The sequence below is a fragment of the Hipposideros armiger genome, unplaced genomic scaffold, assembly GCF_001890085.2.
Source record: "Hipposideros armiger isolate ML-2016 unplaced genomic scaffold, ASM189008v1 scaffold_447, whole genome shotgun sequence".
Classification (NCBI taxonomy): domain Eukaryota; kingdom Metazoa; phylum Chordata; class Mammalia; order Chiroptera; family Hipposideridae; genus Hipposideros; species Hipposideros armiger.
Genome location: NW_017731797.1, coordinates 135,950 through 198,832, shown reverse-complemented (window position 1 = coordinate 198,832; position 62,883 = coordinate 135,950). Strand labels below are relative to the sequence as shown.

Genomic DNA, 62,883 nt, shown 5'->3' with positions numbered 1-62,883 from the left:
CTGTTGTGATGATGCTCAGGGCTCACCTCTTCCTGGAGACCTTCCAGCCTCCACCTCTTGGCCCTGAGCTAGGGTCTTCTCCAGTCACCCCACCCCGACCCTGACGACCTTGATCTCAGTGCATGGACTCTTGCTGACCCTCAATTAGAGGTGGGCAGGGAGTGTGGGTTACTCGCTTTGCATCTCTGATCCCTTGTACAGAGTCTGGCACATGGCAAATGCTCAGCAAAAGTCTGTCCAAAGAAATGAATTACTTATCCCTCTCACCCTGCAAACCCTGTGGTTTATCCTCCATTTCTTACCTCAGGTTCACACCCTGTGTATCCAGACTCTAGCATAACCAGTGCGGTTCTGCATGTCCTACCTGTCTTCCTTTCTAATCTCTCATCTCTCGATAACCCCCTCTTCCTTCTCCCTGATTCAGCCTTCATCCTATCACCCAAACTAGAAACCTGGCTCATTTGTGAACCCCCTTACTTCCCCAGCTACTGACCTTCCTACTGTTTACGCTGACCGTGTGCACATCTTTTTCTACACCTTCATTGCCTCTCTCATCTCCCAACAGCAAAGTCAACACAAACCCAGGAATTACTACGTGCTGACACTCAGCGCTGAGTGCTTTGCACACAGTAAATCCTCATAGCCACTCTATGCACAGGCGGTCACGGTTCTCCCCTCACAGATGAGGAAACTTGCACAAGGGCACACAGCTATAAGAGCAGAGCCAGGACCTGGATACAGGTCTGTTTCCAAACTCCATGATGTTAACCTCTGTGCTGTCTGAAACCTCTTTAGGCCTCTAGCTGGACCACTGTAACCACATTTGCCTCCAGCTTGGGCTTCTCAATGAATGACTCCAGACTGAGCCTGCTGCATCACACCTAAGCACATCCACATTCTAGGGTAGCCTCAGAGATCTTGCTTGGCCTCACCTCTGTCTTCTTTATCTATTGGTACCCAGCTCCCTGCCATGCCCCAAGCCCAAGCCACCCTGGAGCACTGCAGGCCCTTTTTGTGCCTCAGTGCCTTTGCACATGCGATTTCTGATACCCAAAGTCTCTTTTCTGGCAAAATCCTATTCATGCCTGAAAGTCCAACTGAAATCTCCAGTATCATCTCTGTAACATACCTAGCTGTCCAACCTACATTTTAACTTTTAGTTAACTCATCAGATTCAGGACCTAGCATAAGAGCAAGCCCTGAAGGGGGTGCAATAAATGTTGCAGAATTGATTTAAGGTGTCTGTACGAATTTGTTACGTCACAAATTTGGGAAAGGGGAAAAGCTGCTGCTTTCTGGTTGTTGGGTTTTGGCACATTTTTAACGCTGGCCCATGTCTTCATGGGAGAGAAGGTCCTGAGAAAAAAGCCCCAATTTCAGAGGGGATCTGAGGCCCCATTATTAAAAATCTGGGAGACCCAGGGCCCTGAGAGGCAAACATCTCTGCTCGTTGGTACAGAGAAGAGCGCAAAGCACAAAGGAGGCGCTCATTAAATATTTGCTGAAGCAGATCGCTTTTGCTTTCTGTAAGAGCTCCAAGCATCAACCAGGCACAACTGGAGTGATTTTGGCGGTTATCTGCAGTTTGGATAATTCATGAGTCATTTCCTGGGCACAAAGCCACTGCTCTTTCAGTGAGCCCAGAACCTCTGGGCAAGAAGAACCCACTGAAGCTGCGGCCTTAACCCCAAGGTGTGCATGCGTGCCCGGGCACACACACGTTCAAGCACCGCGCAGGACCCAGGCTGGGTGTGGGAGTCAGGGCAGCACCCGCATCTCATCCCCGCGGGGATGGCGAGGGCTTTGGCTGGGGTCGCCCATCCTTTCAGAAGCCGGGGCCTTGGGGAGCTGGGGCAGGGGCCCCGGGCCAATTTCCTGCCTCCTCGCCCCGCCCCCTCACTTTCACTTTTCCCGCCCCGCCCCGGCGCGCGCCTGCGCCGCCGTGCGCCTGCCCCGCCGTGCGCCTGCCCCGCCGTGCGCTCGCCCGCTCCGCCGTGCGCTCGCCCGCTCCCACCTGTCACCCCCATGCAGACCGAGGAGGCTCTGTCGGGGAGGCGGGGAGAGGGCTGGTGGCTGTTGCTGCCCCTCCGCTTCCAGTGCGCTCTTTGGTTGGGAGCTGTGGGGGACGGTGGAAATGCTGGGGGCGCTGGCGCCTGTGATGTCGCGTACTCTGTGACGTCCCTGCAGCGACTGTGGCGGGCAGGGAAGAGCTCTCTCCGGAGACCTCCGGCGGCTCTGCTCCTCCACAGCAGGCCCAGAGCCGGGGCAAACCAGGGGTCTGCTGGACTGGCCCGTGCACCTGTCCTGGGCACAATGGCACAAGGCCGCTGCCCTTGCCGTGTTCCCAGGACCCCTCCAAGAACCCACTGTACCTGCAGCCTTTACCCCAAGGTGTGCATGTGTGTCCCTGCACACATACACTTGTGCACAACTTCAGGGGGTGTGGAGCCAGATGAGATAAGGCGTCCTGTGTGCTGGTGGCATCCACGTTTAGACAGGCCCCTGTCCCATGACCAAGGTACCCGCTCTGAGAAAGTCATCTCTGATCAAGCACAGGCACTCAGGAGGGGGCTGAAGGGTTGGGAGTCCAGGCCCACTTTCAGTTCAGTTCCCTGGAAGCCCGCCCTCAGGGACAGGAGCAGTGGGTGGGGCAGTCTGTGTTCTGGGCATGTGGAATGCTCCACCTAGCCATGCCTGGTCAGTGCCCAGGCCTTGGCATCCTCTTCCTCCCCTTGGCCTGGGAGGGACTTCCCTGCTGCCAGCAGGTGGGGCATCTTGCCTAACTGTTCTGAATGGTGTAGAGGTGGGACTGGAAGTGCCAACTGGGTAGAGTGGTGGGAAAAGCAGCTCCACTCAAGTGTTAAAAGTGGTTCTTGCCCCACATGAGGGGCAGACTTGACAAGATTCCGCCACGAAGGCAAAAGGAGGCAGCTATTAGGATCCGAGGTTCAGCACGCAGACAGGAGAGAGTCGAGATAACCATGGCTTCAACACATTTGTCATCACCCCAAACTTTATTGCTTACAAGAGTTCTCTACAACCTGAACTCTGCAGTACCAAAGGCTGCTGCTCTTCATGTGCTGGGGGCAGGGGTCTCTCCCTGGGGAGTGGTATGGCTCCATGTAGATAGCTAGATAGAGGGCACCCTGGCAAGACATGGAGACAAGCTTCTCCCAAGGAAGACTCTCAGGGGACATCCCTTCACCCCTAGGAGCTGAGGCTAGCAGGCCCCTCACCTCCCCCAAAGATTCACAGTTGATTAATGCTACATGAGTTCTGATCAGCTCTTCCCACAAAGAGGATGAGCTGGGCAACGGGTAGGGCTCATCTTAAAGAAATCACGAGGAAGTTTAAGGGGTCACATGTATGGAGACAGGTTAAGACTTGAGCCTCTTCATCTCCTAGTCTGCTTATGTTTAAGCAGAACCACTGACCTGCCCTTCTGGAGGGCAGCCATGAAAGTGCTTTGAGGTCATCAGAGTGCAAAGTGCAGCTGGCGGTGGCCCTGTGACCAGGGCAGGGCCGGGTCAATGTGGGTGTGACGCCTAAGCTGTGTTGTGTCTCAGGAAGCTGGTGTGCAAGAAATTGAAAGCTGTGGCTCAGGTAACAGTAGCGCCTGTGTCTGCTGCTTTCTTTTGCATCTATCATGCCCCATCCTCAGATAGTTCCTGTCAGGTAGGTCTCATGTCACCCTTCACTTTTACAGGTGAGGGAACTGAGTGCCAGCTAGTCATGGGTGGTGCTGGGCCTGCAGTCGGGGCTTGGCACCTGCTGCTCTGGGGAAGACTGGTGACCAGCAGCAAAGGGGCACATGCTTGGGGACTGAGAACCATATTACATAAACTCCTTCTTTGGTCCTAGGCTGCAACTGAGTTCAGCGCAGGACCTGTGTTGCAATGCCCTGAAAAATGTGATGCATTCTCCAAGGGAGATGCCTCAGCATCAGGCACCCCTCCCTCACTGACTGTCTGAAGGGTTCCCAGATCTAAAAGGGGGTTCAATGGCCAGGCAAGGCCAGTCAAGGGGGTTAGAGGGCCCCTTCTTAACTCCAGGGTGGGCACACCTGCTGCCTAGTCCTGTACTGGATCTGGGTGTGGGTCCTTAGACACTTGACATCCTCACACCTGCCTGGAGGCGGAGGGTCTTGCCCACCCCTCCCTGACTCAGGCCGGAAGCTGCTCTCTCCCGACTGCCAGCAAGTCGTCACTGATCCAAAGGGGGTCAGGCCAGCTTATATAGACCAGGGCAGAGAAAACCCTCTCTGTTCCCCATGGGAAGAGCTGCCTGCCTTCCCCCTCCCCGTCACGTGGGTACAGGGTGTTCTCTTGGCAGGTCAGGCAGGACACAGGTGGGAAATTCTGGGAGGCATTTTGCTGGCCACCACTTTGCCCCTGGTCCCACTGCTGAGCTCCCTGAGAGCAGGCTGAGCCTGTGTCTCGGCGGCAGCATTGAGTACCGAGAAGGAAGGCTGTTTCTGGCTGAGTAGAGCCGGTGGCGGAAGGCTGGGTTAGGGCCTGTTCTCCAGCTGGCCATGCTTGACCCTCCAGCTCCAGGCGAAGCTGCCATCTGGGGCCAGGGTGCATTGCAGATCGATGCCCGAGTCTGGCACCTCCATGTCATAATGCACAGGCTGCCCGTCCTTAGTCACCAAGCTGAAGGCTGTGGCTGGGATCTGGGGCAGAACAAACCAGTGGGCCTGAGACAGTGGCCTGGGGCTTAGAAGCTACCTGGAAGTGTAAAGCTACCGGACTCCTACAGCACTGGGAGAGACCTCCCTCCAGCCAAGTGTCAGCCCTGAGGGCACTATCTGCCTTTCATTCTGGGGGACTCAGAGGATCTCACCTAGTCCAAGTGTGGGTCCTGGGGACCCTTTACTCACCACTGCCAGTCTTGCCCTGAACCCTGGGGGACACTCTAGGCCAACTATTCTCTATGGTGTCATTTCTACTTATTGAGAAGCCTTCCTCCTGGAGGGCTGGGCCAGGTGCACTGGCTTCTGGGACTCTGTCCCTAAGCGTGTACCTGCCCCCTTACCTGGCTGCTGATGCCAGTTGCGATGTCTCCCACCTTAACCCGGTGGAACTCCCGGATGTGCAGGTGTTCACCATTGAGAGACTGTATTTGGACTTTCACCCCTAGAAGGCAAACAAGGTGACCTGTCAGGAGAGCAGCTGCGGGCTCCCTAAGGAGTGGTAAGTAGAGGGAACCAGGTGGGCTGTGAGGAAGCTGCAGGGATGATATTTAGTCTGGAGTGGCCCTAAGGTTATGCACCTGCTACCTCTTCCTGGCCATTTTCTGTCAATACCAGAATTTGGCCCGCACAAAGCAAAGAGCTAAGGTTGGCTCCTATGGGGAAGTAGCCCTCCAGAGTGCACACAAAGCAGAAAGGAACTGGAAACACAGATTCTTAAATTAGACTGCAGGCAACTTAGATTGTAATGCTTCCTGAGCTGCAGCAGCATCTGGCCAGGCCATGGGGGCTTGATGCCGTGAGTCACGCTGGCCTGGGGGGAGGGGGTGGGGGCAGGGAACTGTGAGCTGATGAAACCCTTGTCCTGTCGAAATCACAACATAACCTATGCAACCAAACGTGAAAACTAAGTTCTATATATGTTGTCTTTCTCCAATTCTGACTTCAAATTCCAGAGAAGGATCCCAGAACCCTTGTTCACGGGATCCTGTTCTTTCTGTCCCCTTCAGGAGACATTCGTTGCTCAGTTTCTTGACTCTAGGCCAAGACTCTTGACTTCTGAGACTCCATCAGCAGCCTATGAGGGGAAATGATCCCTCGGTCTCGCTAGGAAAGGCTCGTGGGCAATCAGGGCCTTTGCTCTAAATAACTTAATGGCCAGGTACTTCAAGTTCTGGGCGCCAGGTGCCTTCATCTCCTTTCCCCATGGGCCAGGGAAAGGGGGACATTAATCTCTCAGGTTGCCTAGTCCCCGGTGGATCAGATGCTTGGGGGGGGGGGCTGCTGAGCAGATGGGCATTGGACTGTACCATTGAAATAGCTCGGAGTGTCGGTGGACCGTGCCCGGGCCAGCACCATGTTCCAGCTGGAGCTGCGAGCCTCCGCCTGGCTGCTCCACGAGTGCACGCCGGAGCTCAGGGTGTCCCGCGAGCTCTGAGAGGCCTTGGACGGGTTCTGAAACAAGGGTGGGCACAGACTCAGGGCCTAGGTTCAGGGATCCATCTCTGGCCTTCGTCTGCTTTGGGGTAAAGGGGCCCTGGGCTTCCCTTGGGGCAAAGAATTGCTCATGTTCTAGGCTGGCACATGGCTCAACTGTGCACTTTTGGGGCTAAGCAGGGGCTGAGGTCATGGAGGAGGATGAGGAGTATTTCTACGGGGACCAAAGCCCAAGCTTCCTTCCCCAGGACCTCCTGCCCCAGTGAGGACTCCTCCCAGAATGAAGGCGTGACCCCTGTCACCCTCCCTTTCTTTACCCACTTCTTGCACACAGCCCATTCACCAGCTGGACACAAAGCCACCTGCTCTGTGCCCTGGCCCCTGGTCCATTGCTGACTTACCTTTTCACTGTCATCTGACAGAGAGAGGCTGTCGACACTGAGGCATGAGAGAATTTGCTCTTGCTCCTCTAGAGAAAATGGCTGGGATAGGCTGTTCAGAAATAATTCTGCAGAGCAAAGCAGAAGACAGCTGTGAAAGACTGGGAGGGGTCCGGCTGTGTTGTCAGAGTTCTTTCTGCACAGACTGCAGGAGCTGACCTCTGGGGAAGGGGCTGGAAGAGAGCCCCTGCTGGCTGGAAAGAGGAGGAAGCCCAGGCTGTGGTGGGGCCCAGGCCCAAGCCCAGGGACCCAGAAGCTGCAGCGCCCATACCTATTTCCAGTTGCTGCAGTTCCTGCTCCGGAAAGGTTGCCTTCCGCTCTGGTGAGCTGGGGTTTTTGGCAGGGGCTGGGTCCAGGGAGGACAGAGGCAAGGGTTCCCACGTCCCAGACTCCTCCTTGCCCCAGTTCAGGCTTGGACACTTGTTCCGCTCTGGGGGGTCTGGGGGTAGAGGAGGCTGGAGCTTGGGGGCCCCGCCTGTTGTGTCCTCAGCTGGTTGGGGCCCCAGGGCCCCTGGTGAGAGCTCCCTTGGCTGGACACTCAGGGCCTGGTGAGAGTGGGCTGGGCTTGACGGCGGATGTCTTGGCTCTTTATACTCTCCCCTCCAAGGGCTCTTCAGACCTCCCACTACAAAACAGAGAGCACACGTGGTGAGGTGGACATGGGCCAGCACAGGCTAGATCAGGCCAGGTGGCCTTTCCTGAGCAGTGAGGTCCCCACTAAGGGACACAATTTAGGAGGGCAGAATGTGGTCTCCAGAGGAGGCCTCTTCCATCAGATGGCCTCCTATCATGGGAACAGGACAGTAGTTCCGCTGTTTCTTCCATTTCCCTCCTAGGTAACAGCAGCAAATTAAAAAATGGCAGAACCAGCTCCAGAGGACTTTTAATATTAATAGTAAAGAGGAGATTTAAAAACCGCTCTGGGGTAAAAGCAGCTCAGAGTTCTCATCTGAACTGGCCTCTCTGAGCCTCTGCATCTTTTACCCCTACCTCCCGAGTCAGGGTTTCCTGAGGGCACCATTTCTCTAAAGTTGGGGGTAGTTCAGCCCCAGGCCCATCCTTGTAACTTCTGTCTATGGCGTCAGTGGCTATGCAAGGTCTCTCTCCTGTTTTATTTATTCCCTTTTCATTCCCACAAACACTGCCTTTCCCCTGCCTACCCCCAGGTGACATTCTGTTATGTTCCATGTGTCACTTCGGGTTTGATCTCATTCTTGCAAAGGGCGTGTTGTTTTTATTTATCAATTTTTTTAATTTACAAAAAAGGCATTGTGTTGTATCCCTCACTCCGGTCCTCTTTTACCCAGCACTATGGTTTTAAGATCCAGCCGGGTTGCTCTGTGAACACGGAGTTGCTTTAACTGCTGCATGGTGCTCCGTGGGGCAACCCCTGCCCTGACCTCTCCACTCTCCCTGGGTGGGACACCCAACTGCACTCAGCTCCCCTCCCACAAATGATGCTTCAGTGCATGTCCTCAGCATGTCCCCTTATGGATCTGTGGGAATTCCTTTGCTCGTGCGCCGAGTGGAGTGTGGGTCACAGGTCTGCAGATGTCTACCCGAGTGCTGTCAGGTGCTCTCCCGCAGAGCCTAAGTAGGGGCTCCTGCCCCACATCCACACCAATACTCGGCACTACCAACTTTTGGGTTTTTCCCACTCAAATGGCTAACAAGGGATAGATGGCTTTGTTTCACATACACTAATTGCTAATGAGTTCGAGCCCTGCTTTATATGCTGTAACCCTGTTCCCCCATCTCTTGAGCACAGCCTCTGCACTAAGGCACAGTACTAAGTACCTTTAGTCACATCACCTCAGTCTTCCCAACAAGCCTGAAATTGGCGCCATCCCTATGCTCTCCGTGGGGAAACCAAGGTTCCGGCAGGTCGAGTACCTTGCTCTGGACCATGACACTGCCCACTGCCTCTCCTGCCCCTACAGTCAGGGCAGGGCTCTTACCGTGCTGCAGCGCCAGGCTGACCTTCCCCTCCAGCTCCACTGCGGATGCTCGGTGGACAGGCTCTTTCCTTAGCCCCTCCTCTATGGCCTGGGCTGTGAGAGGGGTGCAGGATGGGGGGATCTCCCTCACAGGTGGAGGCTCGCTGGCAATCTGGGGGTCAAAGGCAACATGTGAGGCCTGCCTCCCCCTCACTTCCCAGCACCCAGCTTTCTGTTCTTGCTTCTCTCCACTCTTCCCACCCTGCTGCGCTGGGGTCGGTCATAAAGACAAGTGGCCTAGGTTAGCGTGAGGGCTGAGACTTTTCCAAGAAAAGAGAAAAATGGGGCCAGGTAGGACAGGCCAGAGCCAGGCAGCAAGATGCCCTTGACCTTCAGGCCTAGCCTATCAGGAGCTGCAGGCAAGGGTGGCTCAGGGTGTGGACAGAGAAGAGCCCTGCCCTTCTAGGAACTCACGGCGAACACTCACCTAGGATCTCCCCTTGGACGTTCAGATTTGGAGGACAAATATTTTAGCCAGGATCCACCATGTATGGTGAGGTTTCTTCCTAGTCCCTGCTGCCATCTACCACTGAAGTGCAGCCAAAATGAGAGGCCACCTCAGGCCTGCAGCCCGGGCCCCGTGGCCCTGCTGGCTTTCCCTCCTCTGTCTCAGGTGCTGTTACTGACCTTGAGGCAGAGCGGCCCTCGGAAGTACTGGGTCCAGGGGTGGCAGCCATTGAGCATGTGCAGCATCATGCAACAGCTGCTCCAGACGTCCACCTTGGCATCACAGGGCTTACCCATCACCACCTCTGGAGCCATGTGAGTCTCTGTGCCAGGGATGTAGTCCCCTGAGGAGGCGAGGGAGACAGAAAAGTCACCTGTGACCTCTGATGGGCAAGAGCCTCGGCAATGACTACCTCAGTCCATTCCAGAGATGCCTTGAATTTTTCTCTGTTCAAGTGCTTCAAGCAGAGAAAGCCTCCATATTAAAGCTGCTGGGGAGGAGCTAAGTCAAGACTTTTGCTGGGGACTGGTACAAAGAATACACCATCTAAATATGGACTATGTCCTTTGGACCAAGCCCTAAAAGTGCTTTTCAAAATGAGGAGGGGCCTGGACATTGAAAATTAGGTTGTAGAAGACTAATTAATGGTATCATGTTTCTGAAATTTTAGGAAGTGAAAAAAAAGTAATAGAAAACTTATGTGCATAAAAGACTAGAAGGATTGATACCAGATGTAAACAGTATTTTTTTCTGATGATTTGTAGTTTTTATTTTTGCTTAGTTCTACTTTCTGCAAAAGATATTAGAAAAGAAATTATTATTATTATTATTATTATTTTTTTAAAGATTTTTATTGGGGAATTGGGGGATGGGAACAGTGCTGGGGAATTGGGGGAAGGGGAACAGACAAGTTGCTGTCCTTTTGTTCTTCAATCTAGTTGTGGAGGACGTTGCTTCACTGGCCCAAGTTGGCACCATCATTGCGCTCTTCCCAGGCGAGGCAGATCAGTCGCTGGCTTCTGGACGGCTGCTCATTGTGGCTGCTGGCCGCTCACGCTGGCTGCTGGCTACATACGGTAACCGCCCATGGCAACCCACTGCCACAGGGGCTGCAGCCTACGCTGTCACTGGGGACTCACGGCAGCCCAGCTCCAGGTAGAGCTGTTGTTCAGCATCTTAGCTGTGGAGGGCAGTGTCACTGGCCCTCATATGTGGGATCCGAACCGGGCCCTCTGGCGTCCCAAGCTAGTTCTTAACCATCGCGCCACTCGGCTGGCCCAAGAAATTATTTTTGTAATAAGAAAAAACACGAAAGTTATTTTAAAGTGGAAGGAGGGTGTCCATGTTCAATTTACATCTTCAGAATTACCAACACAATCCTTTAATAACAAGTAATCACTTCTAAAAGATTGTTTTTCCTTTGGTCAAAATAAAATCACTTTGGGCCCGCCAAGTGGTGTGTTGGTTAAGAGTTGGCTTGGGACGCCAGCTCTGAGCAGCACGGCAGGGGTTCGGATCTCACACTGAGGGCCAGTGACGCTGTGCCCTCTACAACTAAGATGGTGAACAACAGCTAGACCTGGAGCTGGGCTGCCATGAGCCGCGGTGAGCAGCCGTCCAATGGCCAGTGAGCAACTGCCTCAGCCGGGAAGAGCACAATGATAATACCAACATGGGCCAGTGAAGCTACGTCCTCCACAACTAGACTGAAGAGCAAAACGACAGCAACTTGTCTGTTCCCCTTCCCCAATTCTCCAATGCTGTTCCCCTCCCCCAATTCCCCAATAAAATGTTAAAAAAAAAATAAAAAAAAAATAAAATAAAATCACTTTATACTTAATGCTATAAATGAAAAAAGCAGGGCACAAAATTGTATTACAGTGGCCTTAATTATGTACAGGAAAAAAAAAATTACCTGGAAGAAATTATTTAAAATACTCATGATTATCTCCCTGGGCAAGAGGAATGGTGAGAATTCTTTTTTTCCTTCCCTTCTGTACCACTTAACTGTGTAGTTGCCAAGTATTTTACAATGGGTGTGAATTATTTTAATAATCAGAAAAATATCAGTTAAAACCAGATATTTTTCCAGCTACAGAGCCCAGGCCTTTGTGCTTCCAGAAATACAAGGTGTGGGAAGACTGAGGTCACAGGCTGGGAGCACAGATCCCCCAAAAAGGCTGGACATGAGGGACGAACCCATGGGCACTCTGAGGTCTGGGGCCTAGGGCAAAGCACACGGCCTTTCTGTTCCCTTCTCTGTGTATGGGGAACATTAGAAATGAGCGCCTGACATGCATTATTACATTTAAGCCTAACAAAAGCCTCACAGTAATCTAGGGTTGTTGGGCTGAAGTATATTGGTGGACACAAAGTGCTCACGTCTCTGATTGCCACTATGGAATGTACAGGAAGAGGCACATGGCTAATGCTTAGTAAAGGCTACTGGCTATTATCATAGTGGGGAGGGGCAGTGTGTCGGGGGGCTTACCTGTGAGCAAGGACTTCCCTAGGCCATCAGGTCGAAGGCACACAGCATGGCCAAAGTCGCAGAGGGCTGCACGGCTCCCGTCATTGGACAGGAGCACATTGTCAGCTGCCACGCCGCCCCAGGGAAGAAGAGGAATAGGTGAGTCATGTCCGGCCCTGGCCCAACCTGGACCTCCAGTGAGGCAATTTTCTGGCTGACCCTATGTGGCAACTGCTGCTTCTGATTAGTTTCATTAGTCATGTAGGAAGGGAAGAGGGTATCAGTTCAGGGTCGTGGCAGGCAGCAGGCAGGATCTCCAAGAGTTCACTCCTGGAGACGCTGCCACTCAGCTCTGCTGCCCCCACCCTTCCCCAGTGGTCACCAACGTGTAGGAGCTTTATCTGCAGTTCCCTGTGGGCACCACCTACTGGAGCTACAGTGCCAGGCTGAGGGCTTGGGGGAACACACTTCCCTTTCCACTGGCACAGCTCTGTCAACCTGACTCAAGCCCTGCCACTAGAGATTACTTGGGAGGCCCAGAAGATTGGGGAGGACGTCAGGCAGGATGGGGCAAGGAAGGTGCCCGCTGGGGACCAGGGTTATGGGGGCCTGAGCCTCACCTTTGACATCACCGTGCAGAATCCTGCGGGTATGGAGGTATTCCAGCCCTTCCAGGGCCTGGCCCAGGTAGTAAAGGGCCCGGTCCTCCGGCAGACAGCCCTTCTGCTTTATGAGCTGGCCCAGTGAGCCACCTAGGAGACCAACGGTCAGTCTTTACAGGGAGCTTTTCCAGGCCTCCAAACCAAGGGCAAGGGTCTTTGAAGGGCAGCTGGTGGAAAAGCAGGCCTTTCCTGCTGATGTCACAGGGTCAAGAGGTTAAAAATAGATTGACTGACTGGGGATCAAGGTCAACCTGGGCAAGACTTGGGGGAACGCTTGGCTCTGAATTTTGAGGGGGAAAGAGTGGGGACCTGGCTTGGTTCCTTACCTTCCAGCAGTTCCATGAAGATGTTGACCCAAGGACCTTCCTTCACTGCTCCATACAAAGGGACGATTCTGGGCGAGGTCAATCCTGCACATGCTACCAACTCCTCTGCCCGAAACACATCGACTCGCACCTGGAAGGGCCCAGAGGTGGCAGCAAGTCAGCATGAGGGACCAGAGCTGGCTCCCTGTCATCCTGTCAGGACCCTAGGTATTCCCACAACAGAGACTGCTGATGTTTTCAGTGATGATGCTGAGGGCAGGCAGGGCCCTGGTGGGCCTACTAGATCCTCAGAGACTAAACTGTGAACCTCTGGGATTGGGGGCAACTCCCAGGACTTGATTAAAGTTCTGCAATGCTGATATGTGTGAAAACACTATAGTCACACAAAACTGCAGTCCTTATCCAGACTCCTGGCATGCTGCCCACCCTCAAATCTGCCAAACACAGAACTTTTTTGACCCCAGCACAAATGTCTGGCCAATTTCTAGGACACAAGACTTTTCGTTTATCAGTGTCCACTCTTTAGATACTGGGTTTCTGACTTATCAGAAGCCAGAGTGATGTCACCAAGATTCTGACTGTGAATGCCCCTGGATTCTCAGCACCCTTCTCAACTCTTAGGATTATTTGTCTTTTTCCTCCGAGGACTAAAACGTTCACGTAGATAGGACAATGTTTGTTTATTGTTTGCAGCTGTTTTCCTAGCACAGGAGTGGCTTCTGGGAAAGGGTTTGGCCAAGGCCCATCCCGCCGTGGACTGGCAGACCTGGTACCACACACTCCTTTCTGCAGGGACCAGCATGGCATTGCAGAAGAAACACACCTTAGATATAAATATCCTGGGCTGAGACCCCGGCTCGGCCACTTCCAAAGGTGGATCAATTCCCCAAAGCTACATGTTTTTATATGTGAAAGGTGGGGACAGTGGCATCTGCTTCTGGTAAAGTGAGGCTTTGGAGGGATGTTAACCAGCACCAGGCCTGGCAACCAGTTGGTGCTCAGGAAATGCTAGCTTCCCCCCTCTTCCTTCCAGCTCAAACAAGAGCAGTTTATTGAATATTTAAGACTTCCTAATAGACTTGTTCTTTCTGGCTGCTGCTGGTTCTCCTGTTTGCCTTGAGAGGTACCACCAGGGGGCGCCAGTGGTAGCAAAGCCAGCCTGGAAGAAATCAGTCAAGGCCTGGCTGACTTTTCTTTGGAGACCTGCTGACTTGGCAAAGAGAAGCTCTGACGACGTGGGGGTTTTTGGACTTTTGCCTATCAGTGGAAAATGTCTCTCTTCTGGTTACGTAAAAAATATCTGGTTTTTTTTTTTTTTTTAATCAACTTGCATGAACTTTGACTCTTTGTCAGTGTTTCCAGCTCTGAACCTGAGTTGGAACTAATTCACCAACAGGACTTGTATTAGCAAATGTCTTTACTCTTACTGTTCCCGAACTGTGAGCTGAAGCACCGTGGGGCACCACTGAGAACTCAGAAGGGCACATCAGGATATTTTTACTTTTGAGGGAAACAGTGATGGATGTCTGTGGGACACCGGGTAAACTAGCTCGAGATAGTTCACTTTCAACATTAGGTCATGCTGCATTCTTTTTGATGATATATCTTTATGAAACTAGGTTTTTGGAGGTTGCTGTGATAAAGAGTACTTCAGGGGGAAAATGTGGAGCAGGAAATAAAGGTGATTTCAAAGTTTGACAAGTTGTGCAGTGCCCAACAAGGGGTACATCCCCGTTTAATTATGGTTAAGAACAGAAGAAAAAATTTTCTCTCAACTTATGTGTAGTGTTATTCAAATGGATACTAAGTTGTGAGGATAAAGATATTATTTGACCTAATTACTTAATAAATGGAGCTGTTAGGTACTTGTTTTGGTCTGGGGTACCATGGAAAAATTACTGAGACATTAAGGGCTGTGAACCAAGAAAGTTTGAGAACCTCTGCTTTAACTTTTAAGAGATCCATAAGTCCTTTAGGGTGCCCTGGCAATGTTAAAAACATTTCCACTCACACAACCAAAGAGGGTTGGAGGGGACCCTTCAAAACACAAGGTGCTTTAGAAATCTGTGCCAGCTCAGGGAGAGCAAAGGGCAGTCCCAAGAGAGCCGGGTTGTGGAGAGAACACAGGCCACCAGCCCAGGCCAGCTGCCCGTCTGTCCCACCTTCTCTCTCTGGACTTCAGTGTCCTCATTCGGTAAGTGAGGGGCTGGACTGTGCTGAGGATGTTAATGAGAACTAATATTTAATGCCCATTTAACACAGGCCAGGCAGTGTTCCAAATACTTTCTAATCATTGGTTATTTACATCTTACAATAGCCTATGAAGTGGTATTCTCATTGTCTCCACAGAGCAGGTGCTTCGTAACAGCTGGCTTGACTTGGCCAAGGCCACACTATTCCAGATCAGTGGCAGAGTCAAAAGGAGGCTCCCATAATTCCATGCTTGAGCCAGATGTTCTCAAATGAACGGTTCTTAACTTTCTTTGGGCCACAACTCTTTTGAAAATCTGCTAAATGATATGGACCTTTCCCCATAAAAAGTGTGTGTGCTTCCATACACCACACACACACACACACACTTTAGGATAAAGTTCCAGGAATTCCTGGATCCTATGAATTCATCCACTGACTAGGATGACAACTTCTACATTGACTATTAAAAAGCACTAGAGTGACGCATACGTACCAGTAGGGAATTCTGTCCATGATCTATGATTACATTAAAAAAAACATGGTACAGAACCACCTCTACAGTACAATCTCATTTTAATGAAGAAAACAACTTCATGTTTATATGTGCATAACAAGTCTAAAAAGATTTATGTCAAAGGGAAGTTACTTCTGAGAATGGGACTAGGGAACAGGGAGGCTTTTGCTTTTTGGGTATCATTTGAATTCTTTTATAATGAGCCTGTATTTATTTGCAATTCAAAGCAAGGTCAAACAGAATCTTTTTTTTTGGGTAGAGGGGAGTGTCACTGGCCCTCATATGTGGGATTTGAACCGGGGCCCTCTGGCGTCCCAAGCCAGTTCTTAACCATCGCGCCACTCGGCCGGCCCAAACAGACTCTTAAAAAAAAACAAAAACCCTACATTAAACCCTGGACCTGCGGCCAATCAGCATCTGACCTGGGGCCAAGGATGTTCTAAGAGGACCAAGGAAGTGCTGGATCCTCCCCAGGGAGCACTGCAGGGTCGCAGACACACTCTGACCCTATGTGCAGCCTGGCCTCTGACCCTTGCCCCCTCCCCCATCCTACACATTTAGCAGGGAAACATTGCTCAGATCTTCCAGCTGAACATCCTAAAGGACCCCTCTGCCTGCCCCACCCCTCGCCTCAAGAGAAAGAGAAAAGAGGGGTTGCCTGTCCAGCCAAGAGCTGTGTGGAGCCATCCGCTCTGACGCCTTGGACGGGGGAGGCAGAGCTCTGAATGGACGTTCTGGTGGGCTCCAGCAGCAGCTCTGAACTGACGGTGGGTAGTCAGAGCACTGTGATGGGAACTTTCCTGACTGCCTTTGGGAGGTGAGAAATGGAGTATTTGTCCTCTTCTACTATATTAGGGTTGTTTACCTTGTTGCCTGGGGCTCTGAGGACCTCAGCAGGGGAACAGCTGAGAAGCCCAGTGACTAAGCTCCCCAGCACATCTCCAGGACACTTCACACCCTCTTGCTGTCCTCCCACCCGCCTCTCAGGAGGGACAGCTGAGCCTTCTCCAATGGCCTGGGGAGGGAGCTGCAGCCGAGAGGTCAGGCACGTGGCCTTGGCAACCCAGTGGAAGATGATGACCAATGCTGGCAAGAACTACGCACGTGTTTTGGTCAGTAGGGGGTAGAGGGGTGCAGCTTGCTTATTTGACACAGTATGTCTGAAGTTTGGGGTAATACCTATGGATAGTCCCCTTTCTCCTCCTATCACCCTGAGGCCCAAACTCTAGAACTTTAACATCCTGGCTCACGCACAAGCCAGGGAAGCCAGGTTTATTCACATCGCAATTTATGTCTTCACCCCTTAAAACCACAGACACCCATGACAGCAATGGAGTTAATGTCCACTCTGCACAGGGCCTGCCCCGTCTGGCTATTTGGCCCCTTTCCATTTGGGGATCAGAATGTCCTTGACAAAAGTCGCTTGAAAACAAGGTCCCTCTCTGAGTTAGTTTATTTCACCTTGCCAACGGGCCAAGGATGTGGCCCATGAAAAGGCTTCTGATTTCTGGCTTAGAGGTCCTGGACGCTAGCTTTGGGCTGGGGACAAGGTGGCTTCTAGTCAAGGTGTGCTGAGTCAGAGGGAGGGGAAAAGGTGGCAAAAGGGGTGGAGAACAGGGCTGACACCCTTGAGGTCTACGGATGTGCTGCTGGAGGGCCTGTGTGCGACTTGCAGAAGGAAGCCTCAGTCCAGGCTCAGCTGTGTGGCTTTGGGCAAGGCACACGACCCTTTCTGGTCTCCAGTTCTAACATTGGTGAAATGAGGGAGCAGGAGAGGTGATTCATGCCTCTGCCTCTAATCAAAATCCTAGGACCACGAGTCCTCCTTCCCCACCTGCCCTGAAAAGTGGTTCAAAGGTGAACTCTAGTCAGAGAGGCCTGGGTCTCTTGCTAAGTCTTATTTCCTCATAATGTCCATCTCGGGGCCGGCCGAGTGGCTCAGTTGGTTAAGAGCTCGCTCAAGAGTTTGAGCTCTGAGCAACAGCGGTTCGATTCCCAGCCCGAGCTGAGTAGCCGCTGAGCTTCCAACAGGTGGCAGGATGGCTCAGCTTAACAAAAAACAAAACAAAACAAAACAAAAAAAACCCTAAATAAATACAATAATGTCCATCTCTCAGGACCTATGATACCTGGCTGACAGGAGGCAGAGCCTGAACTCAAACCAGATGGGACTTCCCTCAGGTACGGCCTCCTCCAGAAGGCACCAGTTAGGTGGAGGTGTAGCGCTCTTGCAATTACCTTCTGGTCCAGGTGTAAGGTGTCCCCACTATGTGCTTTAGGGGTTTCAGCTGCACGTGAATTTCATGATGATCCACCCATCTTCCAGGTATACCTGCCCCTGGCATGAGGAGTGGCCCAGGCTGCATGAATACTCTCATACTCCCTCTCACTTACACGCATACCAAGTGCAGCTCCCTGGCTGGGACATGTGGTTGAGACTGACGGAGGGCAGCTAGGAGAGCCAGGCTGCATTGGCAAGTCAGACCCATGGCAGCCCTGTGACTGCCCAGCGCAACAGGCCACCTGGCTTCCCTTTTCAGCCCCTAGAGCGCTGGTACACCTTTTTTTTTTTTTTTCTTGGCTTACCTTTTTGACTGCACACTGGAAGCCAGTCTGCTTGTCCTCCATCCTGTGTACCTCTCCGAAGGAGCCTCTGCCCAGGCAGGGCTGGCGCGTGGCCCAGTGGACCTCCTCTCGGTACTCATAATCCACCGGCTTCAGTTTCTGGGGTTGGCAGGGAAGAAGAGGCCAGTTTCAGGGGCCAGGGCCGTGGAGTGACGAAGGGTTACAGTGAGCAAGGCTCTCCAGCCGGAGGTCCTTGCCAGGTTGCTGGGGCTGAGTCCTCACAACCAAAGACACCACCGGGTCGGGGGCAGAACTCTGCGGGGGAGGGAGGGCAGGGCCCAAAGAGGGGGTTATGGGAATAAGGTGAAAGCGAAAGAGAGCCTGGCTTGCTGCCGGAGGCAAGCCGGTCCTTGTGATGAAGACCCTCCCAGACTCATGGTTGTGGGGCAGAAATGGAATTTTCAACAACCTTGACAGTGAAAAAATATATCTCAGGAGCTAAAAGGTAGAAGAAAGGGAAGGCCAGTGAAGGGAGCAGGGGCCAAGGGATAATGCCAGAGATGGATGGAGTAAACCCAGAAATTTAAGTGTGTGAAAATCATTTAAAGTTACAAAATTATCTGGTAAGAGCACTAGAGGAAAAGGGGAGAGAAGGGGATTAGTGAAGATAAGCAAAATCCTCTTTCATACAGGGTGTCATGGGTTAACTTCTGAATTTGCTATTTGCTTATTCCTGTTTCTCAGCATACATATTATTAATATAATACACATACATACACACACAATCCAGCAATAATGAGGTGACCAACCACAACTAAAAAAAGAAATAGCTAAAAAGACTGAAAAGTGAGCCTGGAGGTGGAATGGAGACTACTGTTCATCTATTACAGGGGTCGGCAAACTTTGGAGACGGAAGAGCCAATCCTGTCCCTCACAACAATTAAAAAATTATTCGAGAGCCATAAAACAAATGAAATCACCATTCTGTGGATAATATCCTTGAAAAATTTTATAAATGAAACTATGATAGTTTTACTTTCATTTCCAATTTTACTTCAGAGCCACATGTACGTCCCCAAAGAGCCGCATGCGGCTCGCGAGCCAGTTTGCGGACCCCTGAGCTATTATAAACAATTTGCTATGATTTCATTTATCATCACATGTATGAGTGACTTTGATAAAGAGAGAAAACCATCCCCCCAAAGGGTGGGGACTTGAGAGCGGGTCTGGCAGGTTTCCAGTGATGCCCTTTTCCCATTGCAGGTACGCCCCTCCCAGCCCCCCCCTCTCCCCTGGGTTCCTGGCTGTTCTCAGCCCAAGACTTGGTGGTGGTGGTGGTGCTATGTGTACATGTGTCTGGGGATTACTTGCCTCAGTAAGCAGGACCCCCTCGCTGTCCTCGGTTTGGGGGCTGGGCTCCTGGGGCCTGGAGCCCCCCGTTGACCAGGTCTTGGCCAGGCTGCTCAGGCTGTGGGCCTGGCCGGAGCTCACGCTGCCTTGCAGAGCGTGTACCAGGTACTCTTCCACAGAAAACTTCTCACACGTGCCGCGCAGTGGGCAGCTGGGCCCCAGGGGTGGGCCTGGCACGGTCTTCTGACTGTCTATACAGGCCAGTTTGCCCAGGGGTGAGCCGGGCAGGGGCTGCTGGCTGTCTACACAGGCCAGTTTGCCCAGGAAGGACTCTAGGGGGTGAGGTTTCCAGGGCTGGAGAGGGTGAAACGGGAAGGGATGGGGCAGTCTGCTGTAGGGGAAGGGCTGAGCGGGCTGGGGCAGGGGGCCTACATCCTGGGGGTGGTGGAGTTTCCACACGTGGTTTAGACATTGCAAGGGGCTGATCAGTTTGTGGAGTTCCGGTCGAGGCAGTGCAGGCCGTAGGCCCTCCCCGAGTTTCTTGAAACAGAGTTGGCCAAGGCCTGGCTCCTTCAGAGGCTTGGTGAACTGGGGGGCATGTCTAACATACGGGGCACCAAGTGGGGACTCATCCTCCTGTGGGGAAAACACAGGTGTTAGGACACAGGCCAGGGCTAAGGCATAGGTGCTGTCCCGGAGGCCCTGTGAGCCTGTTCTGGGGATGGTGGCGGGTCTCACCTGAACGGGGACTGTGCAGCTCTCCTGCTCAGGGGTTCTGGGGAGGGGTCTGGCCAGCGCCACTCCCACCTGAGCCAGGGACTTGGAGCTCTTCTTCTTGCGTTTCTTCCGGGCTTTGCTACGATGCTTCCCTTTCCAACACACACGGGCCATTTTGCCCTCTGTTGCGTGGGCCACATTGTTAGGGATTTGATCAAGGCTCTCAGACTGGCTGTCAAAAAGGAGACAGATACGCATTTTGAGCGTGAGGAAGAAGGGAGATGTAACTGCTTAGGCAACTGCGGTTAGAGTCATAGACAAATCCCAGCACTTTAGTTGGTACTTGTGTGAACATGGGAACATTTCTAAATCCCCAAGAACCTCAGTTTTCTCACTTATAAAATGGGCCTCTGGACACACACTTCTCTCCCTGCTCTCCAAGGTAGGCTGTCCTTGGACGTCCCAGGAGGGTGTGTGTGACTTGGAGGGCCACGCCCCATGATGGGCATTCTCAGCCTCTAATTGACAAGAGCTTGATTCTGTCGCCTCCAGAAGGAGGGACAGTCGAAGTTGGTTACCTCTGATACCCGGTGGCCATAGAAATGCGAGGAGCCGCAGAAACACAGGCACTCTGCCCCAGGACTAGGGGAACCTGGCTTTCTCTGACTGTCCGAGGCTCACCACCACCATGGATCTCACTGGACTCTTATCCCCTCCAGGTATTAAGGCACTGGCGACAGTTTCTGAAAGGGCCACTGCCAAACAGCTGTGGAGCAGACCACAGCCTCCGTCACCTTCCCATGGTCTCATCTTCTGCCCCCCACAAAGGAGGAAGACTCACCCTAGTCCTGGGCGGCTGCTAGAGGCCTACATGCTTTCTCAAGCAGCTGTAAGAAGTGGGCCCATTGTAAGGAATTTGACCAAACACTAAGCATTTCCTGGTTCAAGGGTAGCAGCCCTCCTCACAACCTTTTTATTACTAGCAGTTTCCAAATTCCAATGATAAAAAAGTCTGCCTGGTGGTAGAGGAGGAAATTGTTTCCAGGTTCAACTTTCAGTTGCCAAAAGTCATCTTTGGGGATTGGGCGCCTGGGAACAGACTGAGCCCCTATCGGCTTTCCTTTCTACAGGACCATGGAGCTGCGAGTCTCTCTGTCCCACCTGCTTCCTCCTGGGGTGTGTCTCACAGGAGAAAAGACACAGCAGTTTTCTCCCACAGTTAGAGCGGCCCTCTAGGCCTGCACTTATGGTCACGCACCAGTAAAAAAGTGACTCCTGTTCCCAGCACCCTCCCTATTGATGGGAAACGAGGGGGAGCAGCAAGGACTCTAAGGAGAATAAAAATAAAATGTCAAACTGATGTGACCCAGAGGCAGTTATCCACACGCCGTGAAAAGCTTTTGAAAAGCTTATTTGGCTGAGAGAGCAGCTCAGCCAGGAAAGCCTGGGCGGGTTCCAAAAGCTGCACCACAGGTGCTGAAGGAGGGAGCCAGGGGTCACTTGGGAGCGGCCTGGGTGAGCAGCTGGGGGAGGGAGGACGCTGGCTTCAGTTCCCTGTGTCCCACTCAAGCTGGCCTCCTTACCTGTACTGTTTCGACCCAGCGATGAAAATCCGTTCTGAAAAGGTGGGGCTGAACTCTTGGCTATTCTCACCTTTTAAGTAAAGAAAAGGGGGTTGGGCAAGCAGAAAGGAGAGGAAAAGGAACAGGAATTCAGCACTTAGGAGGGCGGCATTTTATAGACGCCCTCTTGGGCTGCCCTGCTCCTCCTCCCAGACCACCTCTGTCCGGCGGCTCGCCTCCCTACCCGTGCCAGCGCTTCTCACTGACTGTTTCATCCCCGCTCCCAGCTTAAGGTTCAAGAGGCGAGAACATGCTTATAACATGAGGTCACAGGGTGCCCACCTCACCCCACTAACTGTGAAGCTCAACTGAGATGATCTACACAAAACCCTCAATACAGTGCCTGGCACATATAACAGCTCAATAAATATAAGCTATTATATATTTACATATGCATGTGTGTAATATTAAGTTATACCACTCATTCCACTTCAATTTTGATTCATTTGCCTCAAAAACCAGCCAGAAGCGTTTGTGTGCGTGTGGGAAAATGCCAACACGAGCTGTCCGTGTCGCCAGGTTCTGCCCTAAGAAACCTCCTGGGTTGAAGGGTGGGTGGGGGACAGAGGAGCCTGCTGGCCCTTCCCAGCTTTCCTGGGAGCTCCTCAGGCTCTGGCGGCAGCAAGCGTTTAAAGTCATTTTGAGGTATTGTGAGGACCAGAAGGGACCAGGCCAGGCTTCACGCTGCAGCAGCCTGCGGGCCCAAGAGCAGGTGTTCATTCTTTGGGGTGGGGCCACCTTGAGGTGGAAGGGAATCAAGCCCCAGAGGGGCTTTCCAGGAGACCTGGCCTTTCCTGTCTGGGGCCTCTCCAAAGATGCGCAGGCTGCCCAGGTCACAGCAGAAGGCTAAGGGCCTGCTTGACGATCCTGCGGAGTCCGCAGGGCCTGAGAAGCCCATGCATTCCTGCCTCCCAGCTCTGGTTACAATGGGTAAAAGCTTCCATCTGCCATTTCTCCCCAGTGTTTCACCCCCCAGCACCGTTATAGCTCCCACTTGACACTCATTCTTGGCTTAATTCCCCCAGTTGTGTCTTGTGAGAATCTCCTAGAGTGGCACCCTGACCTCCCTCTTCCATAGGGGGACCCCGAACCTCACCTGTGCCAGCCACCCTTGCACAAGGACTGCACCCGCCTGCAGGCCCGCCCATCTGTCCTCTCTGCCAAGACCCCTCAACCCGGGCCCCTTACATTCGGCCTGGGCAATGATGGAGATGGCGGCCAGCCCTCCCTCGGAGCCTTCCTTGGCTGTGCCTTTGGTAATCACGTCGTTCAGGATCTCCCACTTCCCACAGAACACTGGGCTCTTCTCCACGGCCTCAAGCTTGTTGATGGAGCTTTGCTTCTTCACCATTGCCTGTGTCTTCTCTTTGGCTTTGGCGAGCTCTTTCTGCTGCCCGACTGCTGAGCCAGGGGCGCCTGGGCAGGCCATTTCCATCACTGCCATCTCCCAGGCTCACGCTCACCCTGAGGGAGAGACCAGACACGGAGCAGGTCACCGGCAGGCCCCAAGGGGCCCCGGTCAGGCTAGGGCTGGAGGGGAAGAGCAGGGGGAAAGGGGGGCTCTGCCTCTTTATGTCACACGTATTTATCCTCCAAACATCCCAAATGGCAAAGAAGTCAACCTTGCAGCCTCTACACCAGTTCCATGTGCTGGGAACCCCGAGCCTTGCCAGCATACCGCCATAAACGGACTCCTGCACTCCGCTCAACAAGGAGGCTTCCAGCCCCCTTCTTCCACGTAGCCATAGCACAAACATGTGGGTTCTGTCTTGCCTTCATAAATAATGGCTGACTCTTTTTCTGTTGTTTGTTTTATGGCAAACTTCGTTTCCCCAGAGCAGGATGGTGAATCCTATATTCCCCAAACATTAGTCACCTCATTGGCTGTTCAAGCCTTGTGTTCTACATGCCTACACCGTCCGCAGTAGCTTTTCTCCAAGTGGAGAGAAGCAAGGTTTTGTTCCCTAGCAGGAGATATATGTATCTATATATACATACCTAACGAAGTCTAAACATCAGCATGCAAACGGCAGCACCAGCACTTGGCTCCCATCCCAAGATGCATCTGTTGGTGGCTCTCCAGAAGGAACTGACATGCTCCTTCTGTAATGTCCAAACCCATTTGCTGAAAACCTCTCCTAAGTACCATTTTCTTTCATGCAACACTGGTAGTAGAATTTATATGAGAGCCTCCCACGCCAACCTACACCTCTAGAAATATGAGGACAAAGCACAAGAATCCACCTCTCCCTGGGTTCCATTGCCAGCAGCCTTGCGCATTACCAGGAAGCGGCAGGGAGGGCAAGCCCAGTGTGGCAACCATCTGTGCAAACGGTATGTACGCTAGAATTGAAGTAGAACTGCACCAACTTGAGATGTCGACCATTTGGGAAACTTTTTAAAGACTGGGACTGTGAAAGCCTGAGAAGGCACCAAAGGCAGACGGGTCTTTACTAAGTGCCCTCTGACAGCATCTTTGATCAACATGACAGCATGTTGATCTTAAAGCTGTTACTATTATAACAGATGTGGTCTTCCCTGCTGTAACTCCACTCATCCCGGGTCATGGCCTCCGTTTGCTGTTGGGGCAGAAAGGCAGACCCTGTGAAGCCAAACCTCTACCGCCTCTGGCCTTTTGCCTTATCAGGCTGGAAGCTTCCAGGAGACAGGGAAGCTGGGAAACACTAGGCTGAAACCTTCTTCCTACTGAATCTGCCTCATCACAATGGCTGCGAAAGACTGAGCCAGCTGACTAGGGTGAGGTGTGGGGGCGGTGTGCTGACCACTAATTTGCTCCTTACAGTCTGCCTTCAAGGGCCTCCTAGCTTTGAGCTCAGAGAGGCTCCAGCTTTCAGCATGGATGCCTGAAGGCTGCACACCGAGGAAGCTGAATGGGTGGCCTCACTGTTACTTGATGACCTTAAGAAGTCTAAGAGGTGTTCTGACTTCAATTCGGTGAAAGTCTTCCAAGGTGGGTTTTTTTTCTAGTAACCATACTTTCTTTCCATCTCACACCTCCTCAACCCCTGCCACCTCCAAAAAGGAATTGATCTTGGGCCTACAGTAGTAGCTCCTACCTTTCTCTGCCTTTTTACCAGGGGGACTGAGATCTTAAAAACAAACCAAAATCTCTGAACATAACAGTCTTAGAGGTGTGCTTACAGGGACCTCCATATTACTTTAACCTCCTCATTTGCACTTGAAGAAACAGAAACCTACTTTGGCAGTGACTTGCCCAAGGTCACTTAGACTGCATGTGGCAGTGCAGGGCCAGGACCCCAGACACGGGACTGCACTGCCCACTCCCCAAGTCTCCTGGGTTACAAGCGGAAACTCATGGTCCTCTCTGGTCAGAACGCTCCTGAGGGCAGAGGTGGTGCCCTCAGTGGATAGCAGAGCAGGGCACAGATGAGATAATTGATGTTGGCTGAATGAGGGAATCAAGGGATGACCTTCGGAGACAAGATGATCCTGAGCACAGGGGATGATGAGACAGTTCCATCTGACAAGTGAGAGAAACGAGGCCAAGTGGTCAGAAGTTGTGCTGAAGGCACCCAGCTGTTGGAGATCTAGCTGTGCTGGGGCTCACATTGCTTGTCTCCGCCTGACATGGCTCATCTTGAGCTAGAGCTCCACGAGAGAGGCTGCAGGGCACCCTGTCATCCCCAGGAGCCATCCTTTCACCTTGGTGGTTAGGTGGGCCGCTGGCCAGGGGCCCTGATTCTCTCTTCATGAGCATGCCAGGCTCCCCCTCCCTGGAGAAGCCGAGGAGGCAGCCGAGCTGAGGGCCTCTGCAGTTCCGTGGTGACTCATCCAACAGCCTGGCAGGCAGAGAGAGGAACAAGGAGGCTGCTGAGAAGCTAACCCAGCAGCTGGCAGCTGAACCTGTGAAGGGCACGGGGAAAACAGGCTGACCCTCACCTCCCAGTGGCATGAAATCACGGCCTGGGAACTGTGCAGCTTCTCCTATGGCTGGCTTTCCTGTGCCACATGACCATGACTCAGGCCTCCAAGTTCAAGAGGCTATTCTCAGGACACTGGCCCAACAGCAGCGCGCAAGCTTGCTTTCTCTCTCTCTCTCTCTCTCTCTCTCTCTCTCTCCTTCCCTCCTTCTCCACTTCTATACAGGTTCTGGTCCAAAAAAATGGGGCTCTGCATTAAGCCTGGGACTGTTGGCCAGGTGGCCTCCCCAGCCCTGGGTTTTGGTCCCTGGCTCACTGCCCTAGCTCACAACCTGGCAGCTCTGCCCCTTCTCTCTCCTGCAGTTTGTGGGGAATGAGGACTAAGTGGGAGCCAGTTATGTCTCTGCCTTTGAAGGCAAGTCAAAATCCTGCTCCATTACTCAGCTTGGACTCTCTCCCCAGCTCCACTCAGGCCTCAAATGCATTCAGTCTTCTGCTCTCTGTCAGGGCTGAGGACGTGAGCAGGAGCAATTGCCAAACCCTCTCAGCTCACCCCCAAGGCCATGAAAACAAAAGCAAAAGGGAAAAGGGTGGACTTCATTCAGTCTTCTTTTAGGGCCTGATGCCTGTACACTGCCTGTTCTCTCTTCTGTGCTACCTCGATGAGCCCCTGGGCAAGTCTGGGAGTAGGAATGACTGGGCTGGTACCAGACCAGCTCTTGGGCAGGTCTGGATAACATGCTTGCTGTAGAGAAGGCTCCTGGGCCCCGAGACTCAAACTTGGCTCCCTCGCCACGTAGTAAAGATCTCCTGTCCAAGGCGAGGAGGGGTTCTTAATGTGGGTTCAAGGGTGGCTTCAGGATGGTCTATGAGCCCCAGAAACTAGATGCAGTTTGAATCTTTCCAGGGAAGAGGTCCATCGCTTCCATCACATTCTCCAAGGGTCTGACATTCCCCAGGAGTTTGCTGTAGTCCCCCAGATCAAGTCCAGGGCTAAAAGCCTGATTCTGACTCCACTCTCCCACCCCAAGGAAGAGCTTGCTAATGCAGAGCTTTCTAACCTGACTGCAAGTTAGAAATAACTAGATGAGTTCTTAAAATGCACTCACGCTAGACCCATGGGATCAGTCACTGGGCATTAGATCCAGAATCTGAACTTTTGACAAGCTTCCTGTACAATTCTGATGCCAAGGGGCCAGGGACTGCCAGTGGACCCCCTCTCTTGCTCCCTCTCTATACTGGAAGGCTGTGTGGCCAATATGGTAGCCTCTAGCCACATGTAGCTATTTACATTTAAATTAATTAAAATTAAATAAAATTTAACAATCGGTTCCTCAGTTACAGTAGCTACTATGTTGGACAGTGCAGCTAGAAAACATTTCCATCACTGCAGAAACTGGACAATTCTGGTCTAAGGCTATGACAGCAATGCTTTTTCAACAGCAAAATTTCTGTTCCTAGGATTCTGGGACAGGAATGGGGTTTAGGTTAAATGGATTTTTTTTATTCACTGAAGGGTACAAAAATAATGGTTTAAAGTTTGATCTAATGTGATGCTAATTTTTCTAAAATGTATCATGTTTCACTTCCCTATTTTAGAAAGTACAGTAAAAACAACAGAGTAGGAACCAGGAGATATGGGTTTTAGCCTTGGCAACTTTTATTTAAAAAAAGCAATGGGACCATTTTTGTCAAATGAAATCACACCTCAACTCCCAATATATGAAAGAGCCAGAAACATGCAACTGATACGTAGCTCACATTAGGGACAGCTGCTCTGCTAAGGAGTTGGAAGGGCAAAAACCGCAACTTCCCTCCATCCACCAAGGACCTCTGCGGAATCCTAAGTCGCCAAGGAAAAGAGTTGGCAAACCAGTGGCCTAGGAAGTCTTTTGAGGTTCCTTTTAGTTCCCAAAATGCCACCAATTTATCAGGATTATTTGAGGATCGGATGACTCCAATTCAGAACAGGGATTGTCAATATTTACTGGGCACCTACTGTTATTAATCTCATTTGCAGATGTGAAGACTGAGGCTGAGAGAAGCTCAGAAGCCTGCCAAAAGTCACACAGTTACAAGTTGCAGAGGTGGGGCTGACCCCACGCTGCTGCCTCCCCAGCCTGCATGCTAATCCTTGGGCAGGCCGCTGAGTTTCTTCTCTTAGCATCTTTGGAGTCATTTTGAGGACTGAATGAGGTAGAGTACATGAAATACCAATCGGTGTGCCCGGCCAATAGAAGGTGCTAAATGAAAGTTCACTTCCTTACCCTTCACCAGGCCCATAAATGCTATCACGGAGACAATGGGACTTCTGTGTTTCAGCACCATATAGTCAAGGTGTCGAGCCTTATCTAAGCCATTCAACACACTGAGCCTTGGTTCCCTGTATATAAAGGAAATAAAAAATCTCCATCTTACAGGGTCATGTTGAAAATGTCCACTGAGGGGCCAGGGCAGACCAGGGCAAATCCCTCTCATGACTGTTTTTTCTGGAAGTAAAAATCTGTCCTTCTCTGAATGCCCAGAGGGGACAAATAGCAGAAGTAGAATGACTCAACTTCCGTAATTAAATATTAGTTGAAAACCAATCTTATTCAGATGCTTCCTCTTTTGAGCCCCAGCTTGCCTGGCCACTAGGCCATACTGGGACAGCCTCTGCCTATCAAGAACGAGGGGCTGTGCAGGAAGGGGAACCAAGGGCCAGAGCCAGGCCCAGCAGAACAGCCATCTGGCTGGGCGGACCCAGAGACCTCCGCGCACACTCAGCCCTGGCTCCCTTTCTGCCCTGCCTGCACTCCCAAACCCCTACCCAGCCTGTTCCAGCCAGGCTGCTCCTTCTGCTGGCTCGAGCAGGGCAGCAGTGGGCGGGCCTCCAATGCTTTTCCTTCGCTCACCCTGTTGCTCACACAGGGAATGCCTTCTCCCTTTGTTAATATCTGTCCAGACCTCACCTATCCTTTACAACGTATCTCCTCAATGAAGCCTTTTATGATAGGCTCCTGCATCCATTCAACAAGCGTTCAATGAGTGTCTCCTAAGGGCCAGGGACTGTAATGGCCACTACCTGTCGTCAAACCTCTTCTGTGTGCTGGGCATGTGCTAGGTGCGTTATCTACATTACTGATGAACCTCACAGCAACCCTGCAGGGTTGGTAATATTATTCCCATTTTATAGATGAAGAAACTAAGGCTCCAAGAGGTAAGTTATCTGCAGAAAAAATTAAGTTCCAATTTATACAACTAGAGCATCTAACATGGGGTTAGGACTAAAGCTAGGACACTCCTGGCCCTTTCCCTGAGACCCAAGGAGCCTCAGTTTCTTGCTGGAATAAAAGTTTGTTGGCAGAGGTACCTGGAACAACCAGGAACTGAGCAGTATTACTACCCATCTAGATATTACTACTCTTATTTTACCCATAGGATCTGCCCTCTGTTGGTGAGAATTTCCTAGCTTGTGAAGGCACAAGAACTAAAAATGAGGGGGGTCTTATCAGTAAGGGCTGAATCAGCAAAAAAATTGGTCAGGTTTCTAGTTGACTGGCACTAGTACATGTTCCTGGGGTGTTAGGATTTTTAACTTGGTTAGCTTTAACAAGTTATTTCATTTCCTTAAAACAATTAAAAAGAAACTCACACACAATACACACGTATAAACAAGAGTTCCCAGGAAAGATGGCGCTACCTTCACTGAAAGAACCACTGAAGGATGTGCTTTGGCAAGCAGAAAAGTAAACCAGAGAAGAAAAAGGATGCAAGAAACAATGGTAGGCACAAGAATCAATATGATATGTTGGTCAATTTAATTAACAATTGAATGTAAAAAAATTAATTTAAACCATTTTTAAACATTAAGTTCTAGACAATATAATAGGGAAGAAGGGTGGAATGGGTTGTTCAATGGGTTAAAAGTGATAAGAGCCTTGTCTTTTTGGGGAATTTACATAGGAAAATGTTTACACTTCTTTAGAAAAAAATATAGCTAAGTATACATGCTAATATTTAAGCATAACTAACTATAAGAATAGAAATATAATTCAAAGTTTCTAAATCAGAAGGATAAAGAAGGAAAAATAGAAAACATGATCGCTCTAACAAAAGGTAAGGAAAATGAAAAAAGGAAGCTAAGAAGAAGGACAATAAGTATAAAATGAAACCCAAGTTAAGGTGGCAGGGATAAGTTGAAATATTAATATATCATTAATCACAACATACATGGATAGATTAAACCCACCTATTAAAAGATAGGCAATCAGCTAGATGTTGACTAAAAGAGACAAAACAAAATTACACAGAAAGGTTGAAAATAAAGGATGGAAAAGTGATATGCCAGGACAATAAAAAAAAAAATAACATTAATATCTGACAAAATACTTAAGACATAAAAGATATAATAGTCTCTTATATGCACACCCAATAAAGAGCCTCAAAGTCCAGAGGCTGGTGGCAGGTTGAGGCTTTATGGATGAGTAAGGTCTTGGCTTCAGAGTGTCCTGTCACACTGCAGAGAACTGCAGAGTCTTACAGCACAGCATTCTTTGAGCAAGCAATGGGTCTGCTGGGTGTTGGGACCTGTGCTGAACACCGGGTGTACACTGAGGAAGAAGATACAGTCCCTTGAGGAGCTTACAGTCTACTGGAGGAAAGAGACAAGTAGTCAGAAAATTACAATACAATGCAGTAATGCAACGACAGACACAGACACACAGCAGAGACAATGGGAACACACGGAGGGACCCCCTAGCCCAGCCTGGTGGGTAAAGCAGGTGATGCCTGTGCTGAGTCTCAAGGGGCGAGCAAAAATTTCCCAAGAAAAAGAAGAGAGTATTCCAGGTAGAGGGGATGGCCAAAGTTAAGGCACAGAAGTGAGTTTAAGTAGGAATCACAAACAACTCGAGGTTGCTGGTGGGCAACACGTTAAGGTAGGAAGCCACAGCGATGAGGCTGCAGGTAGAGTTCAGGTACCAGGTTGTGGAAATGGGCTTGGTCCTGATACACCCCCAGGGGTTAAATTCTCAGAAGAGCGAGAGGGGTATAATTCAGGGGCAGAATTCCAGGTGGAGGAGCCTATGGGTTAGGGGCAGATGCTGGGTGCTGGGCATTAAGTGAAAACCCTGCCATTGGGACAGAGCCTTTCCTCACCTCCCTGGCCTGGGCTGACAATATCACAAGTTACAGGCCTCTGGGAGGCTTAATTCTTTCCTTAGGCAGAGAGACCGAGTGGGCACTGGGACCCAGAAACAGACATCCAAGGAACGAGGAAGGAGCACTCTGATGAAACTCAGCTGGAGGAATCTCAAAACCTGCCTCACTTGCCAGCTTGAGGCCTGTTTCCCAGGAGAGCAATTTCTGCGTAAGCATTTCCCATTAAGGAGGATGTGAAATGTGAATGTACATTAATCATTAAAATCTTACAGATCATTTATAAAAAAGAAACCTGTCATGCCCACAAAAACTCAGCCTCACTGCCAAATCCATAGGTCAAACTGCTGGGTAAATGAAGTGTATGGAATAAAATTGATGACCGTCCTCCAGTTCCTACCACATGCCTGTCAATCTTGGCTAGTCCCACCCATGCAGGAACACTGCTGTCAATGGGCCCCTTCAAATGTTTAAGGCAATCACCTCACATCTATTCTATTAGCATAGGTCTTACCCACGTCTAGCTTCTCCGTGACCCCCTTCCATCCCACACTGATGCTGAGTTAATCTTAAAACGTCATATCCTTAAGATAACCTCAAGCTCAAAGACATCTGTTGGCTCTGCACTACTTATGGGCCCAGTCCCAACTCTGTGGTCCATGATCTATCTGACCACTGTTTCCTTAAACACAGGGTTTAGCTCTGGCTAGTCTGATCTCTCCACACCCTGTTAAGCTGCAGGTCTCTGTGTGTGCCACGTTCTTGTGTGGGCTGCTCTACACATCCTGCTTGTCCTTCACAGGCGAAATTCAGGCCTTCCACCTCCAGGAAGCCCCTCCCAACACCTTGGTTGCATGGTCTCCTTTTCTGACTGCCTACTGGACCAGGTCTCCACTCTCCTCACCCTCACCCTGGCCCTAATCACATCCTCACTCCTTAGCCTCATCAGATGAAATAATGTAGATGAAAGAACTCTGCAAACGATAAAGCGTTGTACCCAGAGAAGACAGCCATTTCTGCGTGCACAACTCAGATCTACAATCTAGGTACGGAGCAAACAGAAATATGAAAAAAGATTCACGAAGATGTTCAGTGTATTTTTATAATAGTAAGAAACTGGAAAAAGTGTCTAATTATAGGGGGAGAATAATTATTCAATAAATCCTGGTGCCTCCATTAAAAATGTTTATAAATAATTTTTAACTATAGGAAGAAATGTTAATGGGATACATTGTCAACAGAAAAAGGATACAGAATTATATCTAAAGTGTGATCCCACCTATCATATTACATCAACATTTATAAAAATGCAGACACTTAGCACAGATATGCAGCAATGCTCTCTTGGTGGTGTTTAATATTCTTTATACTTTTGTCATTTTTCCACATTTTTTTCAGTGAGCATGGTTATTTTTTTCAGTGTTCATTTTTTTTTTAACAGATGATGTTTCCAAGCAGTTAAAAGAAAAAAAAAATACAGAAAGGATATATAATGGAAAGTGTAAGTCCTTCCCACCCTTCCCCCATTCCTCTGAGGGGATCCCCATTACCAGCTTCTTCTATATCCCTCCAGAGATGCTGTCTGTGGAGTGTTAATTTTACAGTGAGAAGAAGCTATAACTAAAAAAGGGGTCTCTTAGTCTGGGATGAGAATTTAGGAGGCCTCTGATCCACCTTTGTGAGTGGGGCTTCCCCCGCCCCGCACACACACCACTGGCACAGGAAGCCTCACCAGACTCTCTGTGGCTGGTCCGTGAGCTCTGTCTGGCAGCAGGGCCACTGAAACAGAAGGCTGGAGACAGGCAAGCTCGTCTCTCCTGGTTTTGGTTTTCATTTCACTCCCTCTCTTGTTCTCCCCTGGGAACTGTGGGTTTTAGCAGTTATGATTCCAGTAGGAAGGTGCTCAAAGGTGGCTCTGTCAGATGCCCTCAACTCTCATGGTCACGGCTTCCTTGCTGTTATTTGTAATCATCCAATGACAAGTGTATACAGTGGTTACAGGCCTGGGCTCGTGCTGGGTGTCAGAAATGCTCATGGCCCCACAAAGAGTGGGAAACAACAGAGCTGCATCTGAGAGAAAACCACAGCTCCTCCTTTGCAGCTTATGTCAAAGGGTGGGATCTGAGGGCTGCTCCCAATCCGGGAAACCCGAGAGAGGCAAGTTTTTCTGGCTAGTCTCTCCTACCTCCCTTATATGATTTCTGACACTACTTAAAAAAAAAAAATCTTTATTTTGTTTTCAAAGGCAAAGGTCATACTTGTTCATTGTAAAAATTTAAACAACACAAAAGTGTATCTTAGAAGAAAAATCCCTGTCCCACTCCCTCGTCCACACAACACAGGACACATTAAAGTTTGGTATAAATCCTTCTAGATCCATTACTATACATATACATACAGTTTGGGACTATTTTTAAAATAGAGGGTTATACACACATAATTTTCTATAAGTTGCTTCTTTCACTTAATAATATATATGAATACTGTTTCATGGCAGTGTATGTATTAGATCTATCTCATTGTTTTTAATGATGGTACAGATTCACCATCATTTCTCCACCTACTCTTCCATGAATGGACTTTCAAATTGTTTCCAATCTTTCACTCTACAAGTAATATTGCAAAACAACAACAACAACAACAAAAAACAAAAACAAAAACAAACACAACAACAAAAAACCAAAAACCCCTTTATTCACTTTTTTCTTTGGGCACTTGACTAGTAATTCTGGGTGGTAAATTCCTGGAATTAGAATTTCTGGGTGACCCTTTTCTCAGTGTGTTCTCTCTTCTCTCCTATTTCTATGTGTCAGCGAAGTAGGCAGTATCCATCAGTCAAGGACAGGTGGTTCTCAAACATTATATTAGTTATTTGCTAGAAAGATGCTATCCTTGCCCTCAAGGTGCGTATAATCTAGATGGGGAAAATGGGTGGATGGATAAATAAATGGGAAAGAAATCACAAAAGGATCCTGGGATCAGAAGGGCCCTATAAGTCATTTATTCCAATGTCACTTAATAATCCTAAGGATGGCCGTCAGCTACATAACAGGATGGGCTTGGAGTCCAAAGATCTCGTTTGAATCTTAGTCTTCCAAAACTGGTGTGTGACCATGGGCAGGTCACTTAATCTGAGACTCAGATGTCTCATCTGTTAAATAGGGATCCTGAAATCTACATACAAGGACTTGACAGGACAAATAAATGCAAGAAACAATGTGTATATGCCCAATACAGTGCCTGGCACACAGTAGGTGCTCTATAAACATTAGCAGAATCTCCAGTGAGATGGAAGCTGTTATAAGATGAGCTGTGCTTTCCATAACTGGCAGTGCCAATCCTTTGAAAGTCCTTGCTTATGCAGAGCTGAAACCCACCTCCCACAGCTTCCAGCCAGTAGCCCGAGTGTCAGAAGGGAGGTCTGGAACAAACATTATCAAAGGAGGAGGGGAGACGTCTGAGAGCAGAGAGGCAGAAGCGGTCAGGGAGAAAGGGACAGTCCATGAAGGAGAACATTCTTGGATCAGCATTCGCACACGCCACCCAGCTTCTCTCTCTGCTGGCAGTGCCACAGCTCTGAATGGACTGGGGGATGACCCGCTGGTGCAGGATGAACCAGGACCCAGAATTCCTTGGCAGCCAGAGCTGAAATTAGTTGTCCTGTGGACACCTTTGGGTGTTTTTAACAATCTGCTGGCGTGTGCACACACATAGTAACATGCTGGTTGTCGGTAATAATAAAATTGATAATGTCAGCTATTAGTGGTTGCTGTGAATTAGGTAATACATGCATTATTTCTTGAAGCCTCACAATAACTCTGTGGACGAGGCACTAATAGGATTCCCTTTATACGGAGGAAAAAACTGAGGCTCAGCGGGTCAAGCACTCTGTCCAGGGCCAGGAAGTAGCAGAAGCAGGGTTTGCACATAGGTTTCTTTTATGTCAAAGCCCCATACTCTTAGCCATGACACTGTAGCCACTTTCAAATGATCTAAGTTTTAAAAATTGGGACCCATATGCAGAAGCTGCGGCGAGCCAAAGGTTTATTAGTGAGAAACTCAGGGACTGACCCCGGAGGAGGCATCTCCATTGGGAAGAATAAACACGGCCAGCACCTGTACTGGAAAAAGCAACTTTAAAATGGCAACGGGGAGCAAAGACTCCAAGCTGGACACGTGGCAGGACCATGTTCCTTAGTCCACCCATGCGCAGCACAGCTGGGCCCCTCCCAGGGACCAATTCTATGACAAACTCCAAATTTGCCATTCATTTTATAAAGCCCAGTTCCAGGTTTCTTGAGCCTATTTTACTGTATTTTTTTTTTTGTTGGTTTGCTTGTTTGTTTGTTTGTTTTAAACAGCAATGCCTTGAGCATCAGTTACTATCTTCATAAATATGGTCAGTCCTTTGTCTCCCAACCCCTGATTTGGGCATTGTATGAGCTTTAAAAGAAAAGTGTTACAATGGCATTCCCAACTCAACTCTCAAATCCTTTGCATGAGGACAGCCAGTAGCATACAGAACAGATGCCACCGGGGTATCATTAATCCAGAGACAATTACGGAGTTGGAATGTAGGAGAATGGGGTGGGGGAAGCAGTATTGAGGAAAAAACCGCAACCACATGAGTACTCTGTTTTATACAATAAGCAGCAAGGAATTTTTAATGTATGTTATGTAAAAAAAATTTCAAGTGTCACTGAAATCTGTAGGCTGGGGTATTTTGTGTAACTGAATATCCCGGTTAAGTGGGGGCTGCAGTGTATATTGGTCAACAATGACCAATTTCCAAAGATTACAGTGCCATACACTGCCCTAAACATGGCATAAAGGGAGGCGAAACACAACCAGCTTTCTTTGATGAGTCAAAATGCACTTCTGTATCTTGCCAGCCTGAGGTCATCATTACAAGCAACATTTACTCTCCTTATTTAAACTTTCGGATTGAATTCTGAGCAAGGAGCCGTTCCTCAGATCAACCGGCTGAACTACAACCACTCCCCTCTCCTCTCTAGGGCTGTAGCCCTGGTTTTCCCAGGTGGGACTGGCTTCCAGCAGGGTCTGTCTGTATTCAGGGAAGAAGGAGAAAGGCAGGCTCAGCCCTCCTATAAGGGAGGAGGCTGTAAACAGTCACTGGTGACTGGTTCTGAAATTGAGGAACTAGTTTGAGGAACTTCAGAATAAACAAGAAACCCAAACACGTTGGCGTTCCACAGAAGACTTCCAACGCATGGAGCAGATGGAAGGAGGCGCATGGTCCAGGTCTGCCCTTTGGCAGCGGAACCTTGACCGGGGCTTCGTTTCAGATATTACACACCCTTTGACAGCCTGGCCCGAGTGACCAGCCCGAGGACATGAGCAGCAGGGGTGTATTTGACATGTCCCTTTACAATACAGGGTCACATTCTTGTACTCCCCCAGGGAGGGAGACAGGGCTTCGGTCCTGTGGTATAATGGAATATTCGCAGAGGATCTCAGATCAATTCCTTGGTACAGCAGGGGGAACCATGAAACAGCCTGCGGTTCTCTCATCCTCTCTCCGGCTAGCAGGGCCCAGAAAAAGGAGTGTGGATTCTAGTGTCGGACTTTCACTCAGCAGCCAATACTTGGCCAGTGGCTACCATGCTCCAGGTGCTATGCGGATCAGAACAGGTGCAATAGCGCTTAAGACAGACAAGGGCCTTGCCCTCGCGGGGCTTTCACCATTGTGGGCCTGGAAAGGCCTTCCTGGAATGCTGAACTCAGTTGATAAGAAGCACTGTCATGGGTCAGGCCTTGGATCATCTACGTATGAGTCTGTCTCAGAGCGGCACCGAGCACCTGAGATTTGCCAGTATGGGGACTTCCCTCTTTATTCCAGCCCGGAAGGCTAGGATAAGACGGCCATGTCTCTAATAGTTGGCTAGTCATTGTCTGCTGCTGTGCTGAACTACAATATGGTTTAAAGCACATTTCTACTTACAGTGCCTACACCTCTACAAATGACTCCTTTCCCCTAGAGTGTTGAAGTTTCCAGATTGTTCTCAAGCTCCTATTCCAAGCTGACAAGTGGTAGGAGGCCCCAAGATGACAGAAAGGCTGAGGGTGTGCCTGCCCGGACACCTGCAGAAAGGGGGGGTGGGGGGAGGAGCTCTGTCTTTGACAGTTAGTGTTGGGTCAAGCTGGGCCGTGGGGCCTTCCTCACTCCTCTCCAGCTCCCATAGTCGTGGTTCACGAGTCAGTACCTGTACTGTGTAAGCTTCCCTGTCTATCTTCCCCCCGCCATGGTGAGCTCCTCGAGGACAGCACCTTGGTTGTCCCCACTTTTTAGATTCTAGCACCTAGCAGAGCCTGCCACATTGATACGTTTGACAAGTGTCCACTGAGTGAAGAATGACTGACGCATTCCTGAGGAATAAATGAGTGCTGTGGGCTCTGAGAGCCTGGTTGGCCTGGCATGTGAATGTCTGGACTGTCTAAGAGGGCATGAAGCCAGCTCCCTGCACAAGGTGTCACAGCATGTTGCACTGTGACTGAACCCCAGCAAGAAGGTGTCACGCAAGCTGGCTACTGAGCCACGCTTGTAATCCCCTTTCCTAAATGCTGACCTAGAGACCCAGTTATTCCCAATTCCTTGAGAAATGACCCTTCTGAACTGGGTGATATCCATCTGGGCTCAGATTTGCATACACTCGCTAGATGGGAGGTAGTACACAAATTTCTGCCTTTGATATATATCTCTGAAAATCTATTTCTGCCTCTCAAAATTCAGCATCTGCCAGTTTGGACTGCCGAGCATGGTCTCCAGGAGCCTGGTTCAACCAACCCACTTCCTGGGCCAAAGGAGTCCATTTCTAACCTTAATTGGCAATAACATCCTCCTTTGGGGCTGGCTAAGCTGCCCTTTCCTCCCAGGCCTCTCAGCTGTCCCTGGTATTGACTAGTAGAATGATTCTGGCCCAGTAAAAAGGAAACGTCAATGTCAGCACGTGGGTAGTGGATCTTGGATACAGTAGCTCTTTGCACTTGCAGGGGCCGCCATCCAGATATGACATCATGCTTTGCCCACAAGGAAGAGCCTCTTCACTGAGAGGAGCTGGATGGACCCAGCTGGGATGGTGCTGACTACTCTGGCTCTTCTGGCCACTGGCATGCCACCGGCGACACGTCTCTTCTTTACAGGACAAAGATACAGAAGAGGTTCTTGGTGCCCAGTGGGTTTGCACCCTTACAATCAATCATTCATAGTAACCAAACGCCCACTTTAGGTAAGATACTGCTTGGCCAGGTAGGGTGCCCTACAGGTGTAGGCAATCTTTGAGACTTCCGGGTAGCCCTGCCCAGAATTGTATTTTATCAACCTTGACCTTCTTTTTGTTACATGAACCTCATGGTACAAGAGTGTGTCAGATAAATAGCTTTCTGTTTACATTTTCTTCGACTCAGCGCAGCTGCTGCCCTGACTTCACCCTTCCCAGGTCTGCCAGAGCTTGTAGAAAGGCTGAGGGTGATGGGGTCGAGGTGGGGGAACAAAGGAGGAGCTAGTTAAAGAATACAGTCCCTGCTCCAGGTGTAGTTCCTTTGTTCAGTGGCAGCACAGCACTGAAAAGAGCGTGGATTTTAGTCGGTTTCTGTCACTAACTAGCCATGTGGCTTGGGGCAACTCACTCAGCTTCCTTGGGTCACTATTTTCTCTTTTGTAAAATAAAAGAGTACACAAACAGTAAGAATCATTTCCAGTCTGTAATTCTAATAGCTCTTTCTTGACAGAGTGGTTAAGCCTAAGGTCGCTTACCCATGCCTGCCCAAAGTGACTGCTGGTTAGTCTAGACAGATGGTGGTGGTGTTGGGGAGGGGGGGGGAACGCCTAGGGAGAAGCCTGCGACCACTTGCAGGGTAATACTATTGATAGTTCTTTCCCTGAGGCGTCAATAAGGTCAAGCCCACCTTGTGGGTGACTCTGGACATTGATTACGGATGTCCCTGACCATCAGCAGTCAAACTCAACAGCAACTGCAGAGTTTGAACGAACTCTTTGCCTTGATGAACACCTGGTCATGGCTTTGGTGGTAAGAGGGTCAGCAGAAGCCATAGCAACCAGAAACTGGGTGGAAGGGATGGCTCAGGAGTTCCCTCTGCTGCTGCTTTCTGAGTCCAAACAGTGGCTCTAGAAGCACAGACAACTGAAGTGGTGGCAGGTTTTGAAGTCCAAAATTTCCAGAAATCCAGGGTTTAATCTAGTCCTTTCCAATCACTGGAGCTCATCAGAGCCTCCAACTCAGGTGGCAAAAAGGAAGCAGGTAGAAAAGCGCTCCCTGAAAGGTCTTTCACACCAAAGTATGGTTTGTAGCTCTTTGCTCTTTGCTCTTTGCCAAGGGGTTTCCCAGCTCCCCGGGGCCAAAGCTCCCCTCCTGCTTCTTTGCTGACTGTCACTGGAAGCAGGCCATTTTCCACCCTCAAGGTGTCTGGACTCAGGAGTGTAGTGACACTGCTAATCTGGGCTCTGTGCCCTGTTCACATGACCCGCCCCCCCACCGGGGGGTCCATCTCTCTGTCAGTCAGCAAGCCTTGGGAGCTTCCGTTTGTTTCCGTATCCCGGCCTCCAAAGCTCTTGGGCTGACATGAACATGATCTTTGGCAGAGGGCTTCTCCACTAGGGCTGCTCAAGACTTCCTCTGCAACTGTGTTGGGGGAATAAATCGCCTGTCACCTACACCCCTGCATGGGTGACTCACCTTCCAGAGAAAGTGCTCTGCTCACCTAAGCAAAGCTGCCTGGAAAATGACGAGGTGCCTATCAAATAAAGACTGTGGGGCCAACCAGCTACTGAGCTGGGTCCAGACACACTCTACCTCTCACCTCCAGCCTCAAGTTAAGTGTGGAGCTGCCACTCCAGGCCTGGTGGTTTCATTTTCATCTGAACATGATGCTTGACATCCGGTGATCTATTTTTTCTAAAAACTAGGTTCACTTTAGAAATGACTCTTTGGCCATCGAGACAGCTTCCCCAAGAGAAAACAAAATGTTATTTAAAGGGAACATCAGTCTGGTGGGAGCCTATATTGTTGTTTTGTATTAAAAAGGGGAAAAATAATTTAGAATGTAATGTAAAACCGTTTCTTCCCCGCTTCGGTGATTTAAAGGGGACTCTGCAAATCCCTGACTACGGATCCAGGGCCCCAGACGTGGTACTGGTGATAAGTTGACAAAGACATATTTATCAGAGGAAATGATGGTGAGCTGGGGGTGCCACGTGGTGGTGGGAACCCTACGCCACACAACCAAAATGTCCCTCGTAGTCTCTAAACAAAGAGGAACAAGTCCTTGTGGACTTATCTTCTACACCGTGTTTTCCTTGTTCTCACCTCCAGAGTTGAGCTTGGGACCCAGTTCACCACATGGAGGACACAAGACAGGCTCAGCTCTGCTTCTGACTCAGAGTCCTGAGAGGGCCAAGGGTGCCGGCGGTTTAGGGTTACCAACTCTCACCAGGCAGAGCCTGGGCCCTTTCAGGCTCATGTGGAGGGTGGTGAGGCCAGTGTTGAGTGTAACACAGGGGGAACTTGACAGCTAAAACATCCTGACAGAAGAAATGTCCCCCTGGAGGTCCTACTGAGAAAATGACTCTGCCCCGTGAGGCAGTCTGAGCTGTCCTGACATCATCTTACAGAAAACAGGTCTAGTCAATGTGGTAATTGGCAATGGCTATACTGCTCTTACTACTACTATTACTACCAACAACCTTTACAACCAAACAACAACAGCTGTCGTGTTCTGTGGCTGATCATGTGCCAGGCACTGAGCTTAGAACTTTACAGATATCCTCTCATTTCCTACTCAAAAGAACCCCATGAAGTGTTTCTGATCCCATTTACAGATGAGGCACCCGATGCTTACAAAAGTGAAGTGATTTGCCGGAGGTCACACAGGCAGACAATGGCAGACCTGAACCTGACCCAGGTCTGTCTGAGCTGACAACCTGAATCTCCACGTGTGACATGGAGACACCATGGACTTGCTCTACTGCTCTGGGCAAATCACTTCACCATTCTGCCTTAATTTCTGCATTTGTAAAATGGGGATGAGCAGACCCATAGAGAGGATGTGCTATTCATCTTTCAGCCTTTTATTAATAAGTATTATGAATAATGGATATCAATAATCATTAATGACATTTATTAATAGTAATACTTGTTAATATAAATAGATAGATACATAGATAGATAGACAGATAAAGCAGCTACCCTGGTTTCAAAACTGACATTTTTTTGGGGGGAAAAAAACCAACTTATTCTTTCATGAGTAACTTAGTAGAGAAAGCAGTGAACTAGATGTTAAGAAACGTGGGTTTAGGTTCTGGGCATGACACTGATTTCCTGAGTTATCTAATCCACTTTACTTCTCCTGTGAGGCTTCCATTTCCTGATCTTTGTCCTTGTCTCTCTTTGTATGCGTATTTGTGAGAAAATACAAAAAATAGCTACCGTGTTTCCCCAAAAAGAAGACCTAACTGGAAAATAAGCCCTGGCATGATTTTTCAGGATGCTCGTACTATAAGCCCTACCCCAAACATAAGCCCCAGTTAAGATTGTCAGCCAGTCATGACTGTTTGAATAAATGTAGATTTTTGTACATGAGTAAATGAATAAATGTAGATTGTTGGAGCAAAAATTAATATAAGACCCGGTCTTATTTTCGGGGAAACACGATACAAAGTACCATCACTCTTCATGCCATATAATTTCAAGGGATTTATGTCAGGAGGACAAGGGATTAAAGGATATAAAATAGCAAGAAGGGAAGAGAATCCTTTAAATTAGAATACAAAGAAGGGTGCGCAGGCCACTGAGGAAAAATGACTTTTCTCTGCATTGTTACTCAGGTAGTAAGACAAGCCCACAATTAAGGATCCCATATCCGGCATACTTCAATGTCTCGCTCAGCTCAACTGAAATGTTCTGCTAACACAATTTGCCCTATGTTTGGCCTTCCATTTCTCATCTACTGCTTTTCGACATTTCAGTCAGCATCACCAAGTACGTGCAAAGCCTTCACACGTGCATCACTTTGAATGCTCACCCTCCCCCTTGAAGATGCTCACCCCTATTCCTTTCCTTTCCTACAGATCTCTGTGTGCAGAGGCCAGAGGGGCTGACTGATCCCCAAATCCACTGACATGGAATTGTCCCTCTTCCCGCCAATTTCACATCGGTGCCATCAAAAGTGCCCATAATGCTCAGATGTTTCCAGTTTAACTGAAATACTAAAATGGGGCAAACAGGAAGCATCAGACACAACTGCGGTAGTGACTTATTAATCATGAAAGCAGAATTTTAGTTGCATTTTAACCCTTTGCCAGGAAAAAAAAAACAGCTTTGAGATGATGGAAGTCATTGGTATAAATATGCTGCCTGTAAGTATATCAAGCTGACTTCTACTTTTAATTTAGGACTGAATTTGGTTTTAAGATTTCCTAACTATCCTCCCAGAAAGAACATCTGTCAGGTCAACCAACATGAATCTGTCAGCTCTTCATCATGTCAGGCAGACCTGCTAGGAAAGCTCATGTGCTGTCCATTGAGACAGGAAAAAAAATAGGAAATTCAGAGTGACTTCACAGGCCACAGTGATAAGACACTCTTAAGAGGGTGCCAACAATGAAGAAAACAACCCTGGAGGAAGCTTTACCTCATTCACATCTCTATAGATCTCTCACCAGACCCTGGCCAGGATGAACTGTTATCATGCACCAAAAAAAATCACAACAGTTCCCTGGAGTTGGACGACCAATCAGGGCAAGGCTGCTTCTCAACATTAAATGATATACAAACACTCCAAGCAGATCACAAAGAAGTCAGTGTTCAACAGGAGAACCCAAATGAGGAAGAAACCTCCATCTGTTGAAGCGAAACGGCCAACCAGACATTTTTGTTAAATAGATGAAGACTCACTTGGCAAGGTCTCTTGTCTGTGGTGCTGCTCCCACAAACTCTAACAGACAATATCAGGGGCCAAAAAAAAAAACCAAACCAAAAAAACCCCCACCCTTCAGAACTGCTCCTTATAATCTGAACAGTCAGAAGATGACCTAAAGCTTGGCAACTTATTGATTTCACAAAAGTGCTGGGACATATACCTGAGTACAGATTTCTCAAGTGAAAATCAGAGACTATTATTTTTATTTTGAGACCTTCTGAGAAATTCACCACACCCTTCAAAATAAATGAGGATGTCCTAAAGGTGTCTCTGAGAAACTCAGAGGTCTGGCATCGCTGCACTAAAGGAACTGACTTTGACATCACTTAAAAAACACCAAGAGTAAATCCGAACACATAGTAAGTAAGACAAGCACCTGTCCTCTCACGTTAAGAGCATAAATACTACACCAAACACTACTCCCTCCTTCCTGCATCTAAGTCCCAGAATGTGGTCCTGGTCCCAGGGAAGGAGCCTGAGGAAGATTCCAGGGGCCCAGCCTCAAGTCCTCACCCTGAGTCCTAGCTCTGAGGCTTTAGGCAAGATATATACCCCCTCCTCCCCCCCAGCCTCAGATGCCTCATCTGTAAAACAGGACAATTCTATCTTATCACACAGACGTCTAAAGGAAAAAGGAGGTTACAGGTATGAAGATGCTAAGATACTTAGTAAAAAACACATCACTAATGTTAAGATACTATCTCCCTCTAATGTTTCAGAACGACCATGTTTCTAGTCAAGGGGTTTTCAACATTTTTCCTGGAATAAACTTCAGACTGCTATTTTGTGTTAAACCCCACCTCTCATCATTTCACTTCACTTGCTTTTAGAGTTCTTAATCAAGTCACTGGTGTTCGCTGTTTCCAGTTAGCAAAAGTGATTTTGCCATTTACACCACTGATTTCTGTACCTTTTCTCCATTCATCCTCCCCTCTCTTCCCATATTCATTTTCCAGTTCATTCTTTAGGACTGAGAGCAACATTTAACTTTAATAAGGAAGGAAACGCTTTTACTGAAGTTACCCAGCACCAAGGAGGCTTCTGGGCAGGTGGGACTCTGCACTGTACAAGTGGCTTCTTTCTGCTTGGTGCCCGGTGGCTGCAGGTTGCCAGGGGCCATGATGGGCTTCCAAGAAGAGAATACTACATCTGAGCCGACAGATAAAGTACGGAGTGGAGCGGACATAAGAATTAAAGAGGAGTCAGGGGAAGGAGGAGGATGTTGCGAGCGGCCAGCCCTGCTCCTCTGAATGCCAAGGGCAAGCTCTGCTCCTTCTCCCCGCCTCGGGGTGTGTGACCCAAGAACTTCCCAGGGAAGGCCAGAGGGTTTCACTGCCAGGGCAGGTGGGAGGACGCACGGACAGCGCGCACTTGTGCATCAGACACCTTCTGCCCGGTGCCGAGGCGAGCCCCCATCCTAAGGGAACCCAGGGAACGCAACAGGATGGGCAGGCCTGGCGGTGGGGGCAGCTGAGCGCGGGGTGTTGGGGAAAGGGAAGCAGGGCGCCCCCGCGCGCGCTTCGGGCGAGTGTGTCGCCTGTGGGGGTGCGGGGCGAGCACGGCGTGCGACCGTGGCCCTGGCAGAGTGAGTGAGGGAGCGCCGGCAGCCGGCCGCCAGGGCCGAAGGCCCGCGCGCGAGTGGGTCCGACCAGCCGCGCTGCCGACCACCACTATTCCGGGGCTGCGGGCCAGGCCGCAGACCGTCCCGGGTCTGAGGGGCGACCCATCCCTGGTGCTCCCTGCTCCGAGCCTCGGGACCCCACCCGCCCAGTCACCTACCGGCCAAGCGCCGATCTCCCCAAACAGCGACTGTCGCGCTCCCCTTGCCCACGATCTCCCGCCGCCGGTGGCCGACCGCTGAGTGTGGGACTCACGGTCGCCCCGCCCCACGGTCGCCCCGCCCCACAGCCGCCACGCCCCGGCCTCGAGCCCCGCCCCCTTATCGCCTTCCCGGCGGCCCTGGGGCCACGCCTCCCCCGGCGGCTGCAAATTTGCCTCGCTTCGCGCCTCCTAGCTTTGGCCGCACCTCGATCCTTGGCCTTGCCCAGTCTTCCAATCTAACCAATGAGCCGGCGCGTCCCGCCCTTAGCAACGATTGGATAGCGAGGCCTCGTTTCCAGAAATGGGCACAATTTCCGGGTAATGTTTATGGTGAAGACATTGCTGGGCAGACGGATTGACAGAAGGCGGAGGCGGCTGGGATTCGGTCTAACCACACATGCGCGCCCGGCTTCTGGCAGGTTTTTTTTTTTTACGAGTTGCGTTCTTCTGGAGGTTACGGGAAGGAAGAGTGAGTGTGCGCATGCGTTAGCACTCCCAGCCTCAAACTTCAGTTACCTTGGAGACAGCCAGGCGCTCGCCCTCCTAGACGAGGTTTTGTTTCCTCGTCACTCGAGGCCTTGGAGGCCAAGGCAAGTGTGTGTGTGTGGGGGGAACGGTTGGAAATACTTTTATTGAGCACTTACTGTGTGCCCAGCGCTGTAGAGTCCCTGAGGACGAGTAAGACAGGTTCTAGTGCCTGCCTTGGAAAAGCTTGGGCAGCCAAGGGCCTACACAGGTCAGACCTGTGTGTTGAAACCCGAGTCTGATGAGATCTCCACAGATGGAGCAGTATGGTACGTGGTGCATCTCCTCGGTGGGTTTACAGGTTACAGACCCAGAAGTAGTGCTTTCCCTATGCAAAAAAGTACCTGAAGTCTGAATATGCACCAAGGATGTCAACCGTGCTTCTTTGAATGGGGGACAGTGGTTAGGGGAGGTATGGATATTTTTTCTTGTCTAATTTTTGCTTGTCTGTATTTCCCAGTGTTTCTGCAGTGAGCTTGTATTTTATTTGTAATAATGAAAAAAAATCCCAAACTTTAAGTTTGCAAAATGAAAGATATGTCCCTACCTGGGCACCCCAACCCCCATCAATGGTCCACAGCAAGCAGGTGTAGTAACTGGCTCTAGTAGTGGGGGAAGGTAGGCCCCATCCAAGGCTGCCTTGGGAAGTAAGGCTCACCTCATCGCTGGAAGTGTTGGAGCAAAGACCTGCTCAGGACCACTTTCCAGACAGTCCTTGGTAGCTCAAAGCCTATTACTCGAGATCTGCATCCAACAGACATCTCCCTTGTTGGGGGATAGGGAAGACCATTTATTTAGGCCAGGGTCAAAACCTCCCAGCCTAAGGGCCTCACCCACTCACTCAAGCCTTAGATATGTTTTATTTGGCATGCTCAATGTTTGTTTTTAATTTGAATTTGAATGCCTTAGGGCAGAGCCTGCAGTTCCTCACAGCCCCTGCCCCTATTGTCTTACACTCAACCATTTAACCTTATTGTCATCTGGCCCCTGAAGCATTCGAGGTTGTGACCCTAAAGGAGTCCAAGCTTTGGAGCTGGACAGTCTCTGGTGCATAAATTGGCTGTGCCACTGACTGGCTTGCAAGATGGTGGGCAAGAAAGAAACTGGTAGCCCCTAAAGCTCCTTCCAACCCCAGGGTTTTTCATTTCAGTGACTCAGGGAGAGGCGGAGCTTGGCTGGATGATGGGTTACAGGTTGGTATCAGCAAGCCTGGATGCAGGGCTTGCCTCTCCCACCACCTGTTTGCCTCTGGGCACACCACTTCTCAAGAAAGACGTGGGCACAGGCCCAGAGTCTGCAGATGCTCCCTGGCTTGCCTTTGCCTTCTCTCTCTATCACCTTCTTTAGGACACCCAGTGCTCATGTACTTTACCCAGCTTCCTTTAACACTGTCCCCCCCAACCCCACCCCTATCGAGATTATCTGCCTTTAAATCTATCCATTAACATTAATGTGTATTAGTGGGAGAGAGTGGACGTGTTGACCCAAAGCTGCAACTCCCAAGAAGGAATTTCACATCAGGCTGCAGGGGAGGAACAAACCAATACAGACTAGTGAGGAAGATATACGGGATAAGCAAGGTCTCGTGGTTTCAGCTACTTTTCTCAGGCCTTTCCAAGCCCCACCATGTGTGGAGTAAGGTGAGAAACAGGGCAACACCCATTCCAAGTGAGTACCGAGTAGTCTTTGAATCTTGGAATGCTTGCACCTTCTGGAAGGAGAGCTTCAGGGCAAAATTACTTCCTTCCAGCCCAGCCAGTTAAGTCACGATAACCTGGGAAGGCTTCTAGCCCTGAGTCACTTGTGCAGCCTCAGCTCTGCTCTAAATAAAAATAAATCGACATTTACAGGGTGACTCACATCTGGAGCAGTGAGCCAGATTCTCAGCACTCAGGGATTCCACATCCCACCTCAACGGTTCAAGTCTGGAAATAGAAGGGTAAGACTGTGCTCTTCCAAAAAGAATAGCAGCTTCTGTTTTTTGAGAGATTACAAAAAATAAACCAGATACTTCTGTTTTTGTTTTTTTAAAAAAGATTTTATTGGGGAATGAGGGAGGGGAACAGCACTGGGGAATCGGGGGAAGGGGATCAGACAAGTTGCTGACCTTTGTTCTTTAGCCTAGTTGTGGAGGATGTCGCTTCACTGGCCCATGTTGGTATTATCATTGCGCTCTTCCCGGGTGAAGCAGATGGGTTGCTGGCCTCTGGACGGCTGCTCATGGCGGCTCTTGGCAGCTCATACCGGCTGCTGGCCGCTCACGCTGGCTGCTGGCTACACACGGTAGCTCATGGCAGCCCACTGCAGCAGGGGCTGCAACCTACGCCGTCGCTGGCTACTCATGGCAGCCCATCTCCAGGTCGAGCTGTTGTTCACCATCTTAGCTGTAGAGGGCAGTGTCACTGGCCCTCATGTGGGATCCGAACAGGGGCCCTGCTGCTCAGAGCAGGCGTCCAAGCCAGCTCTTAACCAACGCGCCGCTCGGCTGGCCCCAAACCAGATACTACTAAGTGCTTTGTGTGCATAGCCTCACTGAATATTCACTCTAGTCCAGGGTTTCCCAACCTGGCACTATTGACATTTTGGATTGGATAATTCTTTGTTGTCGGAGGCTGTCATATACATTGTAGGATATTTAAGAGCATTCCTGACCTCTGCCTTCTAGATGCTAGTAACATCACCCCCCCAAACCCAGTTGTGACAACAAAAAATGTCTCCAGACATTGCCAACTATCCCCAAGGGGGAAAAGTTGCTCCTAGTGGAGAACTCTTGCAGTCTAACCCCATAGAGTATGTACTGTTATTATAATCCCCATTTCACAGATGAGCAAACTGAGGCTCAGAGAGACGTAATTTGCCAAAGGTCACTGTGCTATCATAGAAGACCTGGGATTCAAACCAGACGTGACCACAGGGCCTCTGCTCTCCTGCATGTAGGACCCTACAAAGGGGTTTTGGGCTTCAAGGAGCCAAATTACTCATCAGTTATGTAGAAGAATGATGAAGAGTGAGTGAATTTTGTGCATCAGTACAAGAATGCTCTCCTTGGATCATTTTTCCTTTTCTGTTTGCTTTGGGAGGAAGAAAATTATGTTCTGGTTTTTATTATCTTAGAATAGTTCATGGTGTTTAGCCATGTTTAGTGAGAAAGTGGCTAGTGAATCATCTGAGTGTCTGTCGACCTCAGGCCCCAAATTCCTGTGAGATCCTGAAGTTACACTTGAGAAGAATGAAGATGTGAGGCTGAGATCAAAGATGACTGGGGGCTGGAGGTAGATGTTTCTGAAAGAGAGGTATTTCACTTTCCCCATCAGGGGCCTCCTTGAGGCTGCAGCTATAGTACTGTCACTGCCCTCTCTGGCTTGGATCTGCCCATTGCTGTCGCAGGGTCCAGAGTTTATGTGTGTGTGTGTGTGTGGTGGTGGTGGTGGGAGGCGTGGCGAGGAAGGCAGGAGAGGGAATGGATNGTGGGGGGGGAGGCGTGGCGAGGAAGGCAGGAGAGGGAATGGATACAGGCAGTGGTGTGCTGGAGCTCTCTCCCTCCTCTGTGATTAGTAACAATTTCATGTTCCTAGCTTGAAATTGGACATGATGGGGGAACTTACATCATGGAAATTGGCAAACAGTATAAACCAGGACTATCCACGCCCCGGCTTGTTGTTAAACATTTATCAGCACGCCATTGCATGCCGATTGTGGACCTGGACTACCACCCGCCAATTCTGCCCACCATGGGGAGATGGAAGGGGGCGTGGTGAACCACAGAGCTACTAGAGAAGAGAAGCCACGTGATGTGGATGAGGAAAAGAGGTGCCAATCTCTGCAAAGGATGGTGATGACTGGGTGGGGGTCTCTGTGGGGCACTGGGCAACATTGACCTTACCAAGAGCAGGCTCTGGACATAACCTTTCTGAGACCCCTCTCAACTTTGAAGCCTTAGGGAGCCCTGGGTTAAGGCTTGACTCAAATTCTTCTCACTTCCTGATTGGTTATCCCCTTCTAACTCACCTCCCTGCCTCCAGCCTCCTCTCCACACCATCTTCAGCCCTTCTGGTGGATTTAATCGTCCTAAGAGACCACTTACGTCCTGTGTTCTACCTGCAGTGTTCCCACATCTGCTGCCCTTCAACTCCCCCCCTCCACCCACCCACCTTTAGCTTCTTCCTCTCAACCTCCAAATGTGATCAAGTCTCTGCAGCCTAAAAACAGACAAATAAAGAAAAAACTCCTTCCCTTGCCTTGGCTTTCCCTTACACTGTTGGCCCACCCATTTTTTCCCTTCTCAACTCTCAAACTTTTTGGTACTCCTGGTGTCTGCTTCATCCCCTCCCTTGCGTGTACCCCTTGCAGCCTGGTTTCTGCCCACCACCTCTCCTCTCCATGGACATCCACTAATTGCCTCCTAGCCAGATGACCTTATTGCAGCTCTCATCTGCAGCCAGCCACAAATGTGACCCTACTGTGTCAGGTCCTGGGAGGGAGCGCGGAACTTGACCAGGCCCTGCCCTTAGGGAGCTTCTCATCCAATGGGTGGGTAGACCTTGAACAGGTAGACCTTGAACTGATGAGGACTAAGTCATTCCAGGTGATGAGGGTGGTGAGAGGATGGATAGGGTGTACTGTATCAGGCAGGGTGTAACTACGGGATCAGAACGCACTCTGAGTGTTTAGACATGGAGTTTAGTGCAAGGATTGGTCACAGAAAGGATGGAAGAGCTGAGAAACCCAGCAGGAGATGGCGAGGTAACCAGGAATCCACTCCAACCCCTGGGTTGGAGAGACTTGACAGGGGAGCAGTGTCATCAGTGGCTGGGGGCCGCGGTCACTTGAAGAAGTTAAAACCACGGAGGAGACACAATCAGTTCCATGGATACCACTCAACACTGAGAAGATGAAGATTCATTTTTCCTTCCACTGTCTGGTCTTCTGCCAGAGCTTCTCATTGATGGGAGGTGGGGGGAGATGGGAGGTTGGGAGCTGCAGGGGCCAGTCACCTGCGATGCAGAACAGAGAAGGTAGGGAGCGATGGGAGGGCTCAGAGCCCAGGACTAGCACAGGCATGGGGTGGGAAAGGATAATGGGGGACTAACTTAGTGGAGCGGGCTCAGAGAAGGCCTGAAAGGTGAAGGGGTGTTAGAGGGGAAAATAGTCCCAGCAATCACTGGCATTTTTTTTTTTTTTTAGCTGAGCCATCCTGCCACCTGTTGGCAGCTCAGCGGCTGCTCAGCTCGGGCCGGGACTCGAACCGCTGTTGCTCAGAGCTCAAACTCTTGAGCGAGCTCTTAACCGACTGAGCCACTCGGCGGGCCCCTTGGCAGTTTTTTAAAGACTTATTTTTTTAGAGCAGTAATAGGCTCATAGCAAAATGGAGCAGAAGGTGCACATTTCTCATGTACTCCCTGCCCCTTCACATGCCCAGCCTCTCCCACTGTCAAGATCCACTACCAGAGTGGGACCTTTGTTACAGCTGATGAACCTGCACTGCCACATCACAATCACCCAAAGTCCATAGTTTACATGAGGGTTCCCTCTTGGTGTTGTGTATTCTATGGGTTTGGACAAATGTATAATGACATACCCACCATTATAATATCACACAGAGTATTCCTTCCTTCCTTCCTTCCTTCCTTCCTTCCTTCCTTCCTTCCTTCCTTCCTATTCATTCCTTTCTCCCCTCCCAACCCCTGGCAACCACTGATCTTTTTACTGCCTCATAGTCATAAATAAGTAAATAGTGATAGGTCCAGACAATGAAATATTATTCAGTGCTAAAAAGAAATGAGCTATTAAGCCAGGAAAAGACATGGAGGAAATTTAAATACATATTACTAAGTGAAAGAAACCAATCCTAAAAGCCTATGTACTCTATGATTCCAACTATACAACATTCTGGAAAAGGCAAAACTGTGGAAACAGTAAAAAGATCACTGGCATTTGGGGCCCATCCTCTTCCTGAGGCTTCGGAGATACTGTATTTTCTGTCTGTTCCCTTTTCTTTAAAGATTGAGCACTCCCCAAGTTTCAGTCCTAAGCCTCCCCACTTCTCTATATTTTCTCCTTGGGAGTTCTCATCCATTTCTGACTTCGTTTAATCATTCAATAAACATTAATTGAGAACCTGTTATGTGCCAGGGACTTGATTAGGCCAGTGATAGAGAGAGATGAATGAATCATAGGCCTGCTTTCAAAGAGGAGACAGACGAGGTTGCACTACAATGGTAAGGGTAGAAGGAAGCTCTGGGTGAGGTAAGAACACTTAGATCAAAGAAGACTTCCTGGAGGAGGTGATGCTTGAGCTGATTACTGCCAGGTACATGAGCAGTAAGTCAGGTGAATGAGGCAGGGAGAGCATTCTGGCAGAAGAAATAACATGTGCAAATGTGTGGAGACAAGGGACATATCAAGGCACATTTGGGAAATTGGGTATAGGATGCAAGGGACGAGGAAAGAGAGATCCCTAGGCTGGTCCTGCAGGCTGTGATCTGGGTTGTAGAAAGCCTTGTAGGCCATACTTAAGCTGGGCCAGGAAAAAAAAAATTCTTTCGAATAGAATTTTAGACATTTCTCTGCAGTGTGAAAGGATTGTGTGTTGAGGGAGCGCAGGCTATAGACTAGGAGGCCAGTTGGGGGCTTTGCAGTAAATCAGGTGAGGTGATGGGGGCTGGACTAGGGCAGTGAAAGAGGATGGGGAACCAGGATAGATTAGCAAAATACAGAGAGATTCAGAATTGAGAAAATAAGTCTGATGACCGGGCATGGATGGAAGATGGGAGGGGTGAGTCCGGGATGCTGCTGTTGAGGTCAGGAGCCATGGGGTTTGGGAAGAAGACTGTCAGCTTTGGACATAATGTATCTTTCTTGGCTGTTGACTTCTAAATTAACATCTTTAGCTCTGACCTTGATCCTGAGCTCTGAACTGGAATTTCCAGGGGCCCATAGAGCATTTCCACTTCTAACCACCGGGCATTTGCAGCTCTCTGTAGTTCCCCAAACCTGTTCCTTGCCCACCTCTTTCTGTAATGACATCACCACCAAGCCCAGGGGTCTCCATCACCCCTTGCGTCTCATCCCAAGCCATGTTGAGTCTATCTCCGTAATGCCCTCTGTGTCTGTGGCCTCCTGTGCCTCCCCTTTCTGCCAATGCCCTCATTTCTTCTTGCTTCCTGCCATTTCCATTCCAATCCTTCCTATTGTCTGTTATGTCACTCCCTTGTTCAAAACTTTCAGTGGCTCCCCATTGCCTCCTGAGAGGCAATATTATCTGGCTCTCAAGCTCCTCACAGTCCAGCCCAACTTACCTTTTTTTGCTGTTTTCACAACTTCCCTGCAGCACCCTCCTGTACTCCTCACCATTGCCCCAAACCACCCTGCATGTTGTGAGGCTGTCCTGCAGACTGAAATTCACCCCTCCACCTCTGCCTTCAAAGTACACCCATCCCTCAGGGCCCTGATGAAATGTTTCCTCTCCAAGCATCACAGTTCCCAGTTAACCCCTGCCTAATCTCAAGGGATAGTAAGCACCTTGAGGGCAGCTTATAATCACCATGTGGTGAGTTGGTGTTCAGTAAATGTGTGTTGAACTGAGTCGTCTTGAAAGTCCCTTCTTCAGATCAAGAACCTGTTGTGGCTCCTTATTGTCAACCCCTGCAGAAACCTGCCTGTGGCTTCCCAGATTTCATCTTAGGTGACCTTACTGCCCCACTGGTTTCCCAGCTATGTCCCACGTTCAATTTCAACTCTATGCTAGAAGTGTGAAAGATATAAAAATGAATAAAATACATATTCCCTGGCTTCCCTTCCTTCACTACCAGAGTGGATAAACTATGCATACTAGTAGCTAATATAATGCTAGTTTAAAATACTGCAAGAGCTTTCACTCATGGGTTATCCTACCTATCCTTTAAGATCGGAATTCTAATTTTGTTCATATTGGTGGACTACCCAGTTTTATTTTTAATTTTTTTTAATTGGGGAATTGGGGGAGGGGAACAGTGCTGGGGAATTGGGGGGAAGGGGAACAGACAAGTAGCTGTCCTTTTGTTCTTCAGTCTAGTTGTGGAGGAAGTCGCTTCACTGGCCCATGTTGGTATTATCATTGCGCTTTTCCCGGATGAGGCAGATCGGTCACCAGCCTCTGGACGGCTGCTCACAGCAGTTCTTGGCAGCTCACATTGGCTGCTGGCTGCTCACGCTGGCTTCCAGCCACACACGGTAGCTTATGGCAGCCCACTGCAGCAGGGGCTGCAGCCTACGCCATTGCCGGCAACTCATGGCAGCCCAGCTCCAGGTTGAGCTGTTGTTCACCATCTTAGCTGTAGAGGGCAGTGTCACTGGCCCTCATGTGGGATCTGAACCAGGGCCCAGCTGCTCAGAGCTGGCGTCCCAAGCCAGCTCTTAACCAACGCGCCACTCGGCCGGCCCTGGACTGCCCAGCTTTAAATGCTTCCCCAGGCTCCCTTGCAGCTAGGATGGCCATGTGACAAAATTCTGGTCCATAAAATGTACATGGAAGTCCCTGAGCGGGGCTTCCTGGAAAACTTGCTAAAGAGGGCCAACCCAGCTGACACATACCCTTTTGTCTTTTGTCCTTTGTCTCATCATCCTTCTTCAGTGTGGAATGCGGACCCACTGCCAGGAGGTGTAGCAGCCAGTATTTGAGCATAAGAATGATCACTTCATTCTCTGATGGCAGAGCAGAAAGCTAGATGGGCTCGAGTCCCCAATGGCCTTGTGAAACTGACATACAACCAGGGACTGCCTATCCTCCAGAGACTGCCAACATCCAGCTTCTGGCTACATGATGAAGCCACTGCAGTTAGGTTTCTGTTACTTGCAGTACTGACCGATATGGTGAGCTTTGTAAAATTTATTCCGCTTGAGAATTCCCAGCAATGAAAAATGGCCTCAGAATGAAACCACACTATATCAAGCCTTAATATGTAATTAGCTGATGCTTATGAGAGATTGTGTAACACGTGGAAACAATAATGAAAGGCAGGTCTGCAGCCCAGGTCATTTGAGAGTGCCACTCCTGTTTTCTGAGAAAGGAAACCTCACCTGGGAAAAGCTGTGGAGGGAGATGAATGACTTAATGGGTTGGAGAAGATGCCAGGAATGTCAGTGAAGGAATACGTGACTTCTGTGCTGATAGGTGATCAGGACCAAGATATATTTTACCCATTAAAGATAAAAGATGCTCAAATTAGGTGGAGGGAAAACCCAGGTAGTAAGATTCAGAGATTAGAACAGATGTCAGTGTGTGCTTTCATAGAATCTGTCATCCTCACAGAGCTGTCCTATAAACCACAGCTTCCACAAATGGGGCACATGGTTCCCCGGTAGTGCACTAGATGACATGTGGGGGTCCACAGCTCCAAGCAATATTGGATCTCATGCTGAGAAAGTTGCTCTCTTTCCAATTCTTTTCTTTTTGCGTTGTCTATTTCTTGAGTAGTTCATGCATGTGCTTTGTACACATTTCAAAAAAGTGTGCTTCTCCCACCTCTGGCCCCAGTTTCCCCTCTTTTGAGGCAACCATTCTTGCCATTTTCTTGTGTATTTTTCCAGGTATGTTTTATGCATTTACAAACATATCTATTCACATAGCCTCTTTTTAAATGCTGTACACAACTGCTGTGTGCCTTACTTATTTCACTTTGTATATCAATGAGTTCCCTATAGTACATATAGAGCTGCCTCATCCCACTCCATTGTATGGCTGGTACATAATTTACCTGGTTTCCTAGTGATTGGCCTACCTGATTCCAACCGTTTCCTGTTATAAGAATTGTTGTAGTAAATATCCTTGTACCTGTTTCATTTTTCATATTAATTAATCCATGCATTCCACAAATATTTACTAAGCACCTACTATGTACCAGGCCAGCTCTAGGTACAGGGGTAGATCAGTGAACACAACAGACTTTGCATCATGGAGCTGCCATAGGATAAATCCTTAGAAGCTGCCACCTTTCCTTCAATCCTTCTAATGCAGTGAAGAAGAAAGTCTCACTTTAGTGCCAAATGTCTTTAATTCCTCTCCAACTCTTTAAGATAGGGAGTGTTGGTTTTAGGATTAGGACCTTTAATGGGTTACAAAGCCTAGCTAGAGTTGAATAATGTTTGGTTTTTATTGGATTTATTTTTATATAGAAAATGGTATTGATTTTCCACCTAGAGTCAAAATATGAAGGTTCCTTTCAAAGCATGAAAATTCCTTTCAAAACAATTTAAGTTAAAAAGAGGTGAGTCAATTTAAAGAATGTTAAGTAAATAATAACAGATGGAATTCAGAGGTGGAAAAAAACCCCAGGTAGGTGACATTCAAATGACTGAGGTTAGGAAATCACTGATGTAAACAAAGCCAGGAGAAAAGGAGAGGCTTTTTATACTGTAGTTGACGTTTAATTTCATATCCACACTCATCTTTGGTGTTGAAATGGTCTTGCCTCCATATTTCTTCCTAGGCAGCTTGTTTGTTATTTGCTTGGTAATTCTGATGCTTAGATTTCACAGAGTTCAGTCATGAAAGTTTTTTGTTTGTTTGTTTGTTTAATGACCTGTTATCAATTAGGGAACATTCTTTCAGAAAATCTCTTTCTCTTGAATTCCCCAGATGCCCTGGCCTCTTTGTCATTGATGGTTCTGGAGATATTCTGAGAGACCTCTGCCAGGGGTGTGTACGCAGCACCCTTAGTCAGATTTTCATAATCTGGCTGAGACTTGCTCAATAACGCTCTTAAAATATAATATGGTGAAACAACCAAACCCAAATAGGCCTTCGAGGAGATTTCAAAGCCAGAAGCTTCTGCCCAATCTCCACAATCACCAGTGGGCCTGTAATCACCCACAGCTTGTTAGCTAAAGACACAAACAATTAGCTTGGTGGTTGCAAATGTAAACAGGTACTTTTCATACATGTGCTTTTTATGCCAAGTAGATGGTAGTAAGTCTGAAGCACTGCTTGTCACTGTGGTAGGAGGGTGGGCGTTGCTTCAAGGCCCTGGGACAGAGAACCTCTGTGGTGGGACATAAGAGGGGCCAGGGGCCAATGGAGGGGTGAGGTTGGTTGGGGGTGGAGGCAAGCAGACCTGTAGGCACCAAAGGAGCTTGGAAAATGAGAAACAACAAAAAGTAAGGCCTTCCATTAGCAGTTAAATCTTCGAGCTTTGAAATCTGGTGGAGATTAACTGCAGATAATTAATTACTGAGGACTTACCACATATCAGATACTGATTTAAGCATTTTATAAGTATGAACTGGTGGTTCTCAAACTTTTTGGCTTACTCTTAAAAAGTTTTGAGGGCCCCAAAGAGCTTTGGTTTCTGTGGATTATACCGGATGGTTTGATGTCTAACAACTGGTTTTCTGGGGGGAAAAAAATCCTGATTTGTAGCATTTGTCAATTACTGTGGTGTAAATACTTCCACCATGGCCCATTTCAAGATTCTAACGGGACATAACAGAATGTGAAGTGCCAAGAGATGTGCACAATTAACTCTCTCAAGCCAGTGCAAGCTGACTCCAGCGCACTACTGCAATATTTTTGATATTTAAGGTATGAGAAGCTAAAACTCAGAAAATTAGAAACATGCATTCATTACAAATACTGATAACAAACTCATTACATGTTAATATAAATATTACTCTTTGTGAAAATAACTATACGAATATTTTTCCAAAATAAAAATATATTTAGTGAAAAAAATGACTTTAAAAAATATGTTTTTGCAATTCCCTTTAATGTCTAGCTTAACTAAAGACAGCTGGATTTATACATCTGTGTTCAATCTGTTATGATATTATGCCTCATATGGTCTCTGGAAAACACTGGAGAGCAATAAAGGTAAATAGTGTCTTACTCTGAAAATAGTTTTGACATTGTGGACCCCCAGAAAGGGTCCTGGAGACTTGCAGGGGTCCCTGAACCACACTTTGAAAACTTCTGTACTAATGCATTTAATTTTTTTCCCCAAGATTTTATTAGGGAATTGGGGGAGGGGAACAGACAAGTTGCTGTCCTTTTGTTCCTCAGTCTAGTTGTGGAGGACGTTGCTTCACTGGCCTATGTTAGTGTTATCATTGCGCTCTTCCCAGGTGAGGCAGTCGCTCACAGGCCATTGGATGGCTGCTCACTGAGGCTCACGGCAGCTCACGAAATCTCACACCAACTTCCGGCCAGCCCCACTGCAGCCTATGCCGTCGCTGGAAATTTGGCAGCCCAGCTCCAGGTCGAGCTGTTGTTCACCATCTTAGCTGTAGAGGGCCCAGTGTCACTGGCCCTAATGTGGGATCCAAATCAGGACCCTGCTGCTCAGAGCTGGCGTCCCAAGCCAACTTTTAACCAACACGCCACTTGGCCAGCCCTGCATTTAATTTTTCCAAATAGACCAATGAGGCAGATTTCTAATTATCCTGATTTTACAGATAGGGAAACTGAGGCACAGAGAAGTTAACTAACTTATCCATGGGCACTTAGCTAGAAAGTGGCAGTTGGGATTCAAACAAAATCAGTTTATAGAGATGGGATTAAGTTGGTGACTGTCACTTGCTAGATGTGTGATCTTAGGGAAAATCAACTTGAGGTATTGTCTGTTATTTGATTGACCCATTGTCATACCCTAGGTTAGGTTAGACTTAACTTCCTATCGGATGGATTCCTCATCTATGCTTCCTTAGCCTTCTCTTTTTTTTTCTGCCCACATAGCCCTGTATCCCGTGCTACCATGGCATTATTTATTCATCCCCACTGGACTATACACTCCATGAGGACAGATACCACATCTACTTTGATTCAGTTGTCTTATTGGGTCTGAATGATGAAATAAATGCAGAGACATTTCACGTGAAGGTGGGATGTATTGCACCCTACTCAGAATTCTTCTCTGTGGCCCCAGGGAGGGAGAGAGGAAAAAGGATGGGGGAGGGGAAGGGAGTTATAGTGCCCTTGTATACACTTGCCCAAGCCTGTTGCATCATCATAATCACAGGACTAATCACAGACTAAGGAAAGCCTCCTCCTAAATTCTCCAAAGCAATTCGATCATCCCTGTTTTGCTGCAGTCACTTCTACTCAATCTTCCCATCCCTCAACACTCAGACACTCCATGTAGTAGTCTCTCCAGATATTCTTTATCCTTTAGAAAATTCTACATCTCCCCACTGTGCTGCTGGGGGATTGGATGGGGAGTTCTCTGCCTTTTTCATTCATATCCTGGGCTTTGTATGTTAACAGCAACTCCCTTACCCTTTCCTAGCATAGTTAAACTTTTGTATTTCATCGCCTATAGAAAGGGTCAGGCACACAAGAATGAAGTTGTCCTTGTTCCAGTGCACCACTTGGTGCCTAATTAATGGTTGCACTTCCGGAGGCTGGAGACCCTGGGAACATGCAGCCTGGCAGGTGGGAACAGTTGGATGGAGGCCAGCTCCCTGGGCTGGAGCCTCTGAGCTTCCTCTTTCGCTATCTATAGGTCCTTTCCAGCAGTGACCTTCTAGGATTCTCAGAAACCTCTGTGGAGAAGTGTAATTGTGGGGGAGGGAGGGAGGCAGCGCAGAGACAATCAACCAGGATTCAGCCTGGAAGGTCATGAGGCTGAGCTCTGGCTCCAGAAACCTTTAAGAAGAAGCAAAGAGGAACTGAGAAAATAGCCAAGAGTCTGTTCAGCTTGGAGTTCCTGGAATTCTGCTTTGTGTATGAGCTTCCAGCAGCAGCCAAGGCCCCTCTGACTAACAGGAGATGAGAATGGGAAGCAAGAGGGCGGGTGGAGGGACAGCTTGGCCTGACAGCTCTCCCAGGCACTGCCAGCCCCACAGACTGGCTCCAGGTTTCCTCCGGGGGCCACTTGGGTCTCCCCAGAACCTTACCCGTAAGGGCGGGCGGCTGCCTGGCTGCTGTGCAAGAGGCCAGACAAATCTACAAGTTGGGTTCTCTTCCCACCCAGGATCAAGCTCTCTACCCATCTGGTCTGGAGCAAGCAACCAAACTGAGGCTGCCACCTCCAGAAGGCCATCTTTAAAACATGTCTCTTACCCAGGAAGGCATACCTGACCCTTCGGTCATTTTTATGATTCAGTAGTTGTCATCGTGGAAGGCACCGCGAGCCTGGCCTGGGCCATAGGACTGATGGATTTTAGTAGTAGGGCAGAGAAGGAGGCATTGGGAACAGCAGTTGGGTCAGGGTGGGGGTTGGGTTCTTAAGGAATAGGTATAATTGGGATCAGAGCCATACCCGAGGTTGCGAACACACCCAAGGATCCTTTTCCCTTCTTCCACCCAACATGAGTGCAAGTGAATTCTTTCTGAAATAAAAATCAAGGGTAGCCTTGGTGTACCCTTACCTTCTCACACTGTATCACAAGAGTCATTCCCATGTCTGCCTCCACCTCTAACCTGTGAGCTCCTAGAGGACAGAGGGCTGGGTTGTATTCTGCATCTCTGTGTCCTGCAATGGGCCTGGCACACAGGGAGGGCTCAATAGATATTACATGAATGAATGAATGAATGAATGAATGAATGAAAGAAGCTGCAAACATGAAGATTGCAGTCAAGGGTGGGATGTTGGGGGAAGGAAGCAATACAGCCAGGAGGCGCTAAAAGCAAAGGCAGATTGGGAGGGGAGTGGATGTACATGTCCTGCTGCTATTGACTGTGTTTTAGGGGCTCAGAGCAGCTTCCTCCTCCTCCTCTTCCTTCTCTCCTCTCCACTAGCTGCCCTTGTCTCTAAATGCTCAGATAAGGTAGTTAATCCACCCATTCAGCACGTGTTTACTGAGCACCTGCCATGACAAGCCCTGGGTTCTGCAGGATTGGGGATGAGGTCTATACTTCCCTGCCTCTGGGAGCTCCCAGTCTAGTGTCAGTAAATAAGTAACTACAATGAGCTATGAGAAGTGCTATGACCTGATAGGTCTCATAGGGCTAGGGTGACCATATTTAGTATCCTACCTGGGATGTTGGGAGTCAGAGTTCCCCAAGAAGCAGATTCTGAGATGGATATCCGCATGCAGAAAGTTCATGAGGCGTGTTTTGGGGATCAATACCTGTGGCAAGGAAGGGACAGAAGCCAGATTGGATGGAGGGAGAAGTTGAAATGTCACACACACACACACACACACACACACACACACACACACACACACATTGAAGGCCTCAGTCAACCCCACAGGGGGCCTAGAGCTGACAGGGCCCTACTGCCTCATCTCCAGTTGGGGTGAGGGGGCCTGGCTCTTATACTATCATTGGATACTGTGTGCCTCTGGAAGGAGGTGTGACCTTGAGTGAGGCTGTTTTCTTCCATCCCCAAAGAGGGCTGACTGCCGAAGGCATCTTCCAGCAGCGTTCCGACCGCTGGGGATTTGGGTTGTGCCTCATAGCACCTGCCACCTGAACTGATGACAACCATGCTCAGACAATAGGAATAAACCAGGCAGTCTCAGGTGCCCACAGCAGGAGCACCTGCTGGGTCTCTCAGCTGGAACCCTGTGTCAGTGTAGGGTAGCATGAAGCTCAGGGCTTGTTTACTCTGCAACCTCTTTATCACTGGTTCTCCTTCTTCCCCTCACCTGTTTCCTTTGCTTTTTAGGACCATTTGTGACTTCCGCACGCGCTACATCATTCACTTCATATTTATCCTATCATTTAATTTGCAGTGAGGTGGGTGTAATTATTATTCTCACCCCCGCATCCAAGCTATCCTCCAAAACACAGCCCCCAACTGTTCCTTTTCTCCATCTTCACCACCTTCACCCTGGTGCAAACCACCACCACCTCTCGCCTAACTGCTGACATTGATTTGGTTATGAACCAAGGTGGCCAATAGCATGAAACTGCTAAAAAGACAGGTGATGATGTGAACAAACAAAACAAAAAAAACAAAACAAAACACTGAAGGAGCCCCAAGTAGAGCACATGCCCTAAAAAACCTTCAGGGATGACAAAAACATTTGATCTGAAAAAGTCAGCACATGACCTGAAAGTGGAGGATGTTCTCTCTTAAGACTAAATTGAGAGGCAGGAGGGTACAGTGGTTAGCAGCGTGGCTCCTGAGGCCAGAGTGCCTGGGTTTGTGTAACCATAGGCCAGCTTCTTGATTTTTCTTTCTCAGTTTCCTTGTCTGTAAAACAGGGGTGATGATAACAGAACTATTATACAGGGCTGTTAGGAGAAGTAATGAGTCACATGGGTAAGACATTTAGAACAGTGCTAGGGGCACGTGGGAAGTGCTCTACCAGAGTTAGCTCCTGGTATTAACCCATGAGCTGCTATCTTGGTCCACATTCAGTATGGCAGATGTTGCTGTTGGTGCCCCTCCTGGTCCCTATCTTCCAAGAAGGCAGGGACCAGGCAGGCGCTGAACTCTTGTTTTATTCTTCTATGTCCCACAAGTCCTTGAGCTAGTGGGCGGGCTGCCCTGGGCTTGCTTTTGCTGGAGGTGGGAGGCTCTGTGCTCAGGTTTGATGCTCAGGGTCACCCAGATGAAAAGCCAGCTTCTGTAGGGCCCAGCTGCCTTTGTCCACCTTTCTGCCCTTCAGCTGCTGGCTGAGAGTGGGCATCATGAATGACTCCATGGGCCCTTCCTTTGAATTCAAAAGGGCTCAGCGAGAGAGGAGGCCCTTTGCAGCACGGAACCCTGCTTTCTCACGTGGCTGCATTCTCCACATGATTCCAACCTTGGCCATGGCCTTGTGTGTTCCTAGTCTGTGCCTCCTCTTTTTGGATGTCCCTCCCAATCTCAGCAAGGCCCTGGAAGGGATGAGGAAGGAGTAAACAAGAGAAAGCAGGGGACAGAGCAAGTGGAAGAAAGGAGTGAGGCCACGTGAGGCGAGAGGGGTTGGAAGGGAAGAAGGGTGAGTGGACACTGATGACAAATTAATTCATTGATCCACATAATAGCCCTACGAGGTCAGTACTATTATCATCCCCATTTCACAGAGGAGGAGCCTGAGGCCAAAGATGGGTTCTGAAACTTGTCCAAAGCTTTATGGGTCAAAAGTGACAGATCTGGAATTTGAACTCAGAGATGCCCTGGAAGGGGAAGGGAGCAGAAGTCCTAAAGGGGCATCCTGAGGGCGTATATTTGGCATATAGCTGGCAGGCAGTGAATAGTGTTGAGTGGATGGTGGTGCAGGGGGGTCAGGGCTGGAAGCTATGGGCTGGCTCTTGACATAAATTCCTGGTGTTTGTTGGCACCAGAATCTGCTTCCCCATACGGTAATTCTTGGTCAGCACCCTGCGCTCCACCAGCCAGAGGGAGACCTGGATTCACAAGTTCTGGGTTGGCACCCCCAACACCACCTGTGTAAGAAGGAGATGGCAGTGGCTTGGGCACAACTTGACATTGGTCACTTCCCAACCCTGGGACCAGAGGCATTTAGCCTCACTTTCCATCACACAATAGGAGCAGTAGGTCCATCCTCGTGGGGTTGTTTTGAAGATGAAATTGCACAGAGGCAGAGCCCCGCACAGGGCAGGGAAGCGATAAACGGATGCTATTATTATTGTGGTCCCTGGTCACCAGCCCTACTGTGCTGTTGGCTGAGGGGCTTTACAGTTGATAAAGCCCTTTCTCAGCCTGACTTGGATCCTCTTAGCACGTGGGCCGGCACTACAGAACCTCCCTCTCTGTTTCACAGATGAGCAAACTGAAGCCTAGGAGGTCAGTGAGGAGGAGAAGCCCTGCGGAGGTCTGGGGGAAGTGGGGGAGGGGGGGCGCTGCACAGTGTCAGGAAGAGAGAGCGCCCTCTGGGTCCTGGAGCCCAGTGCAGCCTGTCTGCCTGCCCCTCCTCCCTCAGCCGCCAAGCCCATCAGCACGCCTGGGATCTGCTGGCCCATATCTGGTCCCCATGTCCAGCAGCAGCCTGACCTCGTCCACTTGGAGAAAAACAGGAAGCCGGGCTCTGCCAGGAATTGGAACACACCCTTCCTCGGTTCTGGGCTATGAGGACACTGCAATGATGGGGGGCTCTGGGGGCAGGACATGGGACAGGCTGTGGGGTAGGGGCTCCGCCGGCCAAGCCAGAGTGGCCTGGGACTTACCGCCTCGCCAAAGGGCTTGGCTCAATAGGCTGGGTCGGCTCTAGCCTGGCCTCGCTCAGCCTCCCAGGGGCCA

At 49.4% G+C, this 62,883-nt stretch overlaps 1 protein-coding gene across 2 annotated transcripts; it reads right to left on the bottom strand.

Annotated features, from left to right (window-relative positions):
- Positions 1-3,007: 3,007 nt before the first annotated feature.
- Positions 3,008-44,306, bottom strand: MAP3K14 (mitogen-activated protein kinase kinase kinase 14). Of its 2 annotated transcripts, none has more exons than XM_019665695.1 (16): positions 44,207-44,306; positions 22,620-22,895; positions 21,393-21,462; positions 19,831-20,041; positions 19,114-19,728; positions 17,764-17,901; positions 12,471-12,600; positions 12,103-12,234; positions 11,504-11,608; positions 9,192-9,355; positions 8,526-8,676; positions 6,839-7,192; positions 6,529-6,635; positions 6,001-6,145; positions 5,035-5,135; positions 3,008-4,672 (listed from the first exon to the last, which is right to left on the bottom strand). In XM_019665695.1, exons 2-16 carry the CDS (start codon positions 22,873-22,875, stop codon positions 4,508-4,510), a joined length of 2,844 nt encoding a protein of 947 aa, XP_019521240.1. In that variant the 5' UTR covers positions 22,876-22,895; positions 44,207-44,306; the 3' UTR covers positions 3,008-4,507. The 2 variants fall into 2 exon arrangements, with proteins under 2 accessions (XP_019521240.1, XP_019521241.1); XM_019665696.1 differs by lacking the exon at positions 44,207-44,306 and adding an exon at positions 25,116-25,135.
- Between the last annotated feature and the right edge of the window lie 18,577 nt (positions 44,307-62,883).

Coding starts and splice junctions, on each gene's coding strand:
- MAP3K14 (XM_019665695.1), bottom strand. CDS start 22,875: ATGGCAGTGATGGAAATGGCCTGCCCAGGCGCCCCTGGCTCAGCAGTC. Junction 8,677..9,191: donor GAGGGCCGCTCTGCCTCAAG/GTCAGTAACAGC, acceptor TTTGACCCCCAG/ATTGCCAGCGAGCCTCCACC. Junction 4,673..5,034: donor CAACTGGCATCAGCAGCCAG/GTAAGGGGGCAG, acceptor GTTCTGCCCCAG/ATCCCAGCCACAGCCTTCAG.